Source organism: Triticum urartu, chromosome 5 (genome assembly GCF_003073215.2).
Source record: "Triticum urartu cultivar G1812 chromosome 5, Tu2.1, whole genome shotgun sequence".
Lineage (NCBI taxonomy): Eukaryota > Viridiplantae > Streptophyta > Magnoliopsida > Poales > Poaceae > Triticum > Triticum urartu.
In genome coordinates, this window is record NC_053026.1 from 50,391,810 (window position 1) to 50,463,898 (window position 72,089).

Sequence of the window (72,089 nt, forward strand, 5' to 3'; positions counted from 1 at the left end):
TGACCTCGTTAATCAAATAACAACTCATTGTTCATGGTCAGGAAACATAACCATCTTTGATTAACGAGCTAGTCAAGTAGAGGCATACTAGTGACACTTTGTTTGTCTATGTATTCACACATGTATTATGTTTCCGGTTAATACAATTCTAGCATGAATAATAAACATTTATCATGATCATAAGGAAATAAATAATAACTTTATTATTGCCTCTAGGGCATATTTCCTTCAGTCTCCCACTTGCACTAGAGTCAATAATCTAGATTACACTGTAATGATTCTAACACCCATGGAGCCTTGGTGCTGATCATGTTTTGCTCATGGAAGAGGCTTAGTCAACGGGTCTGCAACATTCAGATCCGTATGTATCTTGCAAATCTCTATGTCTCCCACCTGGACTAGATCCCGGATGGAGTTGAAGCGTCCCTTGATGTGTTTGGTCCTTTTGTGAAATCTGGATTCCTTTGCCAAGGCAATTGCACCAGTATTGTCACAAAAGATTTTCATTGGACCCGATGCATTAGGTATAACACCTAGATCGGATATGAACTCCTTCATCCAGACTCCTTCGTTCGCTGCTTCCGAAGCAGCTATGTACTCCGCTTCACATGTAGATCCCGCTACGACACTTTGTTTAGAACTGCACCAACTGACAGCTCCACCGTTTAATGTAAACACGTATCCGGTTTGCGATTTAGAATCGTCCGGATCAGTGTCAAAGCTTCCATCAACGTAACCTTTTACGGTGAGCTCTTTGTCACCTCCATATACGAGAAACATATCCTTAGTCCTTTTCAGGTATTTCAGGATGTTCTTGACCGCTGTCCAGTGATCCATTCCTGGATTACTTTGGTACCTCCCTGCTAAACTTATAGCAAGGCACACATCAGGTCTGGTACACAGCATTGCATACATGATAGATCCTATGGCTGACGCATAGGGAACATCTTTCATATTCTCTCTACCTTCTGCAGTGGTCGGGCATTGAGTCTTACTCAACTTCACACCTTGTAACACAGGCAAGAACCCTTTCTTTGCTTGATCCATTTTGAAATTTTTGAAAATTTTGTCAAGGTAATTGCTTTGTGAAAGTCCAATCAAGCATCTTGATCTATCTCTATAGATCTTAATGCCTAATATGTAAGCAGCTTCACCGAGGTCTTTCATTGAAAAACTTTTATTCAAGTATCCCTTTATGCTATCCAGAAATTCTATATCATTTCCAATCAGCAATATGTCATCCACATATAATATCAGAAATGCTACAGAGCTCCCACTCACTTTCTCGTAAATACAGGCTTCTCCGAAAGTCTGTATAAAACCAAATGTTTTGATCACACTATCAAAGCGTTTATTCCAACTCCGAGATACTTGCACCAGTCCATAAATGGATCGCTGGAGCTTGCATACTTTGTTAGCTCCCTTTGGATCGACAAAACCTTCTGGTTGCATCATGTACAACTCTTCTTCCAGAAATCCATTCAGGAATGCAGTTTTGACATCCATCTGCCAAATTTCATAATCATAAAATGCGGCAATCGCTAACATGATTCGGACAGACTTAAGCATCGCTACGGGTGAGAAAGTCTCATCGTAGTCAACCCCTTGAACTTGTCGAAAACCTTTCGCGACAAGTCGAGCTTTGTAGACAGTAACATTACCATCAGCGTCAGTCTTCTTCTTGAAGATCCATTTATTCTCAATTGCTTGCCGATCATCGGGCAAGTCAACCAAAGTCCATACTTTGTTCTCATACATGGATCCCATCTCAGATTTCATGGCTTCAAGCCACTTTGCGGAATCTGGGCTCACCATCGCTTCTTCATAGTTCGTAGGTTCATCATGATCTAGTAGCATGACTTCCAGAACTGGATTACCGTACCACTCTGGTGCGGATCTTACTCTGGTTGATCTACGAGGTTCAGTAGTATCTTGTTCTGAAGTTTCATGATCATTATCATTAACTTCCTCACTTATTGGTGTAGGTGTCGCAGAAACAATTTTCTGTGATGTACTACTTTCCAACAAGGGAGTAGGTACAGTTACCTCGTCAAGTTCTACTTTCCTCCCACTCACTGCTTTCGAGAGAAACTCCTTCTCAAGAAAGTTTCCGAATTTAGCAACAAAAGTCTTGCCTTCGGATCTGTGATAGAAGGTGTATCCAATAGTTTCCTTTGGATATCCTATGAAGACACATTTCTCCGATTTGGGTTCGAGCTTATCAGGTTGAAGCTTTTTCACATAAGCATCGCAGCCCCAAACTTTCAGAAATGACAACTTTGGTTTCTTGCCAAACCATAGTTCATAAGGCGTCGTCTCAACGGATTTTGATGGTGCCCTATTTAACGTGAATGCGGCCATCTCTAAAGCATAACCCCAAAATGATAGCGGTAAATCAGTAAGAGACATCATAGATCGCACCATATCTAGTAAAGTACGATTACGACGTTCGGACACACCATTACGTTGTGGTGTTCCGGGTGGCGTGAGTTGCGAAACTATTCCACAGTTTTTCAAATGTACACCAAACTCGTAACTCAAATATTCTCCTCCACGATCAGATTGTAGAAACTTTATTTTCTTGTTACGATGATTTTCAACTTCACTCTGAAATTCTTTGAACCTTTCAAATGTTTCAGATTTATGTTTCATTAAGTAGATATACCCATATCTGCTTAAATCAGCTGTGAAGGTGAGAAAATAACGATATCCGCCACGAGCCTCAATATTCATCGGACCACATACATCGGTATGTATGATTTCCAACAAATCTGTTGCTCTCTCCATAGTACCGGAGAACGGTGTTTTAGTCATCTTGCCCATGAGGCACGGTTCGCAAGTACCAAGTGATTCATAATCAAGTGGTTCCAAAAGTCCATCAGTATGGAGTTTCTTCATGCGCTTTATACCGATATGACCTAAACGACAGTGCCACAAATAAGTTGCACTTTCATTATCAACTCTGCATCTTTTGGCTTCAACATTATGAATATGTGTATTACTACTATCGAGATTCAGTAAGAATAGACCACTCTTCAAGGGTGCATGACCATAAAAGATATTACTCATATAAATAGAACAACCATTATTCTCTGATTTAAATGAATAACCGTATCGCATTAAACAAGATCCAGATATAATGTTCATGCTCAACGCTGGCACCAAATAACAATTACTTAGGTCTAATATTAATCCCGAAGGTAGATGTAGAGTTAGCGTGCCGATCGCGATCACATCGACTTTGGAACCGTTTCCCACGCGCATCGTCACCTCGTCCTTAGCCAATCTTCGCTTAATCCGTAGCCCCTGTTTCGAGTTGCAAATATTAGCAACCGAACCAGTATCAAATACCCAGGTGCTACTGCGAGCATTAGTAAGGTACACATCAATAACATGTATATCACATATACCTTTGTTCACTTTGCCATCCTTCTTATCCGCCATATACTTGGGGCAGTTCCGCTTCCAGTGACCAGTCTGCTTGCAGTAGAAGCACTCACTTTCAGGCTTAGGTCCAGACTTGGGTTTCTTCTCTTGAGCAGCAACTGGCTTGCCGTTGTTCTTGAAGTTCCCCTTCTTCTTTCCTTTGCCCTTTTTCTTGAAACTAGTGGTCTTGTTGACCATCAACACTTGATGCTCTTTCTTGATTTCTACCTCCGCAGCTTTCAGCATCGCGAAGAGCTCGGGAATAGTCTTGTTCATCCCTTGCATATTATAGTTCATCACGAAGCTCTTGTAGCTTGGTGGCAGTGATTGGAGAATTCTGTCAATGACGCAATCATCTGGAAGATTAACTCCCAATTGAATCAAGTGATTATTATACCCAGACATTTTGAGTATATGCTCACTGACAGAACTGTTCTCCTCCATCTTGCAGCTATAGAACTTATTGGAGACTTCATATCTCTCAATCCGGGCATTTGCTTGAAATATCAACTTCAACTCCTGGAACATCTCATATGCTCCATGACGTTCAAAACGTCGTTGAAGTCCCGATTCTAAGCCGTAAAGCATGGCACAATGAACTATCGAGTAGTCATCAGCTTTGCTCTGCCAGACGTTCATAACATCCGGTGTTGCTCCAGCAGCAGGCCTGGCACCCAGCGGTGCTTCCAGGACGTAATTCTTCTGTGCAGCAATGAGGATAATCCTCAAGTTACGGACCCAGTCCGTGTAATTGCTACCATCATCTTTCATCTTTGCTTTCTCAAGGAACGCATTAAAATTCAACGGAACAACAGCACGAGCCATCTATCTACAATCAACATAAACAAGAAAGATACTATCAGGTACTAAGTTCATGATAAATTTAAGTTTCAATTAATCATATTACTTAAGAACTCCTACTTAGATAGACATCCTTCTAATCCTCTAAGTGATCACGTGATCCAAATTAACTAAACCATGTCCGATCATCTCGTGAGATGGAGTAGTTTCATCGGTGAACATCATTATGTTGATCATATCTACTATATGATTCACGCTCGACCTTTCGGTCTCCGTGTTCCGAGGCCATATCTGTATATGCTTGGCTCGTCAAGTATAACCTGAGTATTCTGCGTGCGCAACTGTTTTGCACCCGTTGTATTTGAATGTAGAGCCTATCACACCCGATCATCACGTGGTGTCTCAGCACGAAGAACTTTCGCAACGGTGCATACTCAGGGAGAACACTTCTTGATAATTTAGTGAGAGATCATCTTATAATGCTACCATCAATCAAAGCAAGATAAGATGCATAAAAAGATAAACATCACATGCATCAATATAAGTGATATGATATGGCCATCATCATCTTGTGCTTGTGATCTCCATCTCCGAAGCACCGTCATGATCACCATCGTCACCGGCGCGACACCTTGATCTCCATCGTAGCATCGTTGTCGTCTCGCCAATCTTATGCTTCCACGACTATCACTACCGTTTAGTAATAAAGTAAAGCATTACATCGCGATTGCATTGCATACAATAAAGCGACAACCATATGGCTCCTGCCAGTTGCCGATAACTCGGTTACAAAACATGATCATCTCATACAATAAAATTCAGCATCATGCCTTGACCATATGACATCACAACATGCCCTGCAAAAACAAGTTAGACGTCCTCTACTTTGTTGTTGCAAGTTTTACGTGGCTGCTACGGGCTTAAGTAAGAACCAATCTCACCTACGCATCAAAACCACAACGATAGTTTGTCAAATAGACTCCGTTTTAACCTTCGCAAGGACCGGGCGTAGCCATACTTGGTTCAACTAAAGTTGGAGAGACAGTCGCCCGCAAGCCATCTCTGTGCAAATCACGTTGAGGGAACCGGTCTCGCGTAAGCGTACGCGTAAGGTTGGTCCGGGTCGTCTCGTCCAACAATACCACCGAACCAAAGTATGACATGCTGGTAGGCAGTATGACTTGTATCATCCACAACTCACTTGTGTTCTACTCGTGCATATAACATCAACATAAATAACCTAGGCTCGGATGCCACTGTTGGGTTTCGTAGTAATTTCAAAAAATTTCCTACGCACACGCAAGATCATGTGATGCATAGCAACGAAGGGGAGAGTGTTGTCTACGTACCCAACGCAGACTGACTGCGGAAGCGATGACACGACGTAGAGGAAGTAGTCGTACGTCTTCACGATCCAACCGATCAAGTACCGAAACTACGACACCTCCGAGTTCGAGCACACGTTCAGCTCGATGACGATCCCCGGACTCCGATCCAGCAAAGTGTCGGGGAAGAGTTCCGTCAGCACGACGGCGTGGTGACGATCTTGATGTACTACAGCAGCAGGGCTTCACCTAAACTCCGCTACAGTATTATCGAGGTATATGGTGGCAGGGGGCACCGCACACGGCTAAGGAATAGATCACGTGGATCAACTTGTGTGTCTAGAGGTGCCCCCTGCCTCTGTATATAAAGGAGTAGAGGGGGGAGGCTGGCCGGCCAAGCTTGGTGCGCCAGGAGAGTCCTACTCCCTCTGGGAGTAGGATTCCCCCCCCCCAATCCTAGTTGGAATAGGATTCGCGGAGGGGGAAAAGAGGAGGAGGGGGCCGGCCACCTCTCCTAGTCCTAATAGGAATAGGGGAAGGGGGGAGGCGCGCAGCCCATCAAGGGAAGCCCCTTCTCTTTTCCACTAAGGCCCACTATGGCCCATATAGCTCCCGGGGGGTTCCGGTAACCCTCCCGGTACTCCGGTAAAATCCCGATTTCACCCGGAACACTTCCGATATCCAAATATAGGCTTCCAATATATCAATCTTTACGTCTCGACCATTTCGAGACTCCTCGTCATGTCCGTGATCACATCCGGGACTCCGAACAACCTTCGGTACATCAAAATGCATAAACTCATAATATAACTGTCATCGTAACCTTAAGCGTGCGGACCCTACGGGTTCGAGAACAATGTAGACATGACCGAGACATGTCTCTGGTCAATAACCAATAGCGGGACCTGGATGCCCATATTGGCTCCTACATATTCTACGAAGATCTTTATCGGTCAGACCGCATAACAACATACGTTGTTCCCTTTGTCATCGGTATGTTACTTGCCCGAGATTCGATCGTCGGTATCCAATACCTAGTTCAATCTCGTTACCGGCAAGTCTCTTTACTCGTTCCGTAATACATCATCTCACAACTAATATTATTTATGCTTGCAGGGTATTGTGTTGCTTAGGAGGCCCGGTACCCTTCGCTCCCGGTGACCATTTTCCTATCTGAATACAGGCCATTACTTTGGCACTTGTAATGTCTTATATAAATGTTACCGTGTAGTGACGTTTGTGCACAAGTGTGCCCTCGCCAACGGTGGTTGCATATCTCTAGTTGGAAATGTTATCTGAAAAGCCAGGGCAATACTACGTGGGTGCTAAAGGAAAATGGTCTGTCCTGATATTATATGATGTGATCGTAATCAAATAAAATTTGGTTCCGTGGTAAAATAACATGTGATACGGTAGTAGGAGGGTCTAGTGCCTTTGTTTTGTTTTTTCACTGTATTATGTTCCCGTTAATTACATTTTGCTGTATTATTATTGTTAAGGCATTATAATCTTTTATTTGCTGGATTTTCTTCATCTTTTCATTGTAAGTACGGTGTGAGGTTGAACCTATCGCTTGTTGCCGAGTAGCCTTTTTTGTGCAGGTACCGAGAGATTGAGCATGGCTACTGATTGATATGGTCTCAAAAATTGAGAAATTATTTACTTATGCTCATCCTTTATTTCGGGGGAACGCCAAGTCAAGCGTGCAAGAGGATTTTGGATTGGGGGTTAAAAGTAAATACCAATACCATTGCTCCCTATCCTTCATTGATTATTATTGCATTTGCTTTGTTTCTCTCAAATTCCCTTCTTTATTCGCCTCTTCTTTTCTCCTTTATTTGCTCTGTTGCCGCCGTTTGTTTTTGTTGTGTGTGTGTGTTATTTTGTCGGTGTAGAGTAATATAAATTGTGTGACTTCACCATCATTATGATTTTTAGCATAGATTGTCCGCTTACCTCATGTGATCTTGGACATTCGACTGTCGTTGATTTGTTGAAGATAATCCCGTTTGTAGATGCCGCTTACACATCTTGTGTCTTCGTGATTTATGTGTGCAAAAGAAGATCATAATGATGTGTTAAATTGAAGCTATTTCCTTTTTCGCTTAGAGATCGTGCTAAAGCTTGGTTTTCGTCTTTGCCTAAAAATAGTATTGATTCATGGAACAAGTGCAAAGATGCTTTTATCTCTAAGTATTTTCCTCCCGCTAAGATCATCTCTCTTAGAAACGATATTATGAATTTAAAACTTGATCATGAACATGTTGCACAAGCTTGGGAGAGAATGAAATTAATGATATGTAATTGCCCTACTCATGGTTTGAATTTGTGGATGATTATACAAAATTTTGCCGGATTGAATTTTGCTTCTAGAAATCTTTTAGATTCGGCCGCGGGAGGCACTTTTATGGAAATCACTTTAGGAGATGCTACTAAACTCCTAGATAATATTATGGTTAATTATTCTCAATGGCATACTGAAAGATCTTCTAATAAAAAAGTGCATGCGATAGAAGAAATCAATGTGTTGAGTGGAAAGATGGATGAACTTATGAAATTATTTGCTACTAAGAGTGTTTCTTCTGATCCTAATGATATGCCTTTGTCTACTTTGATTGAGAATAACAATGAATCTATGGATGTGAATTTTGTTGGTAGGAATAATTTTGGTAACAACGTCCTATAGGAATTTATCCTGCTCTGAATCCTTCAATATTATGGATTCTACAACATCTATATGGAATTATATAATATAGCCCTTGTTTGATTAATATTGAATTTTTTCTTTAAGAATTTTAATCTTGATGAAGAAAATTGTTAGATTTGATATTTGGCTAGGACGTTGATTATTGCTTTATTTGTTCTTTGAACTTAGACTATTCCAAGTTGTATCAATGAGTCTCTAACCCATGAATTTCCATTATGAGTGTAGGAAGAACCTAGGATGCGGGTTCAAGCTGCCTTTTATTAGCGTGTTTCCATTTATGATCAAGATGAATTATTTTGATGTTTCCCAATTAATATTTATTTGCATTGTTTGATGAACTGAATATATTCTTTCTAGAAGTTCCTATTCGAGATTTAATCTTGATGTTGGTGAATGGTAAGAAATAAATAGATGTTGCTAAACCCATATATTGGATTTCAAGGAATTTAATTATGAAAGTTCTTTAATTGATTGTATTTCCTTGTTGCAATCCGTGCTAAATTCTCCACATGCTTATAGTCAAAAGAAAGCCTTCACCGAACATATTGTTGATGCCTTGATGCAATCTTATGAAGAAAAACTTGAGTTGAAAGTTTCTATCCCTAGAAAACTCTATGATGAGTGGGAACCAACTATTAAAATTAAAATTAGATCATGAGTTTTATGTTTGTGTGATTTGGGTGCTAGTGTTTCCACTATTCCAAAAACTTTGTGTGATTTGCTAGGTTTCCGTGATTTTGATGATTGCTCTCTAACTTGCCTTGCGGATTCCACTATTAAGAAACCTATGGGAAATTAATGATGTTCTTATTGTTGCAAATAGGAATTATGTGCCCGTAGATTTCATTGTTCTTGATATAGATTGCAATCCTTCATGTCCTATTATTCTTGGTAGACCTTTCCTTAGAACGATTGGTGCAATTATTGATATGAAGGAAGGAAATATTAGATTCCAATTTCCATTAAGGAAAGGCATGGAACACTTTCCTAGAAAGAAATATTAAATTACCTTATGAATCTATTATGAGAGCCACTTATGGATTGCCTACCAAAGATGGCAATACCTAGATCTATTCTTGCTTGTTATGCCTAGCTAGGGGCGTTAAACGATAGCGCTTGTTGGGAGGCAACCCAATTTTATTTTTATTCCTTGCTTTTTGCTCCTGTTTAGTAATAAATAAATTTCCTCTGTTTTGGTTGTGTTTTTTGTGTTTAATTAGTGTTTGTGCCAAGTAGAACCGTTGGGAAGACTTGGGGAAAGTCTTGTTGAACTTGCTGTAAAAAACAGAAACTTTAGCGCTCACGAGAACTGCTGTATTTTTATTTGGAAAGTGATATTTAGTTAATTCTTTTGATGATTTAGATAAATTTCACGTCCAATTTATTTTAGAATTTTTGGGGTTCCAGATCTTAGCTACAGATTACTACATACTGTTCTGTTTTTGACAGATTCTGTTTTTCTGTGTTGTTTGCTTATTTTGATGAATCTATGGCTAGTAAAATGTTATAAACCATAGAGAAGTTGGAATACAGTAGGTTTAACACCAATATAAATAAATAATGAGTTCATTACGTACCTTGAAGTGGTCTTTTGTTTTCTTTCGCTAACGGAGCTCACGAGATTTTCTATTGTTTTGTGTTGTGAAGTTTTCAAGTTTTGGGTAAAGATTTGATGGATTTATGGAACAGAGTGCAAGATAAGATTGGATGCGCATGGCACCCCTGTTATAGGTAATATTAGGGGTTGATCCTTGAGATTAGACAGAAGACATAAAGTGCCTCCGCTTTACGGCGAAGGCGAGTTTTACAGTTGTAAATTAACCGGCTGTCATGTATTGTATGTAGTAAAAGAGAGGGCGAACGGTCCGTTTATACCGTTCGGTCTGTACGGCGGATCATTATGTTTAAAGGAGACAGGCCGGGTTTAGGGGCAAAGCTCGAAAGCCAGACAATGGATTCGTCCCTGGCTTCGATCCTGATCATCCACTAGAGTGGCTTATCCTTATCCGAGGCCACGACTGAACTCCTGTGTCCCTTTGAAGGAAGCTCCTGGCCTATAAGTTTTATTTTTCCTTATTATGATATGTTTATTATTCATTTGCTAGTGTATTACCGGAAATACTGGTGATCCTAGAATTAGGTGTCGACTAGTTGCTTATTGACTAGCTCGTTAATCAAGATGTTTGTTACTAACCATAGAGTTGTCATATTTGATTAACGATCTCATTGTGATATTATTTGACCATTTCATAGCTTGGCCGAGTTAGTATGTTGTATTGCTTTCTGCTGATATGAGATAGAATTTCCCGTTTGCCGGGGACATTTGTCGTGTACCAAACGTCACAAGTAAGGGTGATTATTAAAGGTATAGGTGTCTCCAAAGGTACATGTTGGGTTGGTATTTCGAGATTAGGATTTGTCACTCGATTGTCGGAGAGGTATCTCTGGGCCCTCTCGGTAATGCACATCACATAAGCCTTGCAAGCATTGCAACTAATGAGTTAGTTGTGAGATGATGTATTACGGAACGAGTAAAGAGACTTGCCAGTAACGAGATTGAACTAGGTATTGGATACCGACGATCGAATCTCGGGCAAGTAACATACCGATGACAAAGGGAACAACGTATGTTGTTATGCGGTCTGACCGATAAAGATCTTCGTAGAATATGTAGGAGCCAATATGGACATCCAGGTCCCGCTATTGGTTATTGACCGGAGGTGTCTCGGTCATGTCTACATTGTTCTCGAACCCGTAGGGTCCGCACGCTTAAGGTTTCGATGACAGTTATATTATGAGTTTATGAGTTTTGATGTACTGAAGGAGTTCGGAGTCCCGGATGAGATCGGGGACATGACGAGGAGTCTCGAAATGGTCGAGACGTAAAAATCGATATATTGGACGACTATATTCGGACATCGGAAAGGTTCCGAGTGATTCGAGTATTTTTCGGAGTACCGGAGAGTTACGGGAATTCGCCGGGGAGTATATGGGCCTTATTGGGCTTTAGGGGAAAGAGATAGGAGAGGTTGGGCGCCCCCCCAAGGCCTAGTCCGAATTGGACTAGGGGGAAGGGCTGCGCCCCCTCCTTCCTTCTCTCCTCTTTTCCCTTGCCTTGACTCCTACTCCTAATACATGGAAGGACTCCTAGTTGGACTAGGAAAAGGGGAATCCTACTCCCGGTGGGAGTAGGACTCCCCTAGGGCGCGCCATAGAGAGGGCCGGCCCTCCCCTCCTCCACTCCTTTATATACGGGGGCAGGGGGCACCCCATAACACACAAGTTGATCTGTGATCTTCCTTAGCCGTGTGCGGTGCCCCCTCCATATTCCACCTCGGTCATATCATTGCAGTGCTTAGGCGAAGCCCTGCGTCGGTAGAACATCATCATCGTCACCACGCCGTTGTGCTGACGGAACTCATCCCCGAAGCTTTGCTGGATCGGAGCCCGGGGAGCGTCATCGAGTTGTACGTGTGCTAAGAACTCGGAGGTGCCGGAGTAACGGTGCTTGGATCGGTCGGATCGGGAAGACGTACGACTACTTCCTCTACGTTGCGTGTCAACGCTTCCGTTGTGATCTACAGGTACGTAGATCACACTCTCCCTCTCGTTGCTATGCATCACCATGATCTTGCGTGTGCGTAGGAATTTTTTTGAAATTACTACGTTCCCCAACAGTGGCATCCGAGCCTAGGTTTTATATGTTGATGTTATATGCACGAGTAGAACACAAGTGAGTTGTGGGCGATATAAGTCATACTGCTTACCAGCATGTCATACTTTGGTTCGGCGGTATTGTTGGACGAAGCGGCCCGGACCGACATTACGCGTACGCTTACGCGAGACCGGTTCTCCCGACGTGCTTTGCACATAGGTGGCTTGCGGGTGACAGTTTCTCCAACTTTAGTTGAATCGAGTGTGGCTACGCCCGGTCCTTGCGAAGGTTAAAACAGCACCAACTTGACAAACTATCGTTGTGGTTTTGATGCGTAGGTAAGATTGTGCTTAAGCCCGTAGCAGCCACGTAAAACTTGCAACAACAAAGTAGAGGACGTCTAACTTGTTTTTGCAGGGCATGTTGTGATGTGATATGGTCAAGACGTGATGAGATATAATTGTTGTATGAGATGATCATGTTTTGTTGAAAGTTATCGGCAACTGGCAAAGCCTTATGGTTGTCTCTTTATTGCATAAGATGCAAGAATAATTGCTTTACTTTATCGCTATGCGATAGCAATAGTTGCAAGAGCAATAGTTGGCGAGACGACCATGTGACGACACATTGATATAGATCAAGATGATGGAGATCATGGTGTCATGCCGGTGACGATGGATCATGACATACTTTGGAGATGGAGATCAAAGGCACAAGATGATGATGGCCATATCATGTCACATATTTTGATTGCATGTGATGTTTATCTTTTATACATCTTATTTTGCTTAGTTCGACGGTAGCTTTATAAGATGATCTCTCACTAATTATCAAGAAGTGTTCTCCCTGAGTATGCACCGTTGCGAAAGTTCTTCGTGCTGAGACACCACGTGATGATCGGGTGTGATAGGCTCTACGTTCAAATACAACGGGTGCAAAACAGTTGCACACGCGGAATACTCAGGTTAACTTGACGAGCCTAAGCATATAGATATGGCCTCGGAACACGAGACCGAAAGGTCGAGCGTGAATCATATAGTAGATATGATCAACATAGTGATGTTCACCATTGAAACTCCATCTCACGTGATGATCGGACATGGTTTAGTTGATTTGGATCACGTGATCACTTAGAAGATTAGAGGGATGTCTATCTAAGTGGGAGTTCTTATGTAATATGATTAATTGAACTTTAAATTTATCATGAACTTAGTCCTGGTAGTATTTTGCAAATTATGTTGTAGATCAATAGCTCGCGTTGTTGCTTCCCTGTGTTTATTTTGATATGTTCCTAGAGAAAATTGTGTTGAAAGATGTTAGTAGCAATGATGTGGATTGGATCCGTGATCTGAGGTTTATCCTCATTGCTGCACAGAAGAATTATGTCCTTGATGCACCGCTAGGTGACAGACCTATTGCAGGAGCAGATGCAGACGTTATGAACGTTTGGCTAGCTCAATATGATGACTACTTGATAGTTAGTGCACCATGCTTAATGGGCTTAGAATCGGGACTTCAAAGACATTTTGAACGTCATGGAGCATATGAGATGTTCCAGGAGTTGAAGTTAATATTTCAAGCAAATACCCGAGTTGAGAGATATGAAGTCCCCAACAAGTTCTATAGCTAAAAGATGGAGGAGAATCGCTCAACTAGTGAGCATGTGCTCAGATTGTTTGGGTACTACAATCGCTTGAATCAAGTGGGAGTTAATCTTCCAGATAAGATAGTGATTGACAGAATTCTCTAGTCACCATCACCAAGTTAGTAGAACTTCGTGATGAACTATAATATGCAAGGGATAACGGAAACAACTCCCAAGCTCTTTGTGATGCTGAAATCAACGAAGGTAGAAATAAAAAAAAACATCAAGTGTTGATGGTTGACAAGACCACTAGTTTCAAGAAAAGGGCAAAGGGAAGAAGGGGAACTTCAAGAAGAACGGCAAGCAAGTTGCTGCTCAAGTGAAGAAGCCCAAGTCTGATCCTAAGCCTGAGACTAAGTGCTTCTACTGCAAAGGGACTGGTCACTGGAAGCGGAACTACCCCAAGTGATTGGCGGATAAGAAGGATGGCAAAGTGAACATAAGTATATTTGATATACATGTTATTGATGTGTACTTTACTAGTGTTTATAGCAACCCCTCAGTATTTGATACTGGATCAGTTGCTAAGAGTACTAACTCGAAACGGGAGTTGCAGAATGAACAGAGACTAGTTAAGGGTGAAGCGACGATGTGTGTTGGAAGTGGTTCCAAGATTGATATGATCATCATCGCACACTCCCTATACTTTCGGGATTAGTGTTGAACCTAAATAAGTGTTATTTGGTGTTTGCGTTGAGCATGAATATGATTTGATCATGTTTATTGTAATACGGTTATTCATTTAAGTAAAAGAATAAATTGTTGTTCTGTTTACATGAATAAAACCTTATATGGTTACACACCCAATGAAAATAGTTCATTGGATCTCGATCTTAATGATACACATATTCATAATATTGAAACCAAAAGATGCAAAGTTAATAATGATAGTGCAACTTATTTATGGCACTACCGTTTAGGTCATATTGGTGTAAAGCGCATGAAGAAACTCCATGCTGATGGGCTTTTGGAATCACTTGATGCTTGCGAACCATGCCTCATGGGCAAGATGACTAAGACTCTGTTCTTCGGAACAATGGAGCGAGCAACAGATTTTTTGGAAATCATACATACTGATGTATGTGGTCTGATGAATATTGAGGCTCGTGACAAGTATCATTATTTTCTGATCTTCACAGATGATTTGAGCAGATATGAGTATATCTACTTGATGAAACATAAGTCTGAAACATTTGAAAAGTTCAAAGAATTTCAGAGTGAAGTGAAAAATCATCGTAACAAGAAAATAAAGTTTCTACGATCTGATCGTAGAGAAGAGTATTTGAGTTACGAGTTTGGCCTTCAGTTTAAAACAATGTGAAATAGTTTCACTACTCACGCCACCTGGAACACCACAATGTAATGGTGTGTCCGAACGTCATAACCGTACTTTATTAGATATGGTGCGATCTATGATGTCTCTTACCGATCTACCACTATCATTTTGGGGTTATGCATTAGAGACAGCTGCATTCACGTTAAAAGGGCACCATCTAAATCTGTTGAGACGACACCGTATGAACTATGGTTTGGCAAGAAACCAAAGTTGTCGTTTCTTAAAGTTTGGGGTTGCGATGCTTGTATGAAAAAGTTTCATCCTGATAAGCTCAAACTCAAATCGGAGAAGTGCGTCTTCATAGGATACCCAAAAGAAAATGTTGGGTACACCTTCTATCATAGATCCGAAGGCAAGATATTCGTTGCTTAGAATGGATCCTTTCCAGAGAAGGAGTTTCTCTCGAAAGAAGTGAGTGGGAGGAAAGTAGAACTTGATGAGGTAACTGTACCTGCTCCCTTATTGGAAAGTAGTTCATCACAGAAATCTGTTCCTGTGACTACTACACCAATTAGTGAAGAAGCTAATGATGATGATCATGTAACTTCAGATCAAGTTACTACCGAATCTCGTAGGTAAACCAGAGTGAGATCCGCACCAGAGTGGTACGATAATCCTGTTCTGGAGGTCATGTTACTTGACCATGATGAACCTATGAACTATGAGGAAGTGATGATGAGCCCAGATTCCGCAAAATGGTTTGAGGCCATGAAATCTGAGATATGATCCATGTATGAGAACAAAGTATGGACTTTGATGGATTTGCCCGATGATCAGCAAACCATAGAAAATAAATGGATCTTCAAGAGGAAGACGGACGCTGATAGTAGTGTTACTGTCTACAAAGCTCGACTTGTCGCAAAAGGTTTTCGGCAGTTCAAGGGATTGACTACGATGAGGCCTTCTCACTCGTAGCGATGCTTAAGTCTGTCCGAATCATGTTAGTAATTGCCGCATTTTATGAAATCTGGCAAATGGATAAACAAAACTGCATTCCTTAATGGATTTATTAAAGAAGAGTTGTATATGATGCAACCAGAAGGTTTTGTCAATCCAAAAGGTGCTAACAAAATGTGCAAACTCCAGCGATCCATCTGTGGACTGGTGCAAGCATCTCGGAGTTGGAATATACGCTTTGATGAGTTGATCAAAGCATATAGTTTTATACAGACTTGCGGTGAAGCCTGTATTTACGAGAAAGTGAGTGGGAGCACTACAACATTTCTGATAAGTATATGTGAATGACATATTGTTGATCGGAAATAATGTAGAATTATTCTGTAAAGCATAAAAGGAGTGTTTGAAAGGAGTTCTTCAAAGAAAGACTTCGGTGAAGCTGCTTACATATTGAGCTTCAAGATCTATAGAGATAGATCAAGACGCTTGATAAGTTTTTTCAATGAGTACATACCTTGACAAGATTTTGAAGTAGTTCAAAATGGAGCAGTCAAAGAAAGAGTTCTTGCCTGTATTACAAGGTGTGAAGTTGAGTAAGACTCAAAGCCCGACCACGGCAGAAGATAGAAAGAGAATGAAAGTCATTCCCTATGCCTTGGCCATAGGTTCTATAAAGTATGTCATGCTGTATACCAGATCTATTGTATACCCTGCACTGATTTGGCAAGGGAGTACAATAGTGATCTAGGAGTAGATCACTGGACAGCGGTCAGAATTATCCTTAGTAAAATAAGGATATGTTTCTCGATTATGGACGTGACAAAAAGGGTTCGTCATAAAGGGTTACATCGATGCAAGTTTTTGACACTGATCCAGATGATTCTAAGTCTCAATCTGGATACATATTGAAAGTGGGAGCAATTATCTAGAGTAGCTCCGTGCAGAGCATTGTAGACATAGAATTTTGCAAAATACATACGGATCTGAATTGGGCAGGCCCGTTGACTAAATTTCTCTCACAAGCAAAACATGATCACTCTTTGGGTGTTAATCACATAGCGATGTGAACTAGATTATTGAATCTAGTAAACCCTTTGGGTGTTAGTCACATGAAGATGTGAACCAATCACATAAAGATGTGAACTATTGGTGTTATGAAGGAAATATGCCCTAGAGGCAATAATAAATATTATTTATTTCCTTATATCATGATAAATGTTTATTATTCATGCTAGAATTGTATTAACCGGAAACATAATACATGTGTGAATACATAGACAAACAGAGTAGTGTCACTAGTATGCCTCTACTTGACTAGCTCGTTAATCAAAGATGGTTATGTTGCCTAACCATAGAACAAGAGTTGTTATTTGATTAACGAGGTCACATCATTAGATGAATGATCTGATTGACATGACCCATTCCACTTAGCTTAGCACCCGATCGTTTAGTATGTTGCTATTGCTTTCTTCATGACTTATACATGTTCCTATGACTATGATATTATGCAACTCCCGTTTACCGGAGGAACACTTTGTGTGCTACCAAACGTCACAACGTAACTGGGTGATTATAAAAGGATCTACAGGTGTCTCCAAAGGTACATGTTGGGTTGGCGTATTTCGAGATTAGGATTTGTCACTCCGATTGTCGAGAGGTATCTCTGGGCCCTCTCGGTAATGCACATCACATAAGCCTTGCAAGCATTGCAACTAATGAGTTAGTTGCGAGATGATGTATTACGGAACGAGTAAAGAGACTTGCCGGTAACGAGATTGAACTAGGTATTGGAGATACCGACGATCGAATCTCGGGCAAGTAACATACCGATGACAAAGGGAACAACGTATGTTGTTATGTCGGTCTGACCGATAAAGATCTTCGTAGAATATGTAGGAGCCAATATGAGCATCCAGGTTCCGCTATTGGTTATTGACCGGAGACGTTCTCGGTCATGTCTACATTGTTCTCGAACCCGTAGGGTCCGCACGCTTAAGGTTTCAGATGACAGTTATATGAGTTTATGAGTTTTGATGTACCGAAGTTCGGAGTCCCAGATTAGATCGGGAACATGCCACGGGAACACTCCGAAATCGGGTCAGTACGTTAAAAAATCTATTATGATTGGACAACTAAATTCGGACATCGAGGACAAGGTTTCGATATCTGAGTATTTTTCGAGTATTTTCCTGTCCATCCAAAAAGTATCTTCTGGAGAGTTATGGGAATTGCGCCGGATCCCCTGTTGGCAAAGTATATGCGCCGGCGCTCTTATTATGGGCCCGAGGAAAAGAGATAGGACCCTAGGTGGAGAGAGGCAGGCCCCGCCGCCCCCCCCCCAAGGCCTCAGTCCGAAATTGGACTAGGGGGAGGGGCTGCGCCCCCTCCTTCCTTCTCTTCCTCTTTCCCTCCCTCCTTGTCTCCTACTCCTACTACATGGAAGGACTCCTAGTTGGACTAGGAAAGGGGGAATCCTACTCCCGGTGGGAGTAGGACTCCCCTAGGGCGCCCATAGAGAGGGCCGGCCCTCCCCCTCCTCACTATATACGGCGAGGGCACCCCATAGACACACAAGTTGATCTTCGTGATCGTTCCTTAGCCGTGTGCGGTGCCCCCTCCACCATATTCCACCTCGGATCATATCGTTGTAGTGCTTAGGCGAAGCCCTGCGTCGGTAGAACATCATCATCGTCACCACGCCGTCGTGCTGACGGAACTCATCCCCGAAGCTTTGCTGGATCGGAGCCCGGGGAGCGTCATCGAGCTGTACGTGTGCTAAGAACTCGGAGGTGCCGGAGTAACGGTGCTTGGATCGGTCGGATCGGGAAGACGTACGACTACTTCCTCTACGTTGTGTCAACGCTTCCGCAGTCGGTCTGCGTGGGTACGTAGACAACTCTCCCCTCTCGTTGCTATATCACCATGATCTTGCGTGTGCGTAGGAAATTTTTTGAAATTACTACGTTCCCCAACAGTGGCTATCAGAGCCTAGGTTTTATATGTTGATGTTATATGCATCGAGTAGAACACAAGTGAGTTGTGGGCGATATAAGTCATACTGCTTACCAGCATGTCATACTTTGGTTCGGCGGTATTGTTGGATGAAGCGGCCCGGACCGACATTACGCGTACGCTTACGCGAGACCGGTTCTCCCGACGTGCTTTGCACAAAGGTGGCTAGCGGGTGACAGTTTCTCCAACTTTAGTTGAACCGAGTGTGGCTACGCCCGGTCCTTGCGAAGGTTTAAACAGCACCAACTTGACAAACTATCGTTGTGGTTTTGATGCGTAGGTAAGATTAGGTTCTTGCTTAAGCCCGTAGCAGCCACGTAAAACTTGCAACAACAAAGTAGAGGACGTCTAACTTGTTTTTGCAGGGCAGGTTGTGATGTGATATGGTCAAGACATGATGCTAAATTTTATTGTATGAGATGATCATGTTTTGTAACCGAGTTATCGGCAACTGGCAGGAGCCATATGGTTGTCGCTTTATTGTATGCAATGCAATCGCGCTTGTAATGCTTTACTTTATCACTAAGCGGTAGCGATAGTCGGAAGCATAAGATTGGCGAGACGACAACGATGCTACGATGGAGATCAAGGTGTCGCGCCGGTGACGATGGTGATCATGACGGTGCTTCAGAGATGGAGATCACAAGCACAAGATGATGATGGCCATATCATATCACTTATATTGATTGCATGTGATGTTTATCTTTTATGCATCTTATCTTGCTTTGATTGACGGTAGCATTATAAGATGATCTCTCACTAATTATCAAGAAGTGTTCTCCCTTTAGTATGCACCGTTGCGAAAGTTCTTCGTGCTGAGACACCACGTGATGATCGGGTGTGATAGGTCTCTACGTTCAAATACAACGGGTGCAAAACAGTTGCACACGCGGAATACTCAGGTTATACTTGACGAGCCAAGCATATACAGATATGGCCTCGGAACACGGAGACCGAAAGGTCGAGCGTGAATCATATAGTAGATATGATCAACATAGTGATGTTCACCAAATGAACTACTCCATCTCACGTGATGATCGGACATGGTTTAGTTGATTTGGATCACGTGATCACTTAGAGGATTAGAGGGATGTCTATCTAAGTGGGAGTTCTTAAGTAATATGATTAATTGAACTTAAATTTATCATGAACTTAGTCCTGGTAGTATTTTGCAAATTATGTTGTAGATCAATAGCTCGCGTTGTTGCTTCCCTGTGTTTATTTTGATATGTTCCTAGAGAAAATTGTGTTGAAAGATGTTAGTAGCAATGATGCGGATTGGATCCGTGATCTGAGGTTTATCCTCATTGCTGCACAGAAGAATTATGTCCTTGATGCACCGCTAGGTGACGGACCTATTGCAGGAGCAGATGCAGACGTTATGAACGTTTGGCTAGCTCAATATGATGACTACTTGATAGTTTAGTGCACCATGCTTAATGGCTTAGAATCGGGACTTCAAAGACGTTTTGAACGTCATGGACCATATGAGATGTTCCAGGAGTTGAAGTTAATATTTCAAGCAAATACCCGAGTTGAGAGATATGAAGTCTCCAACAAGTTCTATAGCTAAAAGATGGAGGAGAATCACTCAACTAGTGAGCATGTGCTCAGATTGTCTGAGGTTACTACAATCGCTTGAATCAAGTGGGAGTTAATCTTCCAGATAAGATAGTGATTGACAGAATTCTCTAGTCACCATCACCAAGTTAGTAGAACTTCGTGATGAACTATGATATGCAAGGGATAACGGAAACGATTCCCAAGCTCTTCGTAATGCGGAAATTGACGAAGGTAGAAATCGAGAAAAACATCAAGTGTTGATGGTAGACAAGACCACTAGTTTCAAGAAAAGGGCAGAGGGAAGAAGGGGAACTTCAAGAAGAACAGCAAGCAAGCGGCCTTATGTAGCCGGGTTGACTCCTTGAAGATTAGAAGCCCATGAAGACATAAAGATGCTAGCGCTTTACGGAGGGCCGAAAGGCGAGTTACAGTATGTAAATGTAAACCGGCCTAGTCATGTAACTTGTATAGTAAGATAGAAAGAGAGAGGCCGAACCGGATACGTTTATAAACCGGCTTCGGGACTCTGTAGCCCGGCGGGCATCAATCTATGTATATAAAGGGACGACCCGGCCGCGGTTTAGAGAGGGACAACAACAACTCGAAAGCCAGACAAAGTGGATTCGCTCCCTGGCCTTCGAAACCCTAGCAATACCAATCACAACTAGACGTAGGCTTTTACCTTCATCGAAGGGGCCGAACTAGTATAAACTCCTGTGTCCCCTTTGAAGGAAATATGCCCTAGAGGCAATAATAAAGTTATTATTTATTTCCTTATATCATGATAAATGTTTATTATTCATGCTAGAATTGTATTAACCGGAAACATAATACATGTGTGAATACATAGACAAATAGAGTGTCACTAGTATGCCTCTACTTGACTAGCTCGTTAATCAAAGATGGTTATGTTTACTAACCATAGACAAAGAGTTGTTATTTGATTAACGAGGTCACATCATTAGTTGAATGATCTGATTGACATGACCCATTCCATTAGCTTAGCGCCCGATCGTTTAGTATGTTGCTATTGCTTTCTGCATGACTATGAGATTATGCAACTCCCGTTTGCCGGAGGAACACTTTGGGTGCTACCAAACGTCACAACGTAACTGGGTGATTATAAAGGAGCATTATAGGTGTCTCCAAAGGTAGATGTTGGGTTGGCGTATTTCGAGATTAGGATTTGTCACTCCGATTGTCAGAGAGGTATCTCTGGGCCCTCTCGGTAATGCACATCACATAAGCCTTGCAAGCATTGCAACTAATGAGTAATGAGTTGGTTGCGGGATGATGTATTACAGAACGAGTAAAGAGACTTGCCGGTAACGAGATTGAACTAGGTATTGGAATACCGACGATCGAATCTCGGGCAAGTAACATACCGATGACAAAGGAACAACGTATGTTGTTATGCGGTCTGACCGATAAAGATCTTCGTAGAATATGTAGGAGCCAATATGGGCATCCAGGTCCCGCTATTGGTTATTGACCGGAGACGTGTCTCGGTCATGTCTACATTGTTCTCGAACCGTAGGGTCCGCACGCTTAAGGTTTCGATGACAGTTATATTATGAGTTTATGAGTTTTGATGTACCGAAGGAGTTCGGAGTCCCGGATGAGATCGGGGACATGACGAGGAGTCTCGAAATGGTAGAGACGTAAAAATCGATATATTGGACGACTATATTCGGACATCGGAAAGGTTCCGAGTGATCCGAGTATTTTTCGGAGTACCGGAGAGTTACGGGAATTCGCCGGGGAGTATATGGGCCTTATTGGGCTTTAGGGGAAAGAGATAGGAGAGGTTGGGCCCCCCCCCCAAGGCCTAGTCCGAATTGGACTAGGGGGAAGGGCTGCGCCCCCTCCTTCCTTCTCTCCTCTTTTCCCTTGCCTTGACTCCTACTCCTAATACATGGAAGGACTCCTAGTTGGACTAGGAAAGGGGGAATCCTACTCCCGGTGGGAGTAGGACTCCCCTAGGGCGCGCCATAGAGAGGGCCGGCCCTCCCCTCCTCCACTCCTTTATATACGGGGGCAGGGGGCACCCCATAGACACACAAGTTGATCCTCGTGATCGTTTCCTTAGCCGTGTGCGGTGCCCCCTGCCACCATATTCCACCTGATCATATTGTAGCGGTGCTTAGGCGAAGCCCTGCGACGGTAGAACATCAAGATCGTCACCACGCCGTCGTGCTGACGGAACTCCTCCCCGAAGCTTTGCTGGATCGGAGCCGGGAAGTGTCATCGAGCTGAACGTGTGCTAAGAACTCGGAGGTGCCGGAGTAACGGTGCTTGGATCGGTCGGATCGGGAAGACGTACGACTACTTCCTCTACATTGTGTCAACGCTTCCGTTGTCGATCTACAGGGTACGTAGATCACACTCTCCCCTCGTTGCTATGCATCACCATGATCTTGCGTGTGCGTAGGAAATTTTTTGAAATTACTACGTTCCCAACAGTGGCATCCGAGCCTAGGTTTTTATATGTTGATGTTATATGCACGAGTAGAACACAAGTGAGTTGTGGGCGATATAAGTCATACTGCTTACCAGCATGTCATACTTTGGTTCGGCGGTATTGTTGGACGAAGCGGCCCGGACCGACATTACGCGTACACTTACGCGAGACCGGTTCTCCCGACGTGCTTTGCACATAGGTGGCTTGCGGGTGACAGTTTCTCCAACTTTAGTTGAACCGAGTGTGGCTACGCCCGGTCCTTGCGAAGGTTAAAACAGCACCAACTTGACAAATTATCGTTGTGGTTTTGATGCGTAGGTAAGAACTGTTCTTGCTAAGCCCAGTAGCAGCCACGTAAAATTTTCAACAACAAAGTAGAGGACGTCTAACTTGTTTTTGCAGGGCATGTTGTGATGTGATATGGTCAAGACGTGATGAGATATAAGTTGTTGTATGAGATGATCATGTTTTTTTTGAAGTTATCAGCAACTGGCCAAGCCTATGGTTGTCTCTCTATTGCATGATGCAGCGTCCAATAATTGCTTTACCTTTATCGCTTATGCGATAGCAATAGTTGCAAGAGCAATTGTGGCGAGACGACCACGTGACGACACATTGATATAGATCAGATGATGGAGATCATGGTGTCATGCCGGTGACGATATAGATCATGACAGTACTTTGGAGATGGAGATCAAAGAAGCAAGATGATGATGGCCATATCATGTCACATATTTTGATTGCATATGATGTTTATCTTTTATACATCTTATTTTGCTTAGTTCGACGGTAGCTTTATAAGATGATCTATCACTAATTATCAAGATACAAGTTTTCTCCTTGAGTATGCAACGTTGCGAAAGTTCTTCGTGCTGAGACACCACGTGATGATCGGGTGTGATAGGCTCTACGTTCAAATACAACGGGTGCAAAACAGTTGCACACGCGGAATACTCAGGTTAAATTTGATGAGCCTAGCATATAACAGATATGGCCTCGGAACACTGAGACCGAAAGGTCGAGCGTGAATCATATAGTAGATATGATCAACATAGTGATGTTCACCATTGAAACTACTCCATCTCACATGATGATCGGACATGGTTTAGTTGATTTGGATCACGTGATCACTTAGAGGATTAGAGGGATGTCTATCTAAGTGGGAGTTCTTAAGTAATATGATTAATTGAACTTAAATTTATCATGAACTTAGTCCTGGTAGTATTTTGCAAATTATGTTGTAGATCAATAGCTCGCGTTGTTGCTTCCCTGTGTTTATTTTGATATGTTCCTAGAGAAAATTGTGTTGAAAGATGTTAGTAGCAATGATGCGGATTGGATCCGTGATCTGAGGTTTATCCTCATTGCTGCACAGAAGAATTATGTCCTTGATGCACCGCTAGGTGACGACCTATTGCAGGAGCAGATGCAGACGTTATGAACGTTTGGCTAGCTCAATATGATGACTACTTGATAGTTTAGTGCACCATGCTTAATGGCTTAGAATCGGGACTTCAAAGACGTTTTGAACGTCATGGAGCATATGAGATGTTCCAGGAGTTGAAGTTAATATTTCAAGCAAATACCCGAGTTGAGAGATATGAAGTCTCCAACAAGTTCTATAGCTAAAAGATGGAGGAGAATCGCTCAACTAGTGAGCATGTGCTCAGATTGTTTGGGTACTACAATCGCTTGAATCAAGTGGGAGTTAATCTTCCAGATAAGATAGTGATTGACAGAATTCTCTAGTCACCATCACCAAGTTAGTAGAACTTCGTGATGAACTATAATATGCAAGGGATAACGGAAACAACTCCCAAGCTCTTCGTGATGCTGAAATCAACGAAGGTAGAAAAAAAAAACATCAAGTGTTGATGGTTGACAAGACCACTAGTTTCAAGAAAAGGGCAAAGGGAAGAAGGGGAACTTCAAGAAGAACGGCAAGCAAGTTGCTGCTCAAGTGAAGAAGCCCAAGTCTGGATCCTAAGCCTGAGACTAAGTGCTTCTACTGCAAAGGGACTGGTCACTGGAAGCGGAACTACCCCAAGTGATTGGCGGATAAGAAGGATGGCAAAGTGAACATAAGTATATTTGATATACATGTTATTGATGTGTACTTTACTAGTGTTTATAGCAACCCCTCAGTATTTGATACTAGTTCAGTTGCTAAGAGTAGTAACTCGAAACGGGAGTTGCAGAATGAACAGAGACTAGTTAAGGGTGAAGTGACGATGTGTGTTGGAAGTGGTTCCAAGATTGATATGATCATCATCGCACACTCCCTATACTTTCGGGATTAGTGTTGAACCTAAATAAGTGTTATTTGGTGTTTGCGTTGAGCATGAATATGATTTGATCATGTTTATTGTAATACGGTTATTCATTTAAGTAAGAGAATAAATTGTTGTTCTGTTTACATGAATAAAACCTTATATGGTTACACACCCAATGAAAATAGTTCGTTGGATCTCGATCGTAGTGATATGCATGATCATAATATTGAAACCAAAAGATGCAAAGTTAATAATAATAGTGCAACTTATTTGTGGCACTGCCGTTTAGGTCATATTGGTGTAAAGCGCATGAAGAAACTCCATGCTGATGGGCTTGGGAATCACTTGATGCTTGCGAACCATGCCTCATGGGCAAGATGACTAAGACTCTGTTCTCCGGAACAATGGAGCGAGCAACTGACTTATTGGAAATAGTACATACTGATGTATGCGATCTGATGAGTGTTAAGGCTCGCGGCGGGTATCGTTATTTTCTGACCTTCACAGATGATTTGATCAGATATGGGTATATCTACTTGATGAAAAATAAGTCTGAAACATTTGAAAAGTTCAAAAAATTCAGAGTGAAGTGAAAAATCATCGTAACAAGAAAAATAAAGTTTCTAACGATCTGATCGTAGAGAAAAGTATTTGAGTTACGAGTTTGGCCTTCATTAAAAACAATGTGAATAGTTTCACAACTCACGCCACCTGGAACACCACATGATAATGGTGTGTCCGAACGTCATAACCTTTATTTAGATATGGTGATCTATGATGTCTCTTACCGAATCTACCACTATCGTTTTGGGGTTATGCATTAGAGACAGCTGCATTCACGTTAAAGGGCACCATCTAAATCTGTTGAGACGACACCGTATGAACTATGGTTTGGCAAGAAACCAAAGTTGTCGTTTCTTAAAGTTTGGGGTTGCGATGCTTATATGAAAAAGTTTCATCCTGATAAGCTCAAACTCAAATCGGAGAAGTGCGTCTTCATAGGATACCCAAAAGAAAATGTTGGGTACACCTTCTATCATAGATCCGAAGGCAAGATATTCGTTGCTTAGAATGGATCCTTTCCAGAGAAGGAGTTTCTCTCGAAAGAAGTGAGTGGGAGGAAAGTAGAACTTGATGAGGTAACTGTACCTTCCCTTATTGGAAAGTAGTTCATCACAGAAATATGTTCCTGTGGCTACTACACCAATTAGTGAGGAAGCTAATGATGATGATCATGTAACTTCAGATCAAGTTACTACCGAATCTCGTAGGTAAACCAGAGTGAGATCCGCACCAGAGTGGTACGGTAATCCTGTTCTGGAGGTCATTCTACTTGACCATGACGAACGTACGAACTATGAAGAAGCGATGGTGAGCCCAGATTCCGCAAAATGGTTTGAGGCCATGAAATCTGAGATATGATCCATGTATGAGAACAAAGTATGGACTTTGATGGATTTGCCCGATGATCGGCAAGCCATAGAAAATAAATGGATCTTCAAGAGGAAGACGGACGCTGATAGTAGTGTTACTGTCTACAAAGCTCGACTTGTCGCAAAAGGTTTTCGGACAGTTCAAGGGATTGACTACGATGAGGCCTTCTCACTCGTAGTCGATGCTTAAGTCTGTCCGAATCATGTTAGTAATTGCCGCATTTTATGAAATCTGGCAAATGGATAAACAAAACTTGCATTCCTTAATGGATTTATTAAAGAAGAGTTGTATATGATGCAACCAGAAGGTTTTGTCAATCAAAAGGTGCTAACAAAATGTGCAAGCTCCAGCGATCCATCTGTGGACTGGTGCAAGCATCTCGGAGTTGGAATATACGCTTTGATGAGTTGATCAAAGCATATAGTTTTATACAGACTTGCAGTGAAGCCTGTATTTATGAGAAAGTGAGTGGGAGCACTACAGCATTTCTGATAAGTATATGTGAATGACATATTGATGATCGAAAATAATGTAGAATTATTCTGTAAAGCATAAAGGAGTGTTTAAAAGGAGTTTTTCAGACTTCGGTGAAGCCGCTTACATATTGAGCTTCAAGATCTATAGAGATAGATCAAGACGCTTGATAAGTTTTTTCAATGAGTACATACCTTAACAAGATTTTTGAAGTAGTTCAAAATGGAGCAGTCAAAGAAAGAGTTCTTGCCTGTATTACAAGGTGTGAAGTTGAGTAAGACTTAAAGCCCGACCACGGCAGAAGATAGAAAGAGAATGAAAGTCATTCCCTATGCCTTGGCCATAGGTTCTATAAAGTATGTCAATGCTGTATACCAGATCTATGTATACCCTGCACTTGATTTGGCAAGGGAGTACAAATAGTGATCTAGAGTAGATCACTGGACAGCGGTCCAGAATTTATCCTTAGTAAAATAAGGATATGTTTCTCGATTATGGACGTGACAAAAAGGGTTCGTATAAAGGGTTACGTCGATGCAAGTTTTGACACCTGATCCCAGATGATTCTAAGTCCTCAATCTGGATACATATTGAAAGTGGAGCAATTAGGCTAGAGTAGCTCCGTGCAGAGCATTGTAGACATAAGAATTTTGCAAAATACATACGGATCTTAATTTGGCAGGCCCGTTGAATAAATTTCTCTCATAAGGAAAACATGATCACTCTATGGGTGTTAATCACATAGCGATGTGAACTAGATTATTGATCTAGTTAAACCCTTTGGGTGTTAGTCACATGGAGATGTGAACCAATCACATAAAGATGTGAACTATTGCTGTTAAATCACATGGCAATGTGAACTAGATTATTGACTCTAGTGCAAGTGGGAGACTGAAGGAAATATGCCCTAGAGGCAATAATAAAGTTATTATTTATTTCCTTATATCATGATAAAAGTTTATTATTCATGCTAGAATTGTATTAACCGGAAACATAATACATGTGTGAATACATAGACAAACAGAGTGTCACTAGTATGCCTCTACTAGACTAGCTTGTTAATCAAAGATGGTTATGTTTCCTAACCATAGACAAAGAGTTGTTATTTGATTAACGAGGATCACATCATTAGTTGATGAATCTGATTGACATGACCCATTCCATTAGCTTAGCAACCCGATCGTTTAGTATGTTGCTATTGCTTCTTCATGACTATACATGTTCCTATGACTATGAGATTATACAACTCCCGTTGGCCGGAGGAACACTTTGTGTGCTACAAAACGTCACAACATAACTGGGTGATTATAAAGGAGCTCTACAGGTGTCTCCAAAGGTACATGTTGGGTTGGCGTATTTCGAGATTAGGATTTGTCACTCCGATTGTCGGAGAGGTATCTCTGGGCCCTCTCGGTAATGCACATCACATAAGCCTTGCAAGCATTGCAACTAATGACTAGTTTGAGATGATGTATTACGGAACGAGTAAAGAGACTTGCCGGTAACGAGATTGAACTAGGTATTGGATACCGACGATCGAATCTCGGGCAAGTAACATACCGATGACAAAGGGAACAACGTATGTTGTTATGCGGTCTGACCGATAAAGATCTTCGTAGAATATGTAGGAGCCAATATGAGCATCCAGGTTCCGCTATTGGTTATTGACCGGAGACGTGTCTCGGTCATGTCTACATTGTTCTCGAACCCGTAGGGTCCGCACGCTTAAGGTTTCGATGACAGTTATATTATGAGTTTATGATTTTTGATGTACCGAAGGAGTTCGGAGTCCCGGATGAGATCGGGGACATGACGAGGAGTCTCGAAATGGTCGAGACGTAAAAATCGATATATTGGACGACTATATTCGGACATCGGAAAGGTTCCGAGTGATCCGAGTATTTTTCGGAGTACCGGAGAGTTACGGGAATTCGCCGGGGAGTATATGGGCCTTATTGGGCTTTAGGGGAAAGAGATAGGAGAGGTTGGGCGCCCCCCCAAGGCCTAGTCCGAATTGGACTAGGGGGAAGAGCTGTGCCCCCTCCTTCCTTCTCTCCTCTTTTCCCTTGCCTTGACTCCTACTCCTAATACATGGAAGGACTCCTAGTTGGACTAGGAAAGGGGGAATCCTACTCCTGGTGGGAGTAGGACTCCCCTAGGGCGCGCCATAGAGAGGGCCGGCCCTCCTCCTCCTCCATCCTTTATATACGGGCAGGGGCACCCCATAGACACACAAGTTGATCCTTGAGATCGTTCCTTAGCCGTGTGCGGTGCCCCCTGCCACCATATTCCACCTCGATCATATCGTTGTAGTGCTTAGGCGAAGCCCTGCGTCTGGTAGAACATCAAGATCGTCACCACACCGTCGTGCTGACGGAACTCCTCCCCGAAGCTTTGCTGGACCGGAGCCCGGGGATCGTCATCGAGCTGTACGTGTGGTAAGAACTCGGAGGTGCCGGAGTAACGGTGCTTGGATCGGTCGGATCGGGAAGACGTACGACTACTTTCTCTACGTTGTGTCAACGCTTCCGTTGTTGATCTACAAGGGTACGTAGATCATACTCTCCCCTCTCGTTGCTATGCATCACCATGATCTTGCGTGTGCATAGGAAATTTTTTGAAATTACTACGTTCCCCAACACCCTTGTCCGGTTTAACCCCTTTGAGCTAACCCGTTGCGATGGCTCCACAACTAAGTCCTTTCACGAGGACATCTGCCATGACAAACCCATGACAGTTGGCGCCCACCGTGGGGCTATCGCATGATGGTTTCGAGTTCTTGAAGGGCAGCTTCGATGGACTTAAGGGATACGCTGTGGGCCGGATGACGAAGAGTCGCCGCGGCAAGCTCTACATCGACAACGCAGGATGGGGTCCCGAGGTCGATTCAATCGAATACGGGTACCAGGTCCCCTTTGGTGGGATTCACGTCTTCATCGGCAAGATCGGCGAACCGGCCCCCGAGCCGGACTTCTGCCCCGACATTATCAAAATGGCTCGGCGCGCAAGTCCTTCGCCGGTTCAGCCCGAGGCAAGGCATGTTTTCGTAGGTGTCATCCATGGATCAGGGCACGAGGACGGACCGGTGTCCGAAGGAGAAACCGTAGTCTGCTCTAATGACGAGTCTTCTGGAGAAACTGAATCGCTTTACCAGTTGCAGGACGGCCGGATTGAGGGAGGATCCGAGGGCAATAGTATTCCAGATTCCCCCGGTCTGCCAAACCAGGCCGCCATCTTCATGGACGGCACACAATCGGCACCTCATTCATCTATCACCGCAGCAATGCTCTCCGGTTCAACAACGGCCACACCAGCAGGGGAAGGAAGCTCGGCGCCACCTCCGGCCCAAGTCTTATCTGATTTGTTCGACGCTCTGGCAACATTGATGTCCGCGGAGGTAGACGCAGCAGCCAGGGATCAGCACGATGCGGAGATTGCAAAGGTGAAAGATCAGATAGCCCAGGCCAAGGGGGACCTGGTAGCAGAGAACGCCAGGATGGCTACGGAGCGGGCCGAGTTGGAAGCACAGGCTTACCGGATTGGACTTGATCAGAATGCTTCAGAGGAAGTCATGAGAAGAAGGTACCGATCACGTCTCTCGTCGGTTTATGAGCTGCAGAATCTTTTCAACACGCCAGGCGCAGGAGCTGGTAACCAAGCGGGGGTGCCGGGAGCAGGAGCGCCGGTTCAGCCGCACACGACGGACCTGCCTCGCCGGAACAACATTGTACCATCGACGCCGCCCGGGCATTATTCCAACCCGTTGGACAACATTGTGGCCGCTGCATCACGCCTGGCGGCCCTCCCAACCGACGGCGAGTCACTAGTGGCAGTGGAAGCACATCGCGCCAGGGATCTCCTTCAGACGGTGCTAAATCAACAGCAAGCATATTCACACAGCCGTGAGAGGATTCACTCCACTCCCCGTCCAAGCCGGAGTTATAGCAGACACGTGGAAGACGAACCGGCCATGTCCAGTAGTGCACGCCGCCGAAATTCGCCACGAGGGAACAACCCGGCTGCGGGAGGTGCTAATGCACAAGATGTTGTGGATCATGGCCGCGCATGTCGAGAGGCCGAGTTGACAGCCGGACACGAGCCACGGCAGCACACTCCGGTTCACCCCACTGTTTCCGTGGAGCCAGGGGCGATGTTCAGTTCCTTAGGGGTACCGTGTTTATCTCCTGCTTTGCGTAATGTGCGACTACCCAAGGATTTCAAGGGACCTCGTAAGGTACTGAATTATACCGCCGATTTGCAGCCAAAGGCGTGGGTGGAGAGCTATGAGATGGCAATGGAGATGTTAGATGTGGACGAGGCAGTGTGTGCTAAATATTTCACCATGATGTTGGAAGGAACCGCTCGCACTTGGTTGAAGAGATTGCCGATCAACTCTATTGGATCATGGGACGAATTGAAGCACCGGTTTATCCAAAACTTCAAGGATACGTGTAAGCAGCCGATGTCAATTGTAGATCTGGCCGCTTGTGTCCAAGAGGAAGGGGAGTCCACGACCCATTGGGTCAAACGGGTCTCGGCAATTTTGCATTCATCAGATCGTATCAACGCAGACACCGCAGTGCTAACGCTAGAGGGTAATTGCGGTTTCAAACCGTTGAAACAGAAGTTGGGAAGGCTCAAACGTCACTGCAACAACATGTCAACACTCATGGCTGCTTTGGTTAAATACGCCGATTCAGATAATACCAAGGATCCGGATTCAAAGGAGGACAAACCGGAGAAGGGTAAGAAGACCGGCAATACCAAAGGCCAACAACACAATCCGGCAGGCCATGGAAACACTGGTAAGCGCAAGGCCGACAGTGGTTTGGACTTTGTCGCAAATACCAACGCACAGGAGAATGGCCAGCGCCGTAAAGGCAAGAAGCCCCAGAGGGGTGGAGGTCCAGGCAACAATTTGGAGCGTTTGTTAAATCAGCCCTGTCCAAAGCATGGATCAAAGGAGAAACCGGCATCACATCTCTGGAGAGATTGTTATACCATGCGGGATTTCAAGAATTCCAATATGTTTCAATATGACAACGGCCCGCCCGGCGGTTCAGGAGGAGGTTTCCACAGGCCGGGTTACGGAGGCGGTGGTTCCGGTTCAGGGTTTCCAGGCAATCAAACCGGACACGTCAATCAAGGACACCAAGGCAACCAGGGAGGTTACAACCATCAGGGGAATCAGCAGCAGCAGCAGTCGGGTTATCAGAGTAATCCCAAACAGCTGAACAGTGGGCAATATCATGTCTTCACTACTAGTTTGTGCAAACGTGATCAGAAGCTTCACAAAAGGGTAGTCAACTCTGTTGAGCCGGCAGTACCTCAGTATTTACGTTGGTCGGAGCAACCTATTTTGTGGAGCAGAGAGGATCATCCGCCCCGGGTTGATAATCCAGGTCATTTGGCCTTGGTGGTAGCCCCTCAAGTTGGGGGATACAAGTTCACTAAAGTACTCATGGATGGGGGAAGTAGTATCAATATTTTGTATTATGATACATTCCGCCGTATGGGGTTGATAGATAAGGATTTTAAACCGTCGAATACGGTATTTCATGGTGTGGTGCCTGGTAAGTCTGCATATCCTGTTGGTAAGATAGCTTTGGAGGTAGCTTTTAGAGATGACTAGGATTCAAGGTCAGAAACAGTGACATTTGAGGTGGTGAAGATCAAAAGTCCGTACCACGCTCTGTTTGGGCGGCCGGTTTATGCTAAGTTTATGGCAAGGCCATGTTATGTTTACCTACAACTTAAAATGCCAGGTCATTAGGGGACTATCACAGTACATGGAAGTAGAAAGATTGCTTTGGAGTGTGAAGAAGGCGATGCGGCTTATGCTGAGTCGGTTTGTGCCACGGAGGAGTTAACATTCTATAAGGAGCAGGTTGATCCGGCAGACATGACCTCCTTAAAAAAGCCAACCACGGAACATGATCCATCATTGAAGTTCAAATCAGCTACAGACACTAAGATGGTTGAGTATGTCCCTGGCGATTCATCCAAACAGTTCAGCATCAGCGCTAACCTGGATCCCAAATAGGAAAGCACGCTCATCGAGTTCATCCATGAGAATCGGGACATCTTTGCATGGAAACCTTCTGACATGCCAGGTGTACCAAGAGAACTCGTTGAGCACACACTCAACATTGATCCGAAATTCAAACCGGTCCGACAGTTCCTCCGTCGCTTCAACGAGGAAAGGCGCAAGGCGATAGGTGAAGAGGTCGCCCGTTTGTTGGCTGCTGGGTTTATTGTTGAAGTTTTTCATCCCGAGTGGTTAGCCAATCCGGTGCTGGTTCTTAAGAAAAACGGCACTTGGCGCATGTGTGTGGACTACACAGATTTAAACAAGGCTTGCCCTGCAGACCCCTTTCCTCTCCCTCGCATTGATCAGATAATTGATGCTACGACGGGTTTTGACCGTTTGTGTTTTTTGGATGTTTACTCTGGTTATCATCAGATCAAAATGGCAGTTAAGGACCAGGAGAAGACAGCCTTTATAACTCCCTTTGGAGCCTTCTACTATGTTTCCATGCCCTTTGGACTCAAGAGCGCCCAGGCAACTTACCAGCGATGTGTTCAGAATTGCCTTCATAAGCAAATTGGGCGCAATGTCCATGCGTATGTAGATGATATTATGGTCAAATCCAGAAAGGAGGAGACGTTGATAGATGATCTACGGGAAACTTTTGACAATCTCCGGGTCTACAAGATGATGCTCAATCCGGAGAAGTGTGTTTTCGGTGTCCCGGCAGGCAAGCTCTTAGGCTTTCTGGTTTCAAACAGAGGCATTGAGGCTAATCCGGAAAAGATTGCAGCGATCACGTCCTTGGCTAAACCGGCATGTATTAACGATGTGCAACGTCTGGCTGGCCGGATTACAGCCTTGAGCCGGTTTGTCAGCCGCCTTGGAGAGAAGGCCATTTCCCTTATATCAGATGCTCAAGAAAATGGATAACTTTGTCTGGAGTGAAGCAGCTGATAAGGCATTTGAAGATCTGAAGAAACAGCTCGTGGAACCGCCCATACTGGCAGCACCGATCGATAAAGAGCCCTTATTTTTATATGTGGCTGCTAATGCCCGGGCTGTCAGCGTAGCCATTGTGGTAGAGCGCAAAGAGCCTGGCAAAGAGTATCCGGTTCAACGGTCGGTTTATTACATCAGTGAGGTGCTCATTGAGTCAAAGCAGAGGTATCTGCATTGGCAGAAACTGGTGTATGGGGTGTTTATGGCAAGCCGGAAGCTCAAGCACTATTTTCAGGGCCATCCTATCACAGTACTCAGTTCAGCTCCTCTGGGTGACATCATTCAAAACAGAGAGGCAACTGGCTGGATTGCCAAGTGGGCCATTGAGCTTGGACCCCACGGGCTCAGATATATACCCCGCACGGCGATCAAGTCCCGGGCACTCGTAGATTTCATCAACGATTGGATGGAGTTACAGGCACCTGAGGAGAAACCAGATTTACATATTGGACTATTCATTTTGATGGGTCCAGACAGCTAGAGGGTTCGGGGGCTAGAGTCATATTAACCTCCCCATGAGGTGATAAGTTTTGTTATGTCCTCCGTTTAATATTCCCTTGTACTAACAATGCAGTTGAATATGAGGCTTTACTCCACGGTCTTTGGATGGCTAAAGAGATGAATTTGAGCCGGGTTAAGTGCTTCGGCGATTCAGATCTAGTGGCTCAACAAGTGTCTGGCACTTGGGATTCTAAGGACCCACTCATGACTGCATATCGGCGAGAGTTGGACACAGTGGCTGGTCACTTTAAAGGTTATCAGGTGGACCATATAGACCGGCGGAAGAATGAAGCGGCGGACGCTTTAAGTTGTCTTGGTTCCCAATGTAAACCGGTTCCGCCCAATGTCTTTCTTGATGTGTTGCACAATCCGTCAGTCAAAATACCATCCGAAGAAGATTTGGTTGTTCCTAATCCGGAGGCTCAATTGATGGCAGCTTTGCATGCCATACCGGATTGGACGATCCCATATCTAGATTACATGAACCGGGGCAAGTTACCAGTTGAAGAAACGTTGGCCCGACAGATAATCCGGCGTTCCAAGTCCATGACCATACTCAACGTGGAGTTACATCGTTATAGTGTTTCTGGAGCGATTCAACGATGCGTTTCTCCTCAAGAAGGTTGTGAGATTTTGCGAGAAATTCATGAAGGGGATTGCGGTCATCACGCCGGTTCAAAGTCGTTGGTTGCTAAGCTTTTCACCACGGTTTTTACTGGTTGACAGCGCATGCTGATGCGGCGGATTTGGTCAAAAGATGTGATGGATGTTGACGGTGTCCTGGACTAGGGGGTACTCATCACGTCGTCTCCCGATCAGTTGGATTGGGCCGATGACCCCCATGGCCGTATACTCATGGGCCAGTTCGGACAGCTGCCGCATACATGGAAGATTCCACAAGACTTGGTGATCAAGACAAGGACTCCTCCCCCACCGGCATATTCGGTTAGGACTCTTGTTATCCTAGGCCTCTGGTGCATTATATAAACCAGGGCCAGGCTAGTCGATAGATCATATATACATACACAACAACAATCATACCATAGGCTAGCTTCTAGGGTTTAGCCTCTCTGATCTCGTGGTAGATCTACTCTTGTACTACCCATATCATCAATATTAATCAAGCAGGACGTAGGGTTTTACCTCCATCGAGAGGACCCGAATCTGGGTAAATTTTGTGTCCCCTGCCTCCTGTTACCATCCGGCCTAGACGCACAGTTCCGGACCCCCTACCCGAGATCCGCCGGTTTTGACACCGACATTGGTGCTTTCATTGAGAGTTCCACTGTGTGTTCGGCAAAAGGTTGATGGCTCGCCTGCAGATCAACTGCGACTTCGGCATCTTCGTCACCAGCTCGACTGGTCACCTTGGTTTGACTAAGGACTGCCCCCTACCTTCGATCGTCATGTTCGGATGAGAGACTTTATAAACACCAACTCCGATCTCTATCAAGATCATGGAGGAATCATCCAGGGAGCCCGGGGGCTCAACGTCAACATTGCCCTCGGGCGACCATGCTGTTTTTCTAGACAGCAAACTTGTGTCCGCCGCCACCGCCTCCTCAAGTGTCATTTTAAACGATCGCTTTAGTGGAATTGTGCGGAATCGAGTCTACAACAACCCTGGAAAATTTCGTCGAGTTCTGATGGAGGAATCTCTGGCAATCCACGATATACCGGAGCCCTGTCAAATCTGGACGGGAATCTGGATGAGTTTATGGCGTGGTGTCCAGCTTCTAGCTCGGACGTCCTTTGGAAGATCCAACCGTTGATCGGCTACGGAATTCCTATATCTAGCACCTCTCAAAATTTCAGCTCGATCCGACCGTCCAAACTCCGAGAACCTTCCGATTAGTGTATCATTTTTTGGATCTGTTTTCTGCGCGAAAACGAATCTGACCCGAGTTCGTCTTTTTTGTGAACGGGATTTCGGACATCCCTTTCGAAGGAAGTTTTGTATGGGGTATTGTGTTTTGTTCCTGAACACATCCCATTAAGTTTAAGATCTTTTGAACATGATCTTCAACATCATGTTGGTGTCAAACCAGTCCGGCAATATTGCTCCACGGCTGCCGACCTGCGCTATACACGTCATCACTTTGTTGAGCCGAGCTCAACTTCTTCGAATCATCATCTCGGCAAGCCGAACAAGAGTCCGGCATCGCGAAAGATACATCATCACCAACATCACCGCCCCACGGATTACACGGAGCGGGCATACCGGCATCGCCGCACGGTCGCTTCATCAAGCCGGCATCGACCACGTCACGACCTGCATCGGCAGGGCCGCACTATTGCTTCTTCAAGCTGGTGTCCATCACGCCGACCTACTTCGACTCATCGGCTGACATCGAGGCTTCGACATCTCGGCTGGACCGGGGGCTTCGCCATCTCTTCATCAACCTACTCCGGACACTTCGGCGTAACCAGCCGACCAGCTCCATCACGTTAGCAGGACCGAGGGCTGTGCCTCGGTGAGCCAACCTTTGCCAGCATTGCCATGCCGTCGTTTTATCGCCCATCAGGCAATGGGTATGCGGATCGGGTCCCATTTTGGGAATCACCTTCCTTTGGATTGCTACAACAAATAAACCAGGTGCTATTAATCCCAATATTTTTTGCTTGTTTGGGTTCATTTTTTCCAAGGAATTATTACTCTGGTTTGTCCATCATATGTACACAGGTCTATCAAATGGTGGCCGCATTAATGACAGTCGCATGGTGGTTCGGTCAGTTTCCGTACATTGTTCGGCGAACGCCGCATCCGGAGCTCGGACCGACCTGTGAATTCAGGCTTTGCCACGCCTTTACCGCATCACGCCGACGCCCTGCATCGACATTGACTTCAGCGCCAGGCCATATTTCTTTTATTACTCACTTTGCATAAATTATTTATTATGCAATGATTTTTTTTAATTATCATTATTACTATTATCTCCGGTTTGCACTATTTTTTGTGCACAGGAAAATGATCCAGAGACTTCGGCGTCACTCTGCCGGTCTGCATTGACCGTGCTATGTCACCACTTCGGTGTGTTGAGCTCTCCGCTCCGCCACCTCGGGACCGGCTTGGGGGATGGAACCTTGTCCCGCATCAAGCTCGGACCGCGTCATCAATACCGAACACATTAACCAGCTAAGTCACTTTCATGCTCAAAGCTTTAACTTCTAACTTGTGTTTGGTTCGACCAAGCATTATGCTTTTTTTGAAAAAAGCTGCTTGTAATTTTTTTCCTTGTCCAAACTTTGTTTGTGACGCATAAATTCAAATACCCAATTCATTTGGGGGCTTCCTTCATGAAGCTTTTCCTCTTGCATATGATTATACTTGTACGGCTTCGTTCGTTGTTCGTGTATTACGCCACAATATGCACCATATTGACTTAAGCGATTTGCAAGCTGGGTTGCCTGGCTCCTATTCTTACCCCTACGTTCCCGATTGTTCGGCTAGGGAGTAAAGGGAGCACCTCTGCGATCGTCATGATCGGGTCCTCCGAGCTCTGACCTCAGACTGGGTGAAGCCGAAAGCTAGCGCTCTTATTGTTTTCAATCATGGTCGGCACACAACGGAACTCATGAGTACAAAAAATCTATTGCACAAGTCTCATAGTAATAATGAGCACCAATGAAAGGTATCGGTGGGGGTACTATTTTCTTCGAAAATGCTTCTTACACTTCGTCTGTAATATAGCATAAGTTCCCTGAGCGCGCTTTGTCTGTTACAGCCTTATGGCCCGGTTGCCTGGTTATCGGAAACACTGTCGATATTCTCGACAGGTGGAGTACATAACACTTTTCGGTCCTTGACCGAAGAGGGAGAAGCCGAGGGTCGGTTAAGACGCGTTTAAAGTTCGGGTGAACAAAGATATGATATTAGTACTTCGGTACATACAATCATTATACATAAAATTCTTTCACCCAAGTCACTTGGGGGCTCTTAAATTTATATGAGCCGTTTTATAGTAAGTGTTCTTCTTCTTCTTAGTCGTTGCAAAGTTTTTATTGAAAAACACGACAGAAGCACTTTTTTTTCTCTAAAGTCCAATTTTCGGATTGGCACCGAACACTTGATCTTGTTCGGACGTCAAGTTTTTACTGACGTTTTTTGGTTTTCCAAGCTTATGACACTTTTAAACTATTTGTGTGTTTTCAGCACAAGTCTCGCAGTGCAACGCCGGACACCTTTAGAGATTCAGGAAAAACATTCTCGGATATTACTATATATGCATCAGTTTCGAATTGTGTCTTCGGTCAATAGTTGGGTTGCCCGGCTCCTGCACTTGCTTCCTACGTTCCGCTTTGTTCGGCTAGGCGTGCAAAGGGAGAACCACTGCGATTGTGCTTCCAGCTCACATGGTTAAGCACCTCAATGGAGAAAGCCGATAACTGACTGTCACAATAAGCGTAAACTGGTCAGCGATCCGATGACTGTGTTAAATGACGGGCCATTCATAACAATGGCCGAAGTGTTTACGGCTTGACCTCGACTGTCGCCGAACACTACCGGGGGCTATTAACTAGCCTCCCAAACTAAATCCTCGATATTTTGCTCTTACATTAGAGCTGAGGTTTCATGATCATGCTTAGCATGACAACCCAAAGAAAGGAACCGATAGCGGGACTATTTTCTTTGGAAGACATTTCTTATGTTAAACATATCTCTCTGCGTACCTTTGTTTATAAAACCGTATGGCCAGATTTCCTTGTTTGTCGTAAATCTTTGCCCGCATAAAGGCTTTATAAAGTAAGACAAACACTCCTCGGCTACTGGCTGAGGAGGTGAAAGCCGATGGTCGGTCAACAAAGTTTTGTACAATGCGGATCTGAGCATTAATGACGTAAAGTACTTGGATACATAGAGTCATTACACATAATTTGTGATTTTACTATGGATATTGATCCTTAATTCGGCCACCCGTGCCCGCATTAAGGCTCGGGGGCTACTGGGCTTCGGGCTTATTATTTACAAATATTAAAGGGGCACATCGATCCCCTGATCTGGTGTTGCCATCTGAACAGTGTCTCGGGGGCTACTGCATTGCCTATCCAATGCAGAAAATTTTAAGTGCAATACAGTTTCCGAGGAGATTTTGGTCCTCAGGATGGTCGGCCGCACCCAACCTGAGTCTCGAGGACTGAGGACACCACTTTTTGTATCCTGAAGTATTCTGCCGAGCTAGGACTTGATCCTCAGGCCGATTTTGCAAATCAACCTGAGTCTCAGCGGCTACTGGGATCAGTGGTCTTACATCATCCTTCAAGTGCATCTCGGGTTTTAAACCGATACACACGTTGAGGGTTACTGGCTATATATCTCGGCAGAGAATAAATTGCACCAATCAAAAATATTGAAAAAATCGGCCCACATTCGGGGTGGTGCACCACCTTGGAAGTAGTCCGACATAAATCTCGGGTGCTAGTGGCTGGCTCCATAAAGGGCATTTCCGGTATTAAGCTTGGCTAAACTCCTTCAGACTTCTTTGAACCAAGGTGATTTACGACACCTCGGATATAGTCCGGCGTTGGAGCTCAGATACATAGTCCGGCGTTGGAGCTCGGATACATTCCGGCGTTAGAGCTGGGAAGCGGTCCGGCGTTGGTGCTTGGCTGCAAAAGATACCTCGAATGTAGTCCGGCGTTGGAGCTCGGGCGCAAGAGGACACTGCCTCCCGGGAACAACTTCAAACCCGAGGTGTGTCATAAAAATAACAAGGCATTGATAAAGGCCGGAAATTTAAAGGGGCTCCTCGGATACCCGATGTGTAAACCTGTCGAATGCATTTCGGCGATCCTCAAGATCGAAGATGAGAAGATTTGTTGAACCAGTTTTCAAGACCGACGAACGAAGATGAAGAATGGTTCGGAAGAATCGAGGAGTGTCCCTAACTTGAAGACCGGTTCAGGGGGCTGCTGACGGTGTCCTGGACTAGGGGGTACTCATCACGTCATCTCCCGATCAGTTGGATTGGGCCGAGGACCCCCATGGTTGTATACTCATGGGCCAGTTCGGACAGCTGCCGCATACATGGAAGATTCCACAAGACTTGGTGATCAAGACAAGGACTCCTCCCCCACTGGCGTATTCGGCTAGGACTCTTGTTATCCTAGGCCTCAGGTGCATTATATAAACCAGGGCCAGGCTAGTCGATAGATCATATATACATACACAACAACAATCATACCATATGCTAGCTTCTAGGGTTTAGCCTCTCTGATCTCGTGGTAGATCTACTCTTGTACTACCCATATCATCAATATTAATCAAGCAGGACGTAGGGTTTTACCTCCATCGAGAGGGCCCGAACCTGGGTAAAACTTTGTGTCCCTTGCCTCTTGTTACCATCCGGCCTATACGCACAGTTCGGGACCCCCTACCCGAGATCCGCCGATTTTGACACCGACAGATGTCAAAAGTTTGCCTGCCGTGCGCACGTTCCGGCTCAAGAGTTGCGGATGATTCCAATTACGTGGCCGTTTGCCACTTGGGGGCTGGATATGGTTGGACCCTTCAAGCACTCCAAGGACAAGAAGACCCATCTGTTAGTAGCAGTTGATAAATTCACTAAATGGGTAGAGGCAGAGCCAGTCAGCAAGTGTGATGCAGCCACAGGGGTTCAATTCATCAAAAAGGTGATATTCCGGTTTGGCTTTCCACATAGCATTATAACAGATAATGGCACTAACTTGTCAAAAGGAGAGATGGAAGAATTCTGTCAACGTGAGCACATCCGGCTTGATCTAGCATCAGTGGCTCACCCCCAATCTAATGGTCAAGCGGAAAGGGCAAATCAAGAAATTCTGCGGGGTATCAAACCAAGGCTTATGGTTCCCTTAAAGCGGACACCGGGTTGTTGGGTTGAGGAGCTACCTTCTGTGTTATGGAGCATCAACACCACACCCAATAGGTCTACGAGTTACACGCCTTTCTTCATGGTTTATGGAGCAGAGGCGGTTCTTCCTAGTGACATCCGTCACGATTCGCCCCGTGTGTCAGCTTATGTTGAAGCTGATAATGAGAAGGCACGTCAGGATTCTCTGGACCTGTTGGATGAAGAGCGGGATCTTGCAGCAGCGCGTTCGGCGATTTATCAACAAGATCTTCGACGTTATCACAGCCGCCAGGTTAAAACTAGAACCTTTCAAGAAGGTGATTTGGTGCTCCGGCTCATCCAGGATCAGACTGATATGCATAAGTTATCCCCCCTTGGGAAGGACCCTTTGTGGTCAGCAAAAATCTGCACAATGGATCCTACTACCTCATTGATGTTCGAGAGCATGAAGACTCAGGTCAATCGGAGGAGGAGACAAAGCGGCCATGGAACATAGCTCTCCTTCGGCCTTATTATACTTGAAGCCATAGGCTTTTTCACCTGTACATATTTATGACAGTGTATATACCATATAATAAATCGGAGCCTCCGTTATAAGCGGGGTATCTGTTCTTTCTTATATCATATGTGTGCTTTTACAAGTTAACGGTCAAAGCGGAGTCTTTGTTAAACCGGGTTTAGCAACTGCATAAAGATAAAGAAAATCACTAGGGGGCTTGGTCATGTCTGAACCACAGCTACACCTCTTGATAGGCTTTTCAGCCACACAAGGACAAATTTGTGGAGCCAAAGAGAGTATTGTGCACTGTACAAACTCAAACATAGGCACACGCTGAGCATCGCTCACAAAGTTACTTGGGGGCTCTTTTGTGCACAGCAACAAAGAGTTTGAAAGGACCCTCGTAATTGGCTATCAAGCCACGGCTTGGAAGCCGGGTGTATTCACCTAAAACCCCAGGTTAACCTGCCTTCATCAAGTAAGCCACTCCTATCCAGGTAATCCTGGCATAACCCATCGAACGTTTGACAAGTCAATCTTTTACAGACCCTGAACTTGTTATAGTTAAAACGGTGATTGGTTAATTGGAGGCCCATCTTAAAAGGCTTTGTTAAATGGTTTAACTCAGAGGCCTGGCAGCCCATGAAAAGCCTCGATTTGGAGCCTGGCAGCTCGTAAAAAGCCTCGCATATTTTCCTATTTGAATTTTGTTTGTTGACAATCGTAAGTATTTTTTGATAAACCGGCATCCTTGATCCGGCTTGCTTTCCAACCACCAGCTGTTGGCTCATGATCAGTTATAAACCGGTGGTCACTGACCCGGTATGATTGTACTAAATCACCAGTGTTATGAAGAAAATCCGGTAGGTATACCGGTCTGGTTTAATAGATAGACCGGCATTATGAAGATGAGATTATCAAATGTATTGGGTTGGTGTTAAACACCTTTGCTGTATACACGTTTGCTCACTCAATGAGGTATGTTCTGTACATTATTTTTTGTACAAACACTTGATTATTCAGCTCAAGTACTATATACTTCTTGGATATTATGACATGTTTAGCGGTAAACCGCTAGACACTTTTAAGTTTTTTGTACCCAGGAAGACAAGTCATCATAGACTATGCATAAAATATATCCTGAAGGGCGGCACAGATTGTCACAAAGGGATATGAAGCATGCTCGATGGCATGGCAGATAAACAAAGTTTCAGCTATCCTATTACATGAAGCTTTAAAGCGGCTCAACAGTGCCATTGTTTTTCACAGTAGCCATATAAACCGGCGACCGGATCAGGACTATTCATCACGACGGTTTGACGGTTGCGGATCAGTTGGTGTACGCACTTCTTCATCCCTCCCCAGCCATTGGAAATCAGTCGTTGACCAATCGATTCCGGTTAAAGCTCGGAATACTACTTCTTCATGGATTAGATCAGAAGGGTTAATATCAGGGGAATAAGTGTGCTTACGAATCGGAGGCACAAGTTCTTCGACTTCATGGATCTTGGCCGGCTGTCTTTTCCCTTCTGCATCATAAAACGGTTGAAAATGGGACAAATCAGTGTCTTCAGATAATTTGCTGGCCGCTGGCCGCATCTGTTTGGTCAACCGCCGAAGATCATTGTTGTCAAAGTTTGAGTAGTCTTCTTTAACGCCTGGATACCCTTTAATGATATCCTCCGCTTCAAGATCTGGAATCCAGGCCTTGGCTCGAATAAGGGCAGTTAATGCTCCGGCTCTTGTAGCAGCTCTTTTCAACTCGGTGATTCGCGCCGGTAACATGCCCAGCTTCTCAAGGGTTTCCCTAATCAATGTTGGTGCCGGTTTGTTATAAGCTGCTGTACTGATGGCTCGCTGAGATCCAGAGTATAGCTGCTCAACCAATGTGTATGCCGCTTTGAGCTTGATCCGCATATCTGCACCAAGATGAGTGATCCGAGTTCCTGCCAAAGATTTTTTCAACATCGTGGTCAGTTTTAAGATTCATTGACTGATGCAACATACATAAGCAGATGCTTACCAAAGATAGCAGAGGTCATAGCGTTGATTTGGCGCTTCAAACCGGCTAGTTCTTCAGCCACCGGTTTCAGGGCTTCCTCGACATCTATGGCTCTTTTGGTCAAACCGGCTTTTTCGGTCTCCCATGCAGCACGATCTTGATTGAAGGATTCTTTCAATTTTTCCATTCCGGCCAGGGCCTGGGTCAGCTCCTCTTTGGCTTTTGCAGCTTCGGCTTGTTGCGACTTCACATTTTGTTGCAAGTCAGAGTTTTTGGCATCTTTGCTTCTCAGTTCAGCCTGCAACATTGAAGGTATCTTCAACAAAACAACATATATATGCACTAAGTATAAAAGCATATAACAAGTTATCCACTTCATACTTGGGGGCTAATGCTTATTTGCTCTCCAATATTACCTTCTATGCAAGTCTCCAGTACAATGCAGGCATTATCCTTGACACTTGGGGGCTAATGTACGTTTGTTCTAAACTGGTGGTGTGGATTAAAAACCGGATTAACTGGCCAAGTTAAACCGTCCTTTGGGGGCTATGCTACAGAATGTTATCTCATTTTTCAAACATGAGTTTTATCTATGATTGAAGACACGCCTTGGAAAGGATTAATGATGGGATGCTTAAAGTGTTACAAAGACCTGGTTTAAGATTAACAATCATAAAACGACTCTTGGGGGCTACTTGGAATAGTATTTCAGCTATAAATCAATGTGCAAGGGAGAAGAATTTTCCTCATATCGTTCTTTCATCAAATTCACCAAACCGGCTTCATAATCCCGGTTTGAGTGCAGCCGGTTCAAGAAGCCGGAATGAAGCTCATCAGCGTTAAGATGAGCATAGTTTGATAAGTCGCTGCTCCATTTACCTTTATCCCTGGCAATTTGCTCTTCTTTGGCACTATGCTGAGCCAAAATGACAGGATGACCAGGAGAACTGTGGCCTGCTCCAGTAATAATAACGTCATCGCCTTGGCCTTCAGGATTTTGGGCGGGTGATGGTGGAATTTCAGCATCTTTCATTGGATTAGCCCGGTTTGGTTCTGCCGGTTCAGCATTAGGGGCGGCAGGCTCAGCATCTGTGGGTTTGTCAGTATGTTGGCCATCAAGGGGCGGATCATCAAAAGTTGTTTCAGGATGGAGGCCTTCCGGTTCACCTATTCGCTTCGGTTCAACTCTTGGTTCTTCTTCTTCAGCAACAGGGTCTTCTGGCGGATTGGTGACCCGAGCTTTCTTGCTGGGTCTGGCTTTGGCCCTGCAAACAGAATAAAAAGGGTTAAAATCCTGTTCAAAAGATGTAGAGCGCATTGAAAGGAAAGGTTTTTCATAACTCACCCAGCCACAGTTTTCAAAGGGGGGAGTTGAGTTGCTATCGATTCACCAGAAGAGGAAGGAGGTGTCACCTGATAATTTGAATCGGACAGATTAAGAGGCTGTCTAAAATAACCTGCCTTGGGTAAGAATGGTCAGAAGTAGGAGAGACCTCAGACCGGCGCTTCCAAACCGGAGTATCAGGTAAACCGGTAGAGGTGACCTGTTGGCCATTGTGCCAAGTTGTCCGGCGAGCCTCATGTTGTTGAGTCTTCAAAATAAATGTTGGATCCAAGTGAGCAAGAGGATGAGAAAAGCTTACTTTCCGGATTGTTTGGCGAGTTTTTTGTGTTGGCATAGAGTCTGAGCCGGAGGAAAGGGTAATTACCTCTACGTCCTCAGCCTGACTAGCTTCGGCCTCTTGAGGAAGATCATTGTTAACAAGATGCATAAAAAGAGAGCCAAGTGAGTCAAGTTCTACCTCAGCTTCTGGGTCATCAGTATCATCATCAAGTTCCATAGAAATCCGGTCAGCCATTTTCTGCTTTGATGTCCGTTTTACGGCTTTGGTCTTCGGGCGGGTTGGTTTGGCCACTTTATCTCCAGTTGGTTTTGCCGCTTTCTCTATGGATTTTCGTTTCCAGAAAGGGTCATCACCCTATACATATAAAGAAGAAGGGTTACAGCTTGTATAAGTCAAAGATATTAGAGATGAAGAGGAAGTGCAATGCTTATAGCAGGCGGTTTGTTCTTGGTATAGAAGGGATTCAAACCGGTTTGACTACAGACCAGTTCCGATTCATTCAGAATTTTCTTTACCCCTTCAGTAACTTCTTCCTCGGTTAATTGGATGTTGCAGTGGCATTGAGGATCGTCAACCTCACCGGTATATTCGCACATTAAACCGGGACGCCGGCTTAGCGGCAAGATACTCCAGGATATCCAACAACGTACAAAATCTACACATGTTAAACTATTTGCCATAAAGGCCGAGAGTTTGGCGATTTGAGGAGCATATTGTGCCCTTTCTGAGGAGCTCAGGTGTTGTGGCATTGGGTGAGTGTTGGATAATCTATGATCTCGGAAGCCCGGGAGGGGATTCTCATCTTCAGGCGAAGTGTCTCTGCAATAGAACCATGTTTGGTTCCATTCCTTTGGGTGGCTTTGGTGTTTGGCATGAGGAAATTCCACCTCTTTCGCTTTTGGATCGAAACACCACCAAGCTCTGTATTTGGGGCATTCACAAACTCTGTGCACCGGTTTAAGTGAAAGAAATCCCGGAACAATTCCGCAGTTGGTTCTTCCTGTAAATAGGCTTCACAGAAGACTTGGAAATTGCATAAGTTGGAGACTAAATTGGGACCAATATCTTGTGGATGCAGTTGGAAGCTGGCAAGCACATCTCGATAAAATTTGGACCCTGGCGGTTTGAAACCACAGTTTATATGGTCAACAAAGATTACCACTTCGCCTTGTCTTGGGGTTGGAGGATTCTCAGTTCCTGGGGCTCGCCATTTGATCTCCGTTTTCTTAGGCAGAGAGCCGATGCTAACCATCTCATCCAGTTCAGCCTCAGTAACCCGGGAACAAGCCCAGTTGCAGGCAGTGAACTATTTGGCCATTGCAAAGAGAACAAACTGAAAATGAAAGGCCGGTTTATAAATTATGCATGATCATACACAAGAGACAAGGGAGTAAGAAACATACTAATATAATAAATGGGACAACCCGGAGACTAGTATGATGAGAAAGAAGGTAATGCTGGCGCAGGATTGATCAGACACTGTTAAACCGGAGCGTAATTATAAAGGTAACATGCTCTTCCGGTTTATCAAAGGGCTAATGGCATAGACTATTTATACAATATCAAATCGCTTATACTGGTGCGATGAGAAACAGATTTCACAGTGATGTATAAAACTTTCGGATCTAGAGATAAGACAGAAAAGCAAAAATAATTGGATCTTGAAGGGGTGCAGAACTGAAGCAATTTTTGATAGACAGATCAGTTCTTTGCGCATAAAGATTTGTGATGATCATGGTAGGTAAGCTATAGTAAGAGGTGCATCAAGCATGAAGTGTCCATCTATTAAAGGAAGAACATGGAAGAATAGCGATGATGAACTTCGGAAGAACTGTGAGGAATATCGAAACCCTAGAACAGATCTATGGTGAAAAAGCAGAGAACTTACCGGAGCTAGTGAGGAAGCGGAAGGGCGCCGCAGTTTTCCGGTGCGTTCAGGGCGATGCAGCGGCCGAGGTCGGAGCAGAAACGATGGTCGACGGTGGCGGCGGAGTTCCAGAGGCTGAGCGGCGCGAGGAAGATGATGCCAAGGGGCACGGGGGTAAACGGTGAAAATGACCCCTCGGTCCTATTTATAAGGCGAAGTGAAAAATGGCAAGTGCGGGAGTTGAGGAGTCCAAAAAATGGATAAGTTAATAAAGGTGTCGCCTCGACAACTAGATATATATTAAATGAAGGAAATCTCCGATATCAACGGACGAATGACGTCAGGACGGTTTATCGTAATTTTGAAGTATGACGTCACGGCGGTTTACAAGATCAAAAATGAAGACAAGAGAGAAGATTTTTTCTAAAGTGTGGAAGATTGACATGAACAAGTTCAAAACAATCTGGGGCCTAATGTTGGGGATATTACTACTGGAGGTAAACCGGCCTTATGTATCCGGGTTGACTCCTTGAAGATTAGAAGCCCATGAAGACATAAAGATGCTAGCGCTTTATGGAGGGCCCAAAGGCGAGTTACAGTATGTAAATGTAAACCGGCCTAGTCATGTAACTTGTATAGTAAGATAGAAAGAGAGAGGCCGAACCGGATACGTTTATAAACCGGCTTCAGGACTCTGTAGCCCGGCGGGCATCAACCTATGTATATAAAGGGACGACCCGGCTGCGGTTTAGAGAGGGACAACAACAACTCGAAAGCCAAACAAAGAGGATTCGCTCCCTGGCCTTCGAAACCCTAGCAATACCAATCACAACTAGACGTAGGCTTTACCTTCATCGAAGGGGCCGAACTAGTATAAACTCCCATGTCCCCTTGTCTGGTTTAACCCCTTTGAGCTAACCCATTGCGATGGCTCCACAACTAAGTCCTTTCACGAGGACATCTGCCGTGACAAACCCACGACACCCCCCCAAGATAATCCAAGGACACCAAAAAGTCAAAGCTTGGGGATGCCCCGGAAGGCATCCCCTCTTTTGTCCACTTCCATCGGTAATTTACTTGGAGCTATATTTTTATTCACCAACATGATATGTGTTTTGCTTGGAGCATCTTGTATTATTTGTGTCTTTGTGTCTTAGTATGCCACAATCATCCTTGCTGTACACACCTTTTGAGATAGCCATACATGAATTAAAATTTGATAGAATACTCTATGTGCTTCACTTATATCTTTTGAGCTAAGTAGTTTTGCTCTATGTGCTTGACTTATATCCTTTTGAGTGTTATAATTTTGCTCTATGTGCTTCACTTAGATATTTTAGAGAACGGTGGTGGATTTGTTTTAAAGAAACTATTGATCTCTCATGCTTCACTTAAATTATTTTGAGAGTCTCTTAATAGCATGGTAATTTGCTTAATAATAATATGCTTGGTATTCAAGATTTGTGAAACTTTCTTTTGAGTGTGTTGAACACTAAGAAAAGATTGAAGCATGATAATTGTTTTGACATATGGAGGTGATAATATTAAAGTCATGCTAGTTGAGTAGTTGTGAATTTAAAGAATACTTGTGTTAAAAGTTTGTGATTCCCGTAGCATGCACGTATGGTGAACCGTTATGTGATGAAGTCGGAGCATGATTTATTAATTGATTGTCTTCCTTGTGAGTGGCGGTCGGGGACGAGCGATGGTCTTTTCCTACCAATCTATCCCCCTAGGAGCATGCACGTAATACTTTTCTTTGATAACCTCTAGATTTTTGCAATAAGTATATGAGTTCTTTATGACTAATGTTGAGTCCATGGATTATACGCACTCTCACCCTTACACCTTTGCTAGCCTCTCTAATACCGTGCACCTTTCGCCGGTATCATACACCTACCATATACCTTCCTCAAAACAGCCACCATACCTACCTATTATGGCATTTCCATAGCCATTCCGAGATATATTGCCATGCAACTTTCCACCATCTAGTTCATCATGACACATTCATCATTGTCAAATTGCATATCCCGGTACACCGCCGGATGCATTCACATAGAGTCATATTTTGTTCTAAATATCAAGTTGTAATTGTTGAGTTGTAAGAAAAATAAAAGTGTGATGATCATCATTATTAGAGCATTGTCCCAGTGAGGAAAGAATGATGGAGACTATGATTCCCCCACAAGTCGGGATGAGTCTCCGGACGAAAAATAAATAAATAAAAGAGGCCAAAGAAGCCCAAATAAAAAGAGGCCATAAAAAAAGAGAAAAGGCCCAAATAAAAATAATATATATATATATATATTAAAAAATGAGAGAAAATGAGAGAAGGGACAATGTTACTATCCTCTTACCACACTTGTGCTTCAAAGTAGCACCATGATCTTCATAATAGAGAGTCTCTCATGTTATCACTTTCATATACTAGTGGGAATTTTACATTATAGAACTTGGCTTGTATATTCCAATGATGGGCTTCCTCAAATTGCCCTAGGTCTTCATGAGCAAGCAAGTTGGATGCACACCCACTTAGTTTCTTTTTGAGATTTCATATACTTATAGCTCTAGTGCATCCGTTGCATGGCAATCCCTACTCACTCACATTGATATCTATTGATGGGCATCTCCATAGCCCGTTGATACGCCTAGTTGATGTGAGACTATCTTCTCCTTTTTGTCTTCTCCACAACCACCATTCTATTCCACCTATAGTGCTATATCCATGGCTCACGCTCATGTATTGCGTGAAGATTGAAAAAGTTAGAGTATGAAACAATTGCTTGGCTTGTCATCGGGGTTATGCATGATTTAAATATTTTGTGTGGTGAAGATAGAGCATAGCCAGACTATATGATTTTGTAGGGATAACTTTCTTTGGCCATGTTATTTTGAGAAGACATAATTGCTTTGTTAGTATGCTTGAAGTATTATTATTTTTTATGTCAATATAAACTTTTGTCTTGAATCTTTCGAATCTGAATATTCATACCACAATTAAGAAGATTTGCATTGAAATTATGCCGAGTAGCACTCCGCATCAAAAATTCTCTTTTTATCATTTACCTACTCGAGGACGAGAAGGAATTAAGCTTGGGGATGCCTGATACGTCTCCAACGTATCTATAATTTTTGATTGCTCCATGCTATATTATCTACTGTTTTTTTATTATATTGGGCTTTATTTTCCACTTTTATATTATTTTTGGGACTAACCTATTAACCGAAGGCCCAGCCCAGAATTGTTGTTTTTTGCCTATTTCAGTGTTTCGGAAAAACAGAATATCAAACGGAATCCAAACGGAATAAAATCTTCGGGAACGTGATTTTCTCACCGGACGTGATCCAGGAGACTTGGACCCTGCTCCAAGGAACAAAAGAGGCAGTCACGAGGGTGGGGGCGCCCCCTAGGGTGCGCCCCCTGCCTCGTGGGCCCCTCGTTGCTCCTCCAGCGTACTTCTTCCTCCTATATATACACACGTACGCCCAAATGATCAGAAGAGGAGCCAAAAACCTAATTCCACCGCCGCAACTTTCTGTATCCACGAGATCCCATCTTGGGGCCTGTTCCGAAGCTCCGTCGGAAGAGGGCCGTCATCACGGAGGGCTTCTCCATCATCCTAGCCCTCCGATGAAGTTGGAGTAGTTTACCTTAGACCTTCGGGTCCATAGTTAGTAGCTAGATGGCTTCTTCTCTCTCTTTGAATCTCAATACAAAGTTCTCCCCCTCTCTTGTGGAGATCTATTCGATGTAATCTTCTTTTTGCGGTGTGTTTGTTGAGACCGATGAATTGTGGGTTTATGATCAAGTCTATCTATGAATAATATTTGAATCTTCTCTGAATTCTTTTATGTATGATTGGTTATCTTTGCAAGTCTCTTCGAATTATCCGTTTGGTTTGGCCAACTAGATTGGTAGTTCTTGCCATGGGAGAAGTGCTTAGCTTTGGGTTCGATCTTGCGGTGTCCTTACCTAGTGATAGAAGGGGCAACAAGGCACATATTGCATCATTGCCATCGAGGATAACAAGATGGGGTTTATTTCATATTGCATGAATTTATCTCTCTACATCATGTCATCTTGCTTAAGGCGTTACTCTGTTTTTAACTTAATACTCTAGATGCATGCTGGATAGCGGTTGATGAGTGGAGTAATAGTAGTAGATGCAGAATTGTTTCGGTCTACTTGTCACAGACGTGATGCCTATATACATGATCATGCCTAGATGTTCTCATAACTATGCTCAATTTTGTCAATTGCTTAACAGTAATTTGTTCACCCACCGTAGAATACTTATGCTCTTGAGAGAAGCCACTAGTGAAACCTATGGCCCCCGGGTCTATTCTCATCATATCAATTTCCATCACTTTAATATTTCTTTGCCTTTTTTACTTTGCCTTTACTTTTTACTTTGCATCTTTATATCAAAAATACCAAAAATATTATATCTATCAGATCTCACTCTCGTAAGTGACCGTGAAGGGCTTGACAACCCCTAATCGCGTTGGTTGCGAGTAGCTATCGTTTTGTGCAGGTACGAGGGACTTGAGCGTGGCCTCCTACTGGATTGATACCTTGGTTCTCAAAAACTGAGGGAAATACTTACGCTACTCTGCTGCATCATCCCTTCCTCTTCGGGGAAAACCAACACAAGCTCAAGACGTAGCAGCTGCTGATGTGAAGAGATTCAAGCAACTCGATTCTCAAGCGAAGAACATCATATGTGGCCATCTGAGTAAAGGGCAGTATGGCAGAGTGAGTGCTTTGGAAACTGCTAAGCTTATCTGGGATAGGCTGTCCAAAGTAAATGAAGGAGTCTCGACACAGCGTGACTCTCGTGTTGACGTTCTTCGCAATCTCTTCAACCGCCTCAAAAGACTCAACAATGAAAATGTTCAGCAAACCTTCGATCGCCTCACTGACATCTCAAATGAGCTTCAAGCACTTGGCGCCACTAACATCAGTGACCATGAGGTGGTGAAGAAATTGCTGAGATCGCTTGATTCCTCATTTGACACTCTGGCACTAATGATACAAGAGCGTGGAGATTACAAGTCACTTGACCCCGCTGATATCCTCGAGAGGCTAAACACTCATGAGTTCCAGCTTGCTGAAAAGAGACATCTCTATGGTTCGAGCTATGGCAGATCGCGTGCCCTGAAGGCCAAGGCAGTCTATGAATCTGAAGGTGAAGATTCTGGTAGTAGCCTTGGTGATCCTGAAGAACTGAGCCAGGAGCTAGCATTGGTCGTGAAGAAATTTCAGAAGTTCTCAAGACATGGTCGTTTTGGAAAATGATTCCTCATCTAGTGACTACAAGAAGAGGCTATGCCACAAATGCAAGAAAACCGGTCACTACATTCAAGATTGTCCTCAGTGGGAAAAGGAATCAAAGAAGAAGAAATACAAGGATTACAGTTCTGATGACTCAAAGAAGAAGAAGAAATCTTCAAAGTCTTCATCATCAAAATCCTCGAAGTCTTCATCTCACAAGAAGAGCAGCTCTAAGAAGGTTCGGGCATTCATTGGCAAGGAAATGGACCCTGAAGCTGAATCTGAGGAACATGAGGAAGAGGAGGCATCTGAGGAGTCAGAATCTAGTGTGGCGAGCCTAGCCCTCGCTACTGCATTCGTCAGCAAGTCCATCTTCAACACTGAAGAAAATGGCTTCTACAACAATGCTGATGACGATGATGATGACTATGCTCCCACCTATTGCTTCATGGCAAAGGGTGCCAAGGTACTCAAATATCCCTCCTCTGAATCAAGTGAGGATGAATCTGATGAAAACCTGAAGCCTAGCTACTCTAAACTTGCTAAGATTTCTGTGAAACAACAAAAGGCTTTTGAAAAGGTTCAAAACATGCTAGACAAAAGTGATGATATGTTGGGTGAAGAAATGGATCACCCTAAAACCTTGACTAAAAATCTTCAGAGACTTCAGTCTAAGTTTGACAACCTTCAAAGTCATCATAACACTCTCTTATCTGATCATGAGAAGCTCTCTTATGAATTTCTTCAAAGAAAGCAAGATCTTGAAAAGCTAAGGGTGAGTTATGAAGATCTTCAGAAGGAGCGTGATTCATTACTTGCTCAACAAATCAGCGATGCTCAGGAAGAATTTGTTCCTCCATGTTTGAAGTGCATTGAACGTGAATCTGCTAATTCTTCACCTGAATGTTCAAATGATTCTAATGCTAAAAATTCTTCACCTGTCTCTGCTATCACTAATTCCTCATCTAAGGACATTGCTAGTATCACTGATGAGGCAGGGCTGAAGGAATTGTACATGTCAGGCATGTACAAAAGCCTCAAAGGGCATCAGGCTCTATGTGATGTGCTTAAAAAGCAGATCCTCAACAGGAACCCTAGGAAAGAGGGTATTGCCTTTGAGAGGAAATTCAATGCTGATGGGACTTACTAGAAGCCTGAGCAGTACCCCAAAACCTCATGGGTTGCTGCAAAGGGACCTCCAGTAGATCCATCTACTTTATCTGGATTTACATGTGAATCTCCTCATTCTTCTGATGAGTCATTTGACTCCAACTATAAACTGTTGGAAATATGCCCTAGAGGCAATAATAAAATGATTATTATTATATTTTCTTGTTCATGATAATTGTCTATTATTCATGCTATAATTGGGTTATCCGGAAATCATAATACATGTGTGAATACATAGACCATAACATGTCCCTAGTGAGCCTCTAGTTAACTAGCTCGTTGATCAACAGATAGTCATGGTTTCCTGACTATGGACATTGGATGTCATTGATAACGGGATCACATCATTAGGAGAATGATGTGATGGACAAGACCCAATCCTAAGCATAGCACAAGAGCGTGTAGTTTGTTTGCTAGAGCTTTTCCAATGTCAAGTATCATTTCCTTAGACCATGAGATCGTGTAACTCCCGGATGCCGTAGGAGAGCTTTGGGTGTACCAAACGTCACAGCGTAACTGGGTGACTATAAAGGTATACTACAAGTATCCCCGAAAGTATCTGTTGGGTTGACACGGATTGAGACTGGGATTTGTCACTCCGTATGATGGAGAGGTATCTCTGGGCCCACTCGGTAATGCATCATCACAATGAGCTCAATGTGACCAAGTGTTTGGTCACAGGATCATGCATTACGGTACGAGTAAAGTGACTTGCCGGTAACGAGATTGAACGAGGTATTGGGATACCGACGATCGAATCTCGGGCAAGTAACATACTGATTGACAAAGGGAATTGAATACGGGATTGATTGAATCGTTGACATCGTGGTTCATCCGATGAGATCATCGTGGAACATGTGGGAGCCAACATGGGTATCCAGATCCCGCTGTTGGTTATTGACCGGAGAGTCATCTCGGCCATGTCTCCATGTCTCCCGAACCCGTAGGGTCTACACACTTATGGTTCGATGACGCTAGGGTTGCAGAGATATTAGTATGCGGTAACCCGAAAGTTGTTCGGAGTCCCGGATGTCACGAGGAGTTCCGGAATGGTCCGGAGGTGAAGATTTATATATAGGAAGTCCAGTTTCGGCCACCGGGAAAGTTTCAGGGGTAATCGGTCTTGTACCGGGACCACCGGAAGGGTCCCGGGGGTCCACCGGGTGGGGCCACCTATCCCGGAGGGCCCCATGGTCTGAAGTGGGAGGGGAACCAGCCCCTGGTGGGCTGGTGCGCCCCCCATGGGCCTCCCCCTGCGCCTAGGGTAGGAAACCCTAGGGGTGGGGGGCGCCCCACCTGACTTGGGGGGCAAGTCCCCCCTTTGGCCGCCGCCCCCCTTGGAGATTGGATCTCCTAGGGCCGGCGCCCCCTAGGGGTCCTATATATAGTGGGGGGAGGGAGGGCAGCCACACCCAAGCCCTTGGCGCCTCCCTCTCCCTCGTAACACCTCTCTCTCTCTCTCGTTGGAGCTTGGCGGAAGCCCTGCCGAGATCACCGCTGCTTCCACCACCACGCCGTCGTGCTGCTGGATCTCCATCAGCCTCTCCTCTCCCCTTGCTGGATCAAGAAGGAGGAGATGTCTTCCCAACCGTACGTGTGTTGAACGCGGAGGTGCCGTCCGTTCGGCGCTTGGTCATCGGTGATTTGGATCACAACGAGTACGACTCCATCAACCCCATTCACTTGAACGCTTCCGCTCGCGATCTACAAGGGTATGTAGATGCACTCCTCTCTCCCTCATTGCTAGATGAATCCATAGATTGATCTTGGTGATGCGTAGAAAATTTTAAAATTCTGCTACGTTCCCCAACAGTGGTATCAGAGCCAGGTTTATGCGTAGTTTCTACGCACGAATAGAACACAAGTTGTTGTGGGCGTTGATTTTGTCAATTCACTTGCCGTTACTAGTCTTATCTTGATTCGGCAGCATCGTAGGATGAAGCTGCCCGGACCGACCTTACATGTACGCTTACATGAGACTGGTTCCACCGACTGACCTGCACTAGTTGCATAAGGTGGCTAGCGGGTGTCTGTCTCTCCCACTTTACTCGGATCGGATTCGATGAAAAGGGTCCTTATGAAGGGTAAATAGAAATTGGCATATCACGTTGTGGTTTTGGCGTAGGTAAGAAACGTTCTTGCTAGAAACCTATAGAAGCCACGTAAAAACTTGCAACAACAATTAGAGGACGTCTAACTTGTTTTTGCAGCATGTGCCGTGTGATGTGATATGGCCAAAAGGATGTGATGAATGATATATATGATGTATGAGATTGATCATGTTCTTGTAATAGGAATCACGACTTGCATGTCGATGAGTATGAGAACCGGCAGGAGCCATAGGAGTTGTCTTAATTTATTTATGACCTGCGTGTCAACATAACGTCATGTAATTACTTTACTTTATTGCTAAACCGTTAGCCACAGTAGTAGAAGTAATAGATGACGAGACAACTTCATGAAGACACGATGATGGAGATCATGGTGTCATGCCGGTGATGATGATGATCATGGCGTCCTGAAGATGGAGATCAAAAGGAGAAAATGATATTGGCCATATCATGTCACTATTTGATTGCATGTGATGTTTATCATGTTTTTGCTTCTTATTTGCTTAGAACGACGGTAGTAAATAAGATGATCCCTCACAATAATTTCAAGAAAGTGTTCCCCCTAACTGTGCGCCGTTGCGAAAGTTCGTTGTCTCGAAGCACCACGTGATGATCGGGTGTGATAGATTCTAACGTTCACATACAACGGGTGCAAGCCAGATTTACACATGCAAAACACTTAGGTTGACTTGACGAGCCTATCATGTACAGACATGGCCTCGGAACACAAGAGACCGAAAGGTCGAACATGAGTCGTATGGAACATACGATCAACATGGAGATGTTCACCGATGATGACTAGTCCGTCTCACGTGATGATCGGACACGGTCTAGTTGAGTCGGATCATGTATCACTTAGATGACTAGAGAGATGTCTAATCTGAGTGGGAGTTCATTAAAATAATTTGATTAGATGAACTTAATTATCATGAACTTAGTCTAAAAACCTTTGCAAAATGTCTTGTAGATCAAATGGCCAACGCTCATGTCAACCTCAACTTCCACGCGTTCCTAGAGAAAACCAAGCTGAAAGATGATGGCAGCAACTATACGGACTGGGTTCAGAACCTGAGGATCATCCTCATAGCTTCCAAGAAAGCATATGTCCTAGAAGCACCGCTAGGTCAAGCACCCATCCCAGAGAACCAAGACGTTATGAACGCTTGGCAGTCACGTGCTGATGATTACTCGCTCGTTCAGTGCGGCATGCTTTACAGCTTAGAACCGGGGCTCCAAAAGCGTTTTGAGCAACACGGAGCATATGAGATGTTCGAAGAGCTGAAAATGGTTTTCCAAGCTCATGCCCGGGTCGAGATATATGAAGTCTCCGACAAGTTCTACAGTTGTAAGATGGAGGAAAATAGTTCTGTCAGTGAGCACATACTCAAAATGTCTGGGTTGCACAACCGCTTGTCCCAGCTGGACATTAACCTCCCGGACGAGGCGGTCATTGACAGAATCATTTAGTCGCTCCCACCTAGCTACAAGAGCTTTGTGATGAACTACAATATGCAGGGGATGGTGAAAACTATTCCTGAAGTATTTTCAATGCTAAAATCAGCGGAGGTGGAAATCAAAAAGGAACATCAAGTGTTTATGGTCAATAAAACCACTAGTTTCAAGAAAGGCAAGGGTAAGAAGAACTTCAAGAAGGACGGCAAGGGAGTTGCAGCACCCGGTAAATCAGTTGATGGGAAGAAGCCAAAGAATGGACCCAAACCTGAGACTGAGTGCTTTTATTGCAAGGGAAAGGGACACTGGAAGCGGAACTGCCCCAAATACTTAGCGGACAAGAAGGCCGGCAACACTAAAGGTATATGTGATATACATGTAATTGATGTGTACCTTACCAGTACTCGTAGTAGCTCGTCGGTATTTGATACCGGTGCGGTTGCTCATACTTGTAACTCAAAATAGGAGCTGCGGAATAAGCGGAGACTGGCGAAGGACGAGGTGACGATGTGCGTCAGGAATGGTTCCAAGGTCGATGTGATCGCCGTCGGCATGCTAGCTCTACATTTACCTACGAGATTAGTTTTAAACCTCAATAATTGTTATTTAGTGCCAGCTTTGAGCATGAACATTGTATCTGGATATCGTTTAATACGAGATGGCTACTCATTTAAATCCGAGAATAATGGTTGTTCTATTTATATGAGAGATATGTTTTATGGTCATGCCCCGCTGGTCAATGGTTTATTCTTAATGAATCTTGAACGTGATGTTACACATATTCATAGTGTGAATACCAAAAGATGTAAGATTGATAATGATAGTCCCACATATCTGTGGCACTGCCGCCTTGGTCACATCGGTGTCAAATGCATGAAGAAGCTCCATACAGATGGACTTTTGGAGTCTCTTGATTTCAAATCATTTGACACGTGCGAACCATGCCTCATGGGTAAAATGACCAAGACTCCGTTCTCTGGAACAATGGAGCGAGCAACCAACTTATTGGAAATTATACATACTGATGTGTGCGGTCCAATGAGCGTTGAGGCTCGCGGTGGCTATCGTTATGTTCTCACTCTCACTGATGACTTAAGTAGATATGGGTATGTCTATTTGATGAAACACAAGTCTGAGACCTTTGAAAAGTTCAAGGAATTTCAGAATGAGTTAGAGAATCAACGTGACCGAAAGATAAAATTCTTACGATCAGATCGTGGGGGAGAATATTTAAGTCACGAATTTGGTACACACTTAAGGAAATGTGGAATCGTTTCACAACTCATGCCGCCTGGAACACCTCAGCGTAACATTGTGTCCGAACGTCGTAATCGCACTCTATTGGATATGGTGCGATCTATGATGCCACTCACTGATTTACCGCTATCATTTTGGGGATACGCTCTAGAGACAGCTACATTCACTTTAAACAGGGCACCATCTAAATCCGTTGAAACAACACCGTATGAATTATGGTTTGGGAAGAAACCTAAGCTGTCGTTTCTAAAAGTTTGGGGATGTCATGCTTATGTCAAGAAACTTCAACCTGAAAAGCTCGAACCCAAGTCGGAAAAATGCGTCTTCATAGGATACCCTAAGGAAACCATTGGGTATACCTTCTACCTCAGATCCGAAGGCAAGATCTTTGTTGCCAAGAACGGGTCCTTTCTAGAGAAAGAGTTTCTCTCGAGAGAAGTAAGTGGGAGGAAAGTAGAACTCGATGAAGTACTGCCTCTTGAACCGGAAAGTAGCGCAGCTCAGGAAGATGTTCCTGTGGTGCCTGCACCGACTAGAGAGGAAGTTAATGATGATGATCAAGGTACTTCGGATCAAGTTGCTATTGAACTTCGAAGGTCCACAAGGACACGTTCCGCACCAGAATGGTATGGCAACCTTGTCTTGGAAATCATGTTGTTAGACAATGGTGAACCTTCGAACTATGAAGAAGCAATGGCGGGCCCAGATTCCAACAAATGGCTTGAAGCCATGCAATCCGAGATAGGATCCATGTATGAAAACAAAGTATGGACTTTGACAGACTTGCCCGGTGATCGGCGAGCGATAGAGAATAAATGGATCTTTAACAAGAAGACGGACACGGATGGTAATGTTACCATCTATAAGGCTCGACTTGTCGCTAAGGGTTATCGACAAGTTCAAGGGGTTGACTACGATGAGACCTTCTCACCCGTAGCGAAGCTGAAGTCCGTCCGAATCATGTTAGCAATTGCCGCATACTATGATTATGAGATATGGCAAATGGACGTCAAAACGGCATTCCTTAACGGCTTTCTTAAGGAAGAATTGTATATGATGTAGCCGGAAGGTTTTGTCGATCCTAAGAATGCTAACAAGGTATGAAAGCTCCAGCGCTCCATCTATGGGCTGGTGCAAGCATCTCGGAGTTGGAACATTCGCTTTAATGAAATGATCAAAGCGCTTGGGTTTATGCAGACTTATGGAGAAGCCTGCGTTTACAAGAAAGTGAATGGGAGCTCTGTAGCATTTCTCATATTATATGTGGATGACATACTTTTGATGGGAAATGATATAGAACTTTTGGACAGTATTAAGGCCTACTTGAATAAGTGTTTTTCAATGAAGGACCTTGGAGAAGCTGCTTACATATTAGGCATCAAGATCTATAGAGATAGATCGAGACGCCTCATAGGTCTTTCATAAAGCACATACCTTGATAAGATATTGAAGAAGTTCAATATGGATCAGTCCAAGAAGGGGTTCTTGCCTGTGTTGCAAGGTGTGAAATTGAGCTCAGCTCAATGTCTGACCACGGCAGAAGATAGAGAAAAGATGAGTGTCGTCCCCTATGCCTCAGCCATAGGGTCTATCATGTATGCCATGCTGTGTACCAGACCTGATGTAAACCTTGCCGTAAGTTTGGTAGGAAGGTACCAAAGTAATCCCGGCATGGAACACTGGACAGCGGTCAAGAACATCCTGAAGTACCTGAAGAGGACTAAGGATATGTTTCTCGTATATGGAGGTGACGAGGAGCTCATCATAAAGGGTTACGTCGACGCTAGCTTCGACACAGATCTGGATGACTCTAAGTCACAAATCGGATACATGTATATTTTGAATGGTGGGGCAGTAAGCTGGTGCAGTTGCAAGCAAAGCATCGTGGCGGGATCTACATGTGAAGCGGAGTACATGGCATCCTCGGAGGTAGCGCATGAAGCAATCTGGATGAAGGAGTTCATCATCGACCTAGGAGTCATACCCAATGCGTAGGGGCCGATCACTCTCTTCTATGACAACACTGGAGCTATTGCCCTTGCCAAGGAGCCCAGGTTTCACAAGAAGACCAGGCACATCAAGTGTCGCTTCAACTCCATTCGTGAAAATGTTTAAGATGGAGACATAGATATTTGCAAAGTACATATGGATCTTAATGTCGCAGATCCGTTGACTAAACCTCTTCCGTGAGCAAAACATGATCAACACCACAACTCTATGGGTGTTCGATTCATCACAATGTAACTAGATTATTGACTCTAGTGCAAGTGGGAGACTGTTGGAAATATGCCCTAGAGGCAATAATAAAATGATTATTATTATATTTCCTTGTTCATGATAATTGTCTATTATTCATGATATAATTGTGTTATCCGGAAATCATAATACATGTGTGAATACATAGACCATAACATGTCACTAGTGAGCCTCTAGTTAACTATCTCGTTGATCAACATATAGTCATGGTTTCCTTACTATGGACATTGGATGTCATTGATAACGGGATCACATCATTAGGAGAATGATGTGATGGACAAGACCCAATCCTAAGAATAGCACAAGATCGTGTAGTTCGTTTGCTAGAGCTTTTCCAATGTCAAGTATCATTTCCTTGGACCATGAGATCGTGTAACTCCCGGATGCCGTAGGAGTGCTTTGGGTGTACCAAACGTCACAACGTAACTGGGCGACTATAAAGGTATACTACAGGTATCCCCGAAAGTATCTGTTGGGTTGACACGGATTGAGACTGGGATTTGTCACTCCGTATGACGGAGAGGTATCTCTAGCCCACTCGGTAATGCATCATCATAATGAGCTCAATGTGACCAAGTGGTTGATCACGGGATCATGCATTACGGTACGAGTAAAGTGACTTGCCGGTAACGAGATTGAACGAGGTATTGGGATACCCACGATCGAATCTCGGGCAAGTAACGTACCGATTGACAAAGGGAATTGAATGCGGGATTGCTTAAATCCTTGACATCGTGGTTCATCCGATAAGATCATTGTGGAACATGTGGGAGCCAACATGGGTATCCAGATCCCGCTGTTGGTTATTGACCGGAGAGTCGTCTCGGTCATGTCTCCATGTCTCCCGAACCCGTAGGGTCTACACACTTAAGGTTCAGTGACGCTAGGGTTGCAGAGATATTAGTATGCGGTAACCTGAAAGTTGCTCGGAGTCCCGAATGAGATCCTGGACATCACGAGGAGTTCCGGAATGGTCCGGAGGTGAAGATTTATATATAGGAAGTCCAGATTCGGCCATCGAGAAAGTTTCGGGGGTAATTGGTATTGTACCGGGACCACCGGAAGGGTCCCGGGGGTCCACCGGGTGGGGCCACCTATCCTGGAGGGCCCCATGGGCTGAAGTGGGAGGGGAACCAGCCCCTGGTGGGCTGGTGCGCCCCCCATGGGCCTCCCCCTGCGCCTAGGGTTGGAAACCCTAGGGGTGGGGGCGCCCCACCTGACTTGGGGGGCAAGTCCCCCCTTTAGCCGCCGCCCCCCTTGGAGATTGGATCTCCTAGGGCCGGCGCCCCCCTAGGGGTCCTATATATAGTGGGGGGAGGGAGGGCAGCCACACCCAAGCCCTTGGTGCCTCCCTCTCCCTCGTAACACCTCTCTCTCTTTCGTTGGAGCTTGGCGAAGCCCTGCTGAGATCACCGCTGCTTCCACCACCACGCCGTCGTGCTGCTGGATCTCCATCAACGTCTCCTCTCCCCTTGCTGGATCAAGAAGTAGGAGACGTCTTCCCAACCGTACGTGTGTTGAACGCGGAGGTGCCGTCCGTTTGGCGCTTGGTCATCGGTGATTTGGATCACGACGAGTACGACCCCATCAACCCCGTTCACTTGAACGCTTCCGCTCGCGATCTACAAGGGTATGTAGATGCACTCCTCTCTCCCTCATTGCTAGATGACTCCATAGATTGATCTTGGTGATGCGTAGAAAATTTTAAAATTCTGCTACATTCCCCAACATGAACTGTTCAAAAATCAGAATGGTGATGTGTTTGCTAGATATGTTGGCACTAACTGCAGGAACGGTTCCCCTATGAAGAAAATCTGGGTTCCCAAAAGGTGCCTTGAAAGTCTTCAGGTGAATGTCATCATGACTCCACCTGTGAAGAACAGGAACCCCAGATCAACTTCTTCATATGGACCAAATTCTTCATGTCGGTGTCAAAACCGGCGGATCTCGGGTAGGGGGTCCCGAACTGTGCGTCTAAGGCGGATGGTAACAGGAGGCAGGGGACACGATGTTTTACCCAGGTTCGGGCCCTCTTGATGGAGGTAAAACCCTACGTCCTGCTTGATTTATTCTTGATGATATGGGTATTACAAGAGTTGATCTACCACGAGATCGGAGAGGTTAAACCCTAGAAGCTAGCCTATGGTATGATTGTATGTTGTCCTACGGACTAAAACCCTCTGGTTTATATAGACACCGGAAAGGGCTAGGGTTACACAAGGTCGGTTACAAAGGAGGAGATATACATATCCGTATTGCCTAGCTTGACTTCCACGCCAAGTAGAGTCCCATCCGGACACGAGACGAAGTCTTCAATCTTGTATCTTCATAGTCCAACAGTCCGGCCAAAGGATATAGTCCGGCTGTCCGGAGACCCCCTAATCCAGGACTCCCTCAGTAGCCCCTGAACCAGGCTTCAATGACGATGAGTCCGGCGTGCAGTATTGTCTTCAGCATTGCAAGGCGGGTTCCTCCTCCGAATACACCACGAAAGAATTTGAACACAAGGATAGTGTCCGACCCTACAAAATAAGTTCCACATACCACCGTAGAGAGAATAATATTTCCACAAATGTAATCTGCTGACACGTTTTGGCAACACGACATTATGCCACGGCCCGATAATTATTCGAACCGTTTCCTTTAACTAGCCCCGCACACAACGCGAGGTAGTTTTTTGACACGTCTTGTCAAAGCAGAGATCGTGTTCCCCTTATTACGGGATTCTCATCAATACGGGCATGGGTAACCCAACCGCGCCATCGATTATGGCACTTGGGGGATAAGCGAGTTTTACCAGGCTAGTGGGGGCGCATAGTTTCGGCCGTCCATATAAAGGGATAAGGATTCACCTTTTCATCCATGCCTTCTTCCTCCATTACTCATCCATTTTCACACACTCGAGCTCCAGCGCCCAAGTCCGCATTTCCCACCTCAACCTTCTCCAACCATGTCCGGAGCGGGAGGTAGGTAGATGGTCTCCTCCATCACGGAGGGACACATCAAGAAGCTGAGGAGAGCCGGATACCTGCCCAACGACATCGCGCACTGGCTCCCAGATGAGGGGCAGCTCATCCCCACCCCCATGCCCCATGAGAGGGTAGTGTTCCTTACCCATTTCCTCCGCGGACTGGGATTTCCTCTCCACCCATTCGTCCGGGGGCTCATGTTCTACTACGGCCTGGATTTCCACGATCTGGCCCCGAACTTCATCCTCAACAAATCGGCGTTTATCGTCGTGTGCGAGGCCTTCCTCCGCATCAAGCCCCACTTCGGCTTATGGCTAAAGACCTTCAATGTCAAGCCGAAGGTAGTGAGCGGCTGCCAGGCGGAGTGCGGAGGCGCCATGGTGGGCAAGATGCCCAACATCACATGGCTCGAGGGCTCCTTCGTGGAGACCATAAAGGGGTGACAATCGGGGTGGTTCTACATCACCGAGCCGCGTAACCCTGGATGGGCAGCGGCCCCCGAGTTCCGATCTGGCATCCCCACGCGGCTCACCTCCTGGCAACAGAAGGGCCTGTCCTGGGGTAGTTCGGGAGAGCTGACCGGACTCCAAACATGTATCCAAAACATGGTGAGCAAGAAGCTCAAACTCGTCAACGTAGTCCAGGTCATGCTCATCCGCCGGATCCTCCCGTGTCAACAACGGGCTTTCAACTTGTGGGAGTTCGACCCGGCCCAGCACCAAACTCTGAACAGGCTCTTCAACACAACACACGAGGATGCCTGGAAGGTGCTATTCAAGGGCGACGAGGTTCCCCCTCCCTCTACCGAGGATCGCGGATTCTGCGCGAAGCGCCAAGCCAGTGCGGTAAGCTGTTTTACCTCTTACAGGATACTCATTTTTCATAGTTTGACTCTATGCGGGATCTAAGCTCCCGTACCTTTGACAGGACTGGCAGGAGACGGCCGGACAGATCGACTGTCCGGCTCCTTTGCCTGAAGGCCCAGCAGACGCCCGCTTGGCGGAGCTGCTGGTTCCGGCACCTTACGTGGTGCCGGAGAAGAAGGCCAAGAAGAAGGCCATGGGAACCCGAAAGAGTTCCCGGCGCCCGGTGGTGTCAAACTCATCGTCCGATGACTCCGAGGTGCACTCCTCCCACGAAGATGAGGAGGAGGAAAAAGAGGCTTCTTCCCCTCCAACAGGGGGAGAAAAGAAAAGGAAGGCCGCCCCAACTGGGGAGGCCGGAGGGTCCAAGAAGGGAAGGACCCTTCCTCCGGACTACTCCACCAATGCCGCCGACAACGAAGACGAGTGGCCGCCCAGGGCCAAGCCCCTGGCGAAGTCGTAAGTATTTGGACACTAGAGTGACTCGCAGCGTTCCTTTATTGCTCAGCTTCTCCTAACGCCGAATATAATCATGCAGTCCACCCCGAGCCCAAGTCGACATATCGTCGAGTGGTTCCTTGGATTCGTCGGATATGGATAGCGATCCACTTCCGACCGCCACCTCCCCCTGCCCTACGGACAATGCCGAGGTATTGTCTCAAGAGGCACCTGGTCGAGGGGGGACAATCCTGGAGGCGCCTCAAGGCGACCTTCCGGACTCCGGGAGCAGAGGGAGCAAGGCTCCCGAGGGCTCCGAGTTCGGCCCTCAGCCGAACACCGTGCCGGAACCCCCAGTGGTTCCGGACTCGGGCAGGCGGCGTCCTTCTAAAAGGGGCAAGACGCCTGTGCCAGTGACCTCTGTCCAACCAGAGGCACTGGACAATCTGCTAGGAGCGCTTCACAGCGCTTCCATCGATGAAGGGCACCGCACTATTATGAGTGCGGTGGTCCAGAAGGTTCAGTCCGCCAAGAGTGGATTGACTGAAGCCTGTGCTAGCCTTCTAACAGGCTTTGAGGTAAGTTTTTGAAATATGGGGAAAAATATTGCCGCATAGACAGTAGCCCCTGATGCTCTGTTCGGTGTTCACAAAGAAAAGCCGAACAGAGGATCAAATAATATCGCAGGAGTCTAATATAAGTATGTCAATACGCATATGCAGGCTTCGCTGCTGGCATCTGCCGCACTGACTACAGAGGTCGCCGCACTGAAGCAGGACCTCGACGGGTCCAAGAAAGAGCTCGGCCTTACTAAGAGGCAGCTCGAGGAGAACAAAGGTAAGTAGTACCTAGTCTATGGTTATATATATAAAGAAAAAACGCGATTGCAAAATGACAGGATCATCGTAAATTTGCCAGGGCCACGACCGAGGTGGCGGCCCTGAGGCAAGCGCTATCCGAGGCCGAAGAAAAAGCGGCCAAGGAGCGCACCGAGAGAGAAAGGCAAGAGGCACGGGTGGGTGAGGTGCAGCAAGAGCTCCAAGCTCTCATGTCGAAGCATGAGGCGTTGGAGCGTGACTCGAAGACACGAGAGTCCGAGCTTGCCGCGGCCCTCGAGAGCGCAAAGAATGCCAAGGCCGAAGCCCAAAAGGCCCTCCAGGAGATTGATGCGATGAAGAAGATAGCGGCGGGTAAGGCATTCTATATGCAAAGCAAGCATGTGAAAGTAAATTACTTGTTACTTACCCGAGTCCGGAGCTCTCCAGGAGCATTCACAGATTTGCCCCGTAGCATGTCGGATGCCGCACAGTTTTACCAGGCCGAGGAGGGAAGCTCAACAGAGAAATTGTTCTGGGCCCAATATACTGGGACCGAACACCCAGTGCGTATGAGCGACCAGCTAAAGCAGCTGGTCGAGCTACACAAAGCAGCCGAACAGGCCATGAAGGGCTTTATAGTCCGGCTGTGGCCTGGCGACGCCCTTCCGAACAGCTACTTTGGCCTGGTGAGGCGGCTTGTGGATGCCTGCCCACGGCTGGAAGTCGTCAAGCAGTCCGTCTGCATCGAAGGTGCACGCTGGGCTTTCGCCCGTGTGAAGGTGCAATGGGCCAAGCTAGACGCCGTGAAGCTGATCAAGGAAGGGCCGCCGGAGGGCACAGAGCATCACCACCCTGAGATGTACTATGAGGGTGTCCTGAAGGGTGCCCGTCTTGTAGCGGCCGAGTGCACAAAAGATGTAATATTTGAATGAATTTGCTCGTGTGATCCTGTATGCTGAAAACCTGTTTCATATGCGCTATGCAATGCTTGTTTGAATTTAAAATATTACATTCTGTTCGGCCGTTTATCAAATCTGAGAGATGGCTAGTCGTCGGCTTCTGCCCCCATGCCACGAGTGCTGGGGTGTTCGGGATAAACCTGAGCACTCTTGTTCCCATTTTTGGGTCCTTCGAGGGAGGTGCTCAGCAAAACGAACAAGGCAATCGGACTAATAATGCTTTATCACTCTCACTTAGCCATAGAATTCTATAATTTTAAATTTCGGCGAAGCCCCTGGTATTCGGAAGGCCGAATTCGGGGCGCTATACACGCCTTAGGCCGGACAGAGCCGACTCCTCGCTCTAAGCGGCATAAGTCTTTAGGGACTCGAAAACCTCTCGAACAGCGACCAGTCTCTGGCCTTATCATGACAGTCAGTTTTAGCTTTCTCTACTGAGGTGCTTAGCCCAGTAGAACCGGGGCACAATCACAGTAGTTCTCCCAGTGCTACCTTAGCCGATATAGCGGAACGTAAGGTACCAAAACATGGGAGCCGGGCAAACCCAACTATTTACCAAAGACATGATTTGGAGCTTATGCATATAATGCAATAAGTTCGGGGTGCCGCACTTGTGAAAGTGTTAGGACTTCTCACACCAATTTGTGGGGTACTTAAGCCCCTGGTGTATTGGCCGTACCAAAGTGTACGGGTGCTGGATGTCATGAATGAACATATATAAAAAAGAAGAATGCAATAATAGTCTTAATGCTATGCATTGTTTATTCAAAAAGGTGCGCTAAAGCAGAATGATACAAATAGTGCGATAAGCAAAAAAAGGGTAGGACTATTTGACATGTCCCCTCCAAGGGTGAGCTGAGGAATAGTATTAAAGCAAGTATTTCACTCGTTATCGTAATCCACCTGGGAGTTTCGTGGTGTGACGTAGCTTTCTGCCTCCTTGGTTGCTGCATCATGTGTTCGGCAATCATGCTGTCGGACAGGGTTTCCAGAGATTAAAGTCCTGAAAGAGAAAAATAACAAAGCAGGAAGCCCCTAGTGCGGTTTAAGCCGCGTCTTGGAGCATGCCATAGTCGTGCCCCCTCCCTACCTATGCCCATGGTATTTTTAATGCGTAATTATGTACGCGTGGCACGGATTTCGCCGTTTGGCTTGGGCCGGGGTGGGGGCCGCATTGCTATGCGAGCTCGGAACGTGCCAGGCGGTCCTGTTGCCGATTACCCCGGACGCGCTTGAAGTTGTTCGGGTCCTTAATCGCCGAACTAGTGGATTGCCTTAAGAGGCTGCTTTGCGCTTCTGCTGCGAGGGCCGCAGTGTGCTCCTCCGTTCGGAGAGAGCGCTCTGTAATTCCATTAATTGTAATGACCCCCCGAGGTCCTGGCATCTTGAGCTTGAGGTATGCATAATGCGGTACCGCATTGAATCTCACAAATGCAGTTCGCCCGAGCAGTGCATGATAACCACTGCGGAACGGGACTATATCAAAGATTAACTCTTCGCTTCGGAAGTTATCCGGTGATCCGAAGACCACTTCCAATGTGACTGACCCTGTCCAATGGGCCTCTACACCTGATATGACGCCTTTAAAGGTCGTTTTTGTGGGTTTGATCCTTGAGGGGTCTATACCCATTTTGCGCACTGTGTCCTGATAAAGCAAGTTCAGGCTGCTGCCGCCATCCATAAGGACTCGATTGAGGTGAAATCCGTCAATGATTGGGTCTAGGACCAGTGCGGCAAATCCGCCATGACGGATACTAGTGGGGTGGTCCCTGCGATCGAAGGTGATTGGACAGGAGGACCATGGGTTGAACTTTGGGGCGACTGGCCAACGCATATACGTCCCTGAGCGCACGCTTCTGCTCCCTCTTGGGGATGTGGGTTACGTATATCATGTTCACCGTCCGCACTTGTGGGGGGAACCTCTTCTGTCCTCCGGTATTCGGCTGCCGGGGCTCCTCCTCGTCATCGCTATGTGCCCCCTTATCTTTGTTTTCGATAATTAACTTGCCGGCCTGCTTGAACACCCAACAATCCCTGTTGGTGTGGTTGGCTGGCTTGTCGGGGGTGCAGTGTATTTTACACGAGCGATCGAGCATACGGTCCAAACTGGACAGGCCCGGAGTGCTTCTTTTGAATGGCTTTTTCCGCTGACCGGGTTTAGAGCCTTTGAATCCAGCATTGACTGTCGTATCCTCGGTATTGTCGCTGTTAATGCGGCGCTTATGTTTGTTGCAACATGACCTGCTATTGCCGTCCTTGGTATCTGAAGTACCATGGTTCTTTGATATGTTATTACTGCGAGCCAGCCAGCTGTCTTCTCCCGCACAAAAGCGGGTCATGAGTGTCGTGAGGGCTGCCATAGATTTCGGCTTTTCCTAACCAAGGTGCCGGGCTAACCACTCGTCGCGGATGTTGTGCTTGAAAGCTGCTAGGGCCTCTACATCCGGACAGTCAACGATTTGATTTTTCTTGGTTAGGAACCGTGTCCAGAATTGCCTGGCCGATTCCTCTGGCTGCTGAATTATGTGGCTCAAGTCATCGGCATCTAGTGGTCGCACATAAGTGCCTTGAAAGTTGTCGAGGAATGCGGCTTCCAGATCTTCCCAACAGCCAATGGACTCTACTGGCAAGCTATTAAGCCAATGCCGAGCTGGTCCTTTGAGTTTGAGTGGGAGGTATTTAATGGCGTGTAGATCATCACCGCGTGCCATGTGGATATGCAGGAGGAAATCCTCAATCCATACTATAGGATCTGTTGTGCCGTCGTATGATTCTATATTTACGGGTTTGAAACCCTCTGGGATTTGGTGATCCATTACTTCATCTGTGAAGCATAAGGGGTGTGCGGCACCTCTGTACTGGGCTATATCGCGACGCAGCTCCAATGAGTCTTGCCCGCTGTGTTCGGCCTGGCCGGATTTACTTTTACTATATCCGGCGTGACGTTTATCGTCTCGCGTAGTGGCGCGCCCTCGTGATCCGTAGATCGATCTTGCATGTTTTGCTTTGTCCTCCAGTACGTCTCGCAGGTCTGGCATATTTCCCCATGCCTTTTTATTTGAATGGCGTCAGGGTGCAAGCTGAGCTTTTGGCTGGAATGCCTCTCTATCGCGGCCACGAGGTGGCCGATTAGCCACGTCATACGCTTCTTCCTCCAGTCGGGGTAGCAACCTGCATTTTGGGTAACTCTTGGAGGGGCGTTCGAGTTTATATTCCTCGGCCGCGAGGACTTTAGTCCATCTGTCAGCTAGCAGATCTTGATCAGTTTGAAGCTGCTGCTACTTTTTCTTAAGGCTATTTGCCGTGGCTATAAGCCGGCGCTTGAAGCGCTCTTGTTCGACGGGATCCTCTGGCATGATGAATTCGTCATCGTCGAGGATTGCCTCGTCTTCGGAGGGGGCATGTAATTATCATCCTCCGCCTCTCCATCTGCCACTCTCTCTGGAGGGCTGGCTTCTCCATCCTCCTGTCCTAGATCGTGCTGGAGGGGATTGTTGCCATCTTCGGCACTATCCGGAGTGTTATTATCTCCTGTGCCGGTATCACCACTGTTGCTTTGGCGGGACTTAGAGTGGCGCCGCTGACGTCGGCGCTTGGGTTGCTTCTTGGAGGGGTCATCCTCCGCTGTCTCGTCGCCATTGCCTTCTTTGGGTGTGTCCACCATGTATATGTCGTATGATGAGGTGGCTGTCCAGTGCCCTGTGGGCAGTGGTTCCTCTTCGTCTCCCGCATCGTCGTCCATACCGTCGATGTCTTTGGAGTCGAAGTCGAGCATGTCGGTTAAGTCGTCGACAGTGGCTACTAAGTGGGTGGTGGGTGGGCCGTGAATTTCTTCGCCGTCCGCATCCCAATCCTGTCGGACATAGTTCGGCCAGGATCCTCCTGACAAGGGGAGAGACCTTAATGAGTTTAGTATGTCGCCGAAGGGCGAGTGCTGAAAAATATCCGTGGAGGTAAACTCCATGATCGGCGCCCAATCGGATTCGCTAGGAACGGGCGCAGGCGGTTCGGAGTCCGTGGCCGGAGAAGGATCCGGCAGTCTGACAACACGGCTCTCGTGCAAGGTAAGGTCGATGTTCGGCTCAATATCCGCTGAGGGTAAGGCCTCCGTGGCCCATCCACCCGTCCATGGACGGCGCAACTAGCTCCGAATTGAGGGTTGGAGCGGCTGCCGGTGCGATCTCCCGAACACTGTCTGATGGTAGAGCTAAATCGTACTCATCGTGACCGCGTGACGCACAAGGCAGAGGCTCAAATCCGTCGAAGATCAAGACTCCGCGGATATCGGCCGTGTAGTTTAAGCTTCCAAACCCGACCTGGTGGCTAGGGGCGTGACTTTTGATCTGCTCTAGATGGCCAAGCGAGTTGGCCGGCAGTGCGAAGCCGCCAACACAAAGATTTGTCCGGGGAGAAAAGTCTCACCCTGGATTGCATCGCTATCGATGATCGTAGGGGCCATCAAGCCTAACGGCGACGACACAGAGGAACTCTCAATGAAAGCACCAATGTCGGTGTCAAAACCGGAGGATCTCGGGTAGGGGGTCCCGAACTGTGCGTCTAAGGCGGATGGTAACAGGAGGCAGGGGACACGATGTTTTACCCAGGTTCGGGCCCTCTTGATGAAGGTAAAACCCTACGTCCTGCTTGATTTATTCTTGATGATATGGGTATTACAAGAGTTGATCTACCACGAGATCAGAGAGGCTAAACCCTAGAAGCTAGCCTATGGTATGATTGTATGTTGTCATACGGACTAAAACCCTCTTATATAGACACCGGAAAGGGCTAGGGTTACACAAGGTCGGTTACAAAGGAGGAGATATACATATCCATATTGCCTAGCTTGCCTTCCACGCCAAGTAGAGTCCCATCCGGACACGAGACGAAGTCTTCAATCTTGTATCTTCATAGTCCAACAGTCCGGCCAAAGGATATAGTCCGGCTATCCGGAGACCCCCTAATCTAGGACTCCCTCACTTCATATGGATCCAAGTCCTCATACGGATCAAATTCGTCACGTGGATCAAATTCCTCAAAAGGATCAAAGTCCTGATATGAACATCATCGTGCTAACCCTTCTGTTTCACAGGGAAGATTTAAGGGCTATGAATATGAGCATTATTCTTCTAACCATTATGTTCATAAGTCCTCGAAT